Source organism: Medicago sativa, chromosome 5 (assembly GCF_051527215.1).
Source record: "Medicago sativa cultivar Bolivia chromosome 5, Bolivia_mono, whole genome shotgun sequence".
NCBI lineage: Eukaryota > Viridiplantae > Streptophyta > Magnoliopsida > Fabales > Fabaceae > Medicago > Medicago sativa.
The window spans coordinates 76,889,463-76,961,551 of NC_140753.1; the positions used below are offsets into that span (position 1 = coordinate 76,889,463).

Genomic DNA, 72,089 nt, shown 5'->3' on the forward strand with positions numbered 1-72,089 from the left:
GTTGGACCAATCGAAAATGCCTAAATTCAAGCCCTAACAAACTTTATTTTTTTTAAAGAACAAACTTTATTTATCTCCTTCATCACAATAAGCAAAACAAGTCCATCGTCAAATTAATTAGATATGAATGAATCACTAATAAAACAATTAAATTATTGTATAAAAAAATTGAATTACCCTGAAAATTAAAGATAAAACAAATTAAATTGGTTCTCAAATTTGACCCTTAATAACATAATTAAACATTCTTTAAAAAAAACATAATTAAACAATTTTTTTCTAATATCTATTTTTTCTCGATAATTAAACTTTCTTAGTAGTAATATATATTGTCTAGGTTTTTTTTTTAATAATTTCGGTGCATAGTTATTAAATTCACTCTTTCCAAATAAGTTATTAAATTCACCTTAGTGTGAACCTTTAGAAGAGTTTATCTAAATGATTTAATTGATATTTAAAATCGCTGTCAAGATATCTTTTACAATGTCAACCAAATCATAAATTATCTTGAATTCAACTTTGTATACAGGGCCATTTGTAGAAGAGTTTATTTAAATGATTTAATTGGTATTTAAAATCGCTGTCAAGATACCTTTAACAATATCAACCCAAGTTTGTTAGGAAAAAAAAAAAAAACAATATCAACTCAAATCCCAAATTATATTAAACAGAAATACTAGCAATCAAGTGCACCATAAGGAATCAAACTCGATATCATAGAGTTTACAACATTTACACAATGAATGTGTACACCAGTTACCACTTACCAACAATATGCACTGGACTTTGTAGTAGTTATCGAGTTTAAGCACTTATAACATAAAAATGTCATCTAATAAACATTCAATTAATTAACTTTGTTCAAACTCCATATACATTATTTTGACTTATTAATCAAGTATATCAGTTCTATAAAAAATTAAGAAAAAGATACAAGAAATTAAGAACTTATTTAAAATTATGCACATTAATAGAAAGATGACACATCACATTTAGGAATAAGAAGATTGAGCAAAGAACAAACATATACGTACCATGAATTTTAACATTGTGTTGGATGTAGGGAATTACACGTGGCGTTATATCATCGGTGAGATTCATGGATTTAGACCTGGCTTCCTTTTCCATCTTAATAAGATCCTTTATGTCTCCATACAAAATCCTATATGGATTCCCTTGAAGACCTTGTTCTCTTAACAGCTTCTCTAGCTTCTTTGGCCTCAACCACAACCAATTCAGCATCCTCCATGCCCATATCAAACCAAGCGTCACAATGATGGGAATGATGCTTGAATACCATTCCATTTCTCTGTTTGTAATTGGTGGGGCAAAGAAGGTGGATAATGTAAATAACAAAGCAAAGGAAGTGAAAGTGGGTATATATGAAATCAAACATTACTTTTATAGAATGCTAGAGTATATGTGACCCGCGTAGTTGTTAGAATATTGTGTATTTTAAATATATAACTATTTTCTTTGATTAATCCTTAAAAAAAAAATATTTTGTTTGCTTAAAATAAGTTCAATTACATCTCTGTGAGTTTAACTCACTTGGTAAGAAATATAATGCCATAATATATACAGGGGCTGGGGTTCGAACCCCAATCACCTCACTTATTTACCTTTAAGATGAATCTAGACTATTTAACAAAAAAAAAAGTTCAATTACTATGTAGATTTTAAACTATTTGAGAATTTTCAAATAGTTTCTTAAATTAAAAGCAAATTGTAATCAGGATCTTGAATAAAAATGTTGGCTTAATTGATCAGACAGTCCCTTAACTTAATTTTTTGTTTTAAAACGATCACATAACTTTAAATCGTCTCAATATGATTTCTTATGTATCCTGCAGTTACATATTTTGGTCTATTCTGACAATTTTTAACCCTAGATGTCAAAGATTAATCAATATTGTAGATGATCCACCATAAACTTTATTAAACTTTTTACTTTTAACTTTGTTCTTTTTTAAAAAAAAAAAAAAGTGGATTGTTTGATCCTGCAGGTCTATTTTATTTTATAATGAATCACCAACAACTATTTTTTTTACCATTCTTCGCCTTCTTTCTTCCTCTTCTTTATCATGATCTTCAACTTCACCTTCATAACATTCATAAAAACACCCAGACTTAAAAATCTGGATTTTTTTTATGGGTTAGTGGCACTAGGAAGATTTTTGACTTCACAAATTATTTTGAATATATAAAATTTAATTTCGTTAATCGGTCCAATAAATGTCAGTGGTACTAGGCCGATTTTTATATGTTAAGGAGACTGAAGCTCCCAAGAAAAGAAACTAGAACTTAATCCTACGCAGGACTTCATGATAAGTTTGTACACCCAATAAGAAGAGCATAAATTTGGTGCCAAAGGTTTAACTAGAACTTAATCCTACGCAGGACATCATGGTAAGGAGTGTTTTTTCTCCATCATGCCAAAAATAAAGTTGTTATAGCTGTTATTTCTGTTTTCGCTAGACTATTGAATCTCAACACATACTTGTTATTTGAGTAATTCTCAACATATGTCCTAAGGACATGTCACATATGTTAGCATGACCTACATATAAAATAGACAAAATAAAATCACTAACCATATTTTTAATATATGTGAAGAAAAAAATCATGGATGCTTATGGTAAGGGACGAAGGGAGTATTTCATAGGATACTGTCCTAAGTGTGTTAATTTTTTATTCTTAAGAAGATGAGGTCATAATAATACGTAGTTCAACCAAAAAATAAACAAAGACTAATCAAATATTGATGCAACTAAGAAAATAGGGTACGATAATACAAATTTCCTATAATTTAGTTGACTTGGAACTCAATCAAGTGGAGGAAGGTATTATATCATCGTATACGTATATGGAAAGAATCCTATGTAGGCCGACTTATCTGAAATTATAAAATTATTGTATGGTATCAATTTAGTTCTTTATTTATTAAAATTTTAAGATATTTTTGAAATCGGTAAATATTAATCATATTTATACTTTCCACTAAAATAAAAAGGGTGTTTGCAGTTCACTTTGGATCATTTTTAACTTAAAAACACAGCTGATTCAAATATTAAAACAACATGTGGTTTGTTTGGATCGATTCCTTAAAAAAACTGATATGAGGAAATGAGTTTTGTAAAGTGCATGCATCGGTTATTCAGTTTTTACCGAAGCATATTTTCAGAAGTCCTAGTTCAAGTTTCAAATGACTTGTTAAATTGTGGTTCAAATCCACGCACCTACACTTATGCTTGTAAGTTTTTTTTTTTTTTTTGAGGAAAGTTTATTTTTTGTTTTGAAAGACTTATGTTTGTAAGTTTAAATGACTTTACCATCTCGTGAATCTAAAAAAATTGCATCAACATAATTTTATTTTTTGAAAGGAAATTACACAACATATCATATATATACCTAAACGTTTCCACGTAATGGTTTTATGGAACACCGAAGTTGTATGCGGGGACAAATTTATGTCATTATTCTAAAAAAATGTCATTATTTTTTTTATCATATATATACCTAAACGTTTCCACGTAATGGTTTTATGGAACACCGAAGTTGTATGCGGGGACAAATTTATGTCATTATTCTAAAAAAATGTCATTATTTTTTTTTTTGACAAAAAAAAATGTCATTATTCTCTTTATTTATTGTCCATGATCTATAAATTTTGCTTACATCGGATTCCTTGAATATTGTATGAATTTTTATGTCAAGTACACATTTATGACAAACCATTGAAGAAATCTAAACCGTTGAAGATCAAAATCAAGTTAACAATACCCTACTACAACTTCCTCATAATACACTACGTAGATGAAGAGCTAGTAAGACTGCTATGCTCACCAAACAATAAAAAGAGCACAGTGAAATGGATAGCACTTGTGTTTTATTTGAATATATTTTTTTAAAGGGTGTGCCACATGGCACACCCTAATTGGTCAATGGTATATAACATTGGTACCTTAATGGTAAACAAGTGCTATCCCAATGAAATATAGTATAATCAGTTGAAACAATGAGAAACAATATTTTTGTTAAAAGGGTTAAATATGTTTTTGGTCCCTGTAAATATGTTAACTTTTTGTTTTAGTTCCTCTAAAAAATTTATTCAACTTTTAGTCCTCCAAATTCTTTTTATCTTTACTTTTGGTCCCTCATTTAAAGTAAACTCATATGTAGAATTCATATTTTTGAATAAAATTTTGTAGAAAAATTTATAATATTATAAGGATCTCTCCAAAAAAAAAATTAGAATTCATATTTAATTTATTTATTTTTTAAAATTATAATTTTTTTGTAGTGATTTTTACAATATTTTATATATTTCTGCACAATTTCATTAAAAAATACAAAAATTTAATTAAAAATAGGGACTAAAAGTTGAAGAAATTTTTTAGAGGGACTAAAACGAAAAGTTGGTATATTTATAAGGATCAAAAACATAGTTAACCCTTGTTAAAAAGTCTCACATTGAGACATAAGGCATAGTTTGAATAAACGTTTATAAGTTGACACACTTCACGAGTCTCTTCAAGATCATTTCGGACACATGAATAAACGTTCCCGCTATCAACCCACTTATTATTTATATCCACACCAAGTCCCATAGTGTTGGACTTGAGAGGGTGTGTTAAAGAGTTTCTCAAAAGGTTTAGATAGTCTGAACAAATATTTAGAGGAAGGCTATGGTCACCATCTCTAACGTAATTCTTTTATTAAAAAAAAAATCTCTAACGTAAGTCTTTTACTCGATATTGGTTTCAATGTTATTTGGTGGACAAATAGTCATTGAATGTTTGACGAGTAATCATAAAAGTTCTTTAATTTATTGAAACTTCAAAATAGTCTGTAGCGTTAAAATAATCTCTCAGTCCTAACAATAACTCTTTTCTTATATGACTAATATGACAATAAATAAATATTTTTAAAGATTGATATGTCAATAAATAAATAAGTTGAATGACTGATATACAATTAATAAAACTTATTTATTTATTATACTTATACATAAAAATTAGAATTGTCCCTTGCATTCTAGTCTTGAGTTGTTAGCATGAAATAAAAGTGGCCCAGTTTATTTTTCAGAGCTCAATCATTTGCTTACTCTACAAACTATCAAGGTCGAATTTTGTTCGTAGATATTGTAGTCTCTTGAACAATTTTTTTTTTTGTACATCTTGAACATATTGTTTTTTAGGTTTAATACTCGTGATACATATGAAAAACATAGTAATGGAACTTGGAAGAGTTAGAGGTCATTTCAGTTAAGTAGTTTAGTAGCCAAAGATTCACCTTTTGAGGTGAATAAATGGGGTGTGTGAAGTTTGAAGTTTGACCCATTCATATTTTATGTAATGTCTTTGTCAACTGAGTTAAGATCACATATAAAAAGAATATTTAACTATAATTTGATCAAATTATTTGTCCACTTTATTCATTACATGTTTGATTTTTTTAAAATTGTGACAATTTTTTTTAATATCGGCGTAATTATTACGTTTATTTAAAGTGGAACGTCTAAGACTCAAGTCTTGTGGATATGTTAAAACATGTTTGAAAGGGGAGACCATATTAGACTGATTCTTATCTCTTACAATGATCAATTTAATGGTTTACTCCAAAAATTAGTAGACAAGGACCAATTTAGTGGTTTATTTCAAAAATTAATCATCAATAAAATCAGCTATACTGCACACACCAATAATATGGTTAAACAAAAATAGAATCAAATAGCTTACTAATTTAACATGAGCTAGCTTCCAATATGTGGTACCAGTACCGCTTAATTGCCATAAATATACTTTTTTTTTAAATAACTATAATTATTTATTAGTCTATAATTTAGTTGACTTTCGGATCTCAATTATACAAACCATCAATATACTATCACCGTTGTCATAAAAAAAAAGGGAATATACTATCCTAGCATGATGCCATGACATATACATGAATGATGATTTTAAAGTATTCTGTCTAGACTTAACTTATGAGTTTAAAGATGTTGGTTCCTAAAATTAAAGGAGTGTATCAATCAAGTCATCTATATTTCCATCATCGTTTATAATTACTGCAAGTTGATCAATAATTTGATTAAGCTATTATTTGTTCACTTCATTCATTATATGTTTGAATATTATTTTTTTTATCATTTTAATTGTGACCAAATAGTTTTGTAATGCCAACACTACATTTGTTTACAGTGGAACGTCTAAACTTAGACATCTCAAGTTCGAGTCTTGTGTACTATACACAAGTATATTTGTCATCATTGATATAATATTAAATAATTTAATGGTTATTGTTGAAACATTTGAGTCTTAACGTGCAGTTTGATAAGTATGGGTGTGGGCTCTGATTCAAGCTCTATAGACTTAATTCTAACTTCTAAGGAGTTGGCTCTCTTTCATTTCTCTTGAGTTTGATGATGCCTCCAAGAGTGTTGTGGTATTCTTCATGAGTGTGGTGTTCTGCTATGTTAAAAATTAGGTTTTGTATGGGTTGATTGTATGAAGGTTCTTTATGGATAGTGTGTGCAATGGTTAATTATTGGGATGATTCATATTGAATTTTTTGGAAGCTAGGACCTAGGGAAGATTTGGATTAGCCACCAAATTGATCCTTGTCTTTGTAAGTCATTCTAAAATTAGTCTCTCACTCTATTAATATTTTAAATTAGTCATTGTCTTTATCAAAAGTTTCTTAATTAGGTTCCTCATCATGTGACAAAAACATAAAATAGAAACACACTCCCTCCTTCCTTTATTATAAGCCTCCTCGACCAAAAACACAAATATTAAGAAAAGTTGATAGTGTAATTAATGTGTGCATTTTTAAAATATAGCGTATCCGCGTATGTGTATCGTATCGTATTGTACCCACACCCGTACTATGTATCCAAGCTTCATATGTGTGTAGTATAGCTCATTTTATTGATAACTAATATTTAGAATAAACCACCAAATTGGTCTTTGTTTACTAATTTTTGGAGTAAACCATCAAATTAGTCCTTGTCTAAGAGATAAGAATGGTCTCTCCTTTCAAACATGTTTTTACATATCCACAATACTCAAGTTTTAGACATTCCACTTTAAATAAACATAATAATTAGGCCGACATTAAAAACTATTTTGTCACAATTTTTTTAAAAATCAAACATATAATGAATAAAGTGGACAAATAATAACTTGATCAAATTATACAGAGACATTACATAAAATATGCATAGGCCAAAGTTCGAACGTCACACACCCCATTTATTCACTTCAAAAGATGAATTTTTAACCACTAAGTTACTTGACTGAAATGGTCTCTAAATCTTCTAAGTTACAATACTACATTTTTCATTCGTATCACGAGTATTAAACCTAAAACAATATGATCAACGGACTAAATTATCTACGAACAAAATCCGACCTTGATTGTGTTGTAGAGTAGGCAAATGACTGAGTTGTGAAAATTAAACTTGGACACTTTTATTTCATGCTAAAAACTCGAGACTAGAATGCAAGGGGATCAGCAATGTCAAATTTATTCCTTGACTCAACTTTTAAGCCAAAAAAAGTTCAGCAGATAGTTACACTGACGTGCTCTTTTGATACTTTCATATCCAATTATGGCATTAAAATATTAGAATTCAGAATCTAAGGAAAATATTACTTAGCAGATGAACAACAAGTACAAATTTACAAGGGATATTGGACAGAGTTTAATATCCATAGAACAAGAAAAAAAACAATATAATCATTTTAATGGTCAATCCTTTAGTATATTCTTCCTGTCCAATTCGAATACAAAGAGCATCACCCTTGATGCAAGGAACCGGAAAAGGAGCATCATCCGATGGAGATGACCTGCTGTCCCCTAACGCTGCCGCAAATGACTTGTGAGGTACCGTAACAATCTGAGAACAGTCCATAACATTATGAGAAGAGATAGAAATATGTGTCTGCGCATATAGTAAAATAGTAACCAAAGTGGCGGAGCCCTTCATGGGCTGAGGTGGGCCACGACCCACCCACAAAAATTAAAAAATCAACGATTATAGGTCTACTTTGCGAGATTTTATACAATTTTGTGTCGGTTTTAGGTTTCGGTTGATTCAAATTCTCGTAAAGGGGTGTAGTGACTCACGCAAAAAATTTAAATAATTCAATTATAGGTCTATTTTGCGAGATTTTATACAATTTTATGTCGATTTTAGGTTTTGGTTGATCCAAAAATAAAACTCCTTTACGCGGTAAATTTGCACATGAAATAATTGGTCACTTGAATGGATAAAAAATAATTTGGCCCACCCCCGGAATATTTTCTAGCTCCGTCAAAGTCTCAAGTTCAGCCTGTGAATCAAACTTGGCGAGGCAGGCCGTGTTCTGACCAAACAGATGTGAGTCACTGGAAATGAAATTTGCTCCTCTTGGAACAAAGGGACAATTAATCGAATCAACCAAACAGCAACCCCCAACAATTAGTGTGATAGAATAATTGATTTCTCCCAAATATGTGAGAACCCACGTGATGCTCTCACACTGGCTGGTGGAAATTGGAAATTGGAAATTGAATGCGGCCGAAGGTTCACGTCCGGAAAATGATTTTTACTGGTATATGGCGAAGGTTCACGTTCTAATCACTCTTGTAGTCTTGTGTCAATTGAGGAAGGATACTAAAATATTTGAATCAAGAAATATCAATTTATTCATTATAATTGTAAGAGGGTATCAAAAATATCAATTTATTCATTATAATTGTAAGAGGGTATCAAAGTTGGCCCTCTATGAAGTATTCTAACATGATTTATGATAATTAGTAAGAGGGTATCAAAGTTGGCCCTTTGTGTTTAATAATATATATAGTATATGCATGTATATGCATCTTTTGTTATATATAGTATATGCATGTATAAGCATCTTTTGTTATAATTGAGCTAATGATAGTTTAATCTTTTTTTTTGGGTCAAGTAGCCTAGTGGCTAGATCTCACACAATTTAATTTTTTAATTTTAATTGTGGAGAAGTGGAGTGTCCGGGGTTCGAACCCCGGCCCCTGCATATAAAATGCAATATCCCTACCAACTGAGCTAAGCTCACGGGGATAATGATAGTTTAATCTATTTATATTTCACTGTATATTCTTAAAAGTAACATTTGGATTCTAATTTTTTTGAAAATTTAAATGAAACCAGCCTCATATATATTGTTTACAATTTGCAAGGACTATAAACTCATTGGCCGGCCCAACGTATTTTAAGGCCTAAAGCGAAAATTTAGATGGGGCCTTTTAAAATTAATAATGAAGTTTTTTTTTTATCGAGTTATTTAATTTTATTTCTTGAAGCAATAATGATGATGAAGATGAATTACAATAACTATAAATTATAACGATGATTATAAAAAAAAAATTATAATGAATCTTGACTTATTAAGCATGTATAATGAATATTGTCAATAAAAATGAAGCATTTCTGTGAAAAAGTTAACTTTCTAGTTTGTAATGACTTAGGTGTGAGTGTCGATCCTGTGACCAACACTACAAAAAAAAAAAAAAAAAAAAAAGGCCTTCTACCACCGTACTACTGATTGCTTTCTCAAAATGACATCGAACAAATCTATATATTATTTAAATTGGAGGCCTATTTTTAAGGCAAAAAAAATAGGGAAAATTGCTCTCCCCCATCAAAATTTGCTCACTCCTAACTAAACTTTCAAAAATACCTCAACGTGATTTAAGTCACGCAATGTAATTTAAGACATTCTGAAAACTCACACGAGTCCCAGCATAAATTAACTCACGTTGGTTTTTCTTTTCTTACTGACTTTCTTTGGACAAAACACTCAAATTCCGGTCTTCATTTTCTTTATGACTTTCTCTAGTAGCATAATTAAGCATCAATGAATCACATCCCTGTAGCTTTTGCTTCGTGTCCTCTCTTGCCACCGTAGCTCCGTCAACTTCAACCTGCTCTGATCGGTACCTCTTGTATATATCACGTTTATAGCCACTAAAATAAGTGAAATAATGGCACCAAACCAAGTAGTTGCAGTGATAATAATGAAAGACAACTTGAAACAACGTGTTCCTACACAATTCACTCAATTTTCTTTCTACTCCTTTTTGAATCGATTGCCGAGTAAATAGGCAATTACCCCCCTAAATTGTAAGTTTCGTCAATTATCTTCTGAAATTAACAAAACTTCAATTACCCCCTTGAAATTGCACAACGTTAATCAATTTACCCCCTCCGTCAAATTTTTCTGTTAGTCAACATAACATTTTGCAAATACCCCCATAAAGTTTTACACTTATGTGCAAAATACCCCCGAACTTAAAAACAAGCATCATACATCCTTTTTAATGTAATTATTCTCAAATTAGACAAAATACTGTAACATGGGAAATTGAAAAGGAAAAAAAACAATTGTTTCAGTTTTTCAAATCACATAAATTTAAGAACAAAGACAATTTTAATATAATTGAAAGAGAATTGTGATAGATTTTGGTAAACATAATTGATCAATGATCATAACTCTTGCAGATGTTCTTTCTTAGTAAGTCAAATTAGCTAAAACATATGCTAAATAACACCATTGTATGCATTAATAGTATATATCTCAGTTTGGTGTGACTAATGCTTTAGCTAGCTATGCTGCCAAAGGAGCAATGCTTGGTACATATTCATGAATCCAGAAATGTTTAGCATAATCTAAGGGTGCTGTTTTGAGTTGACACACAATCAGTTGAAAAGAAAAAATCAAAACAAGGATACTTATTCTACTTTGGTGTATTAAAATTGTCTTTGTTCTTAAATTTATATGATTTGAAAAACTGAAACAATTGTTTTTTTTCCTTTTCAATTTCCCATGTTACAATATTTTGTCTAATTTGTGAACAATTACATTAAAAAGGATTTATGATGCTTGTTTTCAAGTTTGGGGGGTATTTTGCACATAAGTGTAAAACTTCAGGGGGTATTTGCAAAACGTCATGTTGGTTAACAGAAATTGTTTACGGAGGGAGTAAATTGATTAACGTTGTGCAATTTCAAGGGGGTAATTGAAGTTTTGTTAATTTCAGGAGGGTAATTGACGAAACTTACAATTTCAAGGGGGTAATTGCATATTTACTCATCGATTGCCTCTTAGCTTTTTGTCATATAAATGACCAGTGACCATAACATTAAGAAAATATAATCCAATTAATTTTGCTAAAAAAATTGGAATTTGGGTGAATTGTGTAGGAACACGTTGTTTCAAATTGTCTTCATTATCATCACTGCAGCTGCTTTGTTTGGTGCCATTATTATTTCACTTATTTTAGTGGCTAGAAAAATTAAGTTTTATAAACGTGCTTCTTAAAAAAAAAAGTTTTATAAACGTGATATATACAAGAGGTACCGATCAGAGCAGGTGAAGTTGAAGGAGCTACGGATGAAGGAACAATTAAGTTTTATAAACGTGATTCATTGATGGATGAATCTATGTTTTAATAGTTGTCTTTTTTTTTTTTTTTTTATTTTGTACTTATCGCTATTTTTTCTATCAATCTTTAAATTGTTTTTATTTTATTCTGTATAATGTTATGCTGACTTTGGTTTATAAGCTAGAAAAAGACTAAAAAGATGATAGAGTGTATTTCCAAATGTTGGATCCTAAAATATCACAATACATGATGGTTTTTAAGGAATGAAAATGGTTCGAGAATGGATGATTGTTGAGAAGGGTTTATGATATACTACATGCAAACTATTTACTCCATTCGTTTTAAAATGAGTGTCGTTTTAGCCAATTGCACACAGATTAAGAAATGAAATGAAATAATCATTAGACATAACACTTTTACTAAACTGCCCTTACTTTATAAGAAAAGGATAAACTTAAAGTTGCATTGAAAATTGTGTGAGAGAAAAGTTGGAGAGGGTAAAGTTGGAAGAAAAAATTTAAAGTTGTATTGGAAATGTAAAATGACATTCATTTTGAAACAATTTTTTTTGAATAAAGTGACACTCATTTTGAAACGGAGGGGATTTTTTTTTTCTTCTGATGATCAAGATTGTTGTTTAATTAACCTTCTTGGCATTTAATTGTATTTTTTTCTGGAAATCAGAAATTTCCTGATATTTTACTGGTTAAGTTTTCATTTGTAACATGTGATAAGTTGATTATATTCACAATATTTACATTGTAAAGTTCATTATCAAATGAAAATCATCAATTCAATATACAAATAATCATATTGCAAGTATTTAACATACTATGAATTGATTTTCTTAACCAAAGGAAATAAAACGTAAGAGATAAAGATATACGTGATGGATAGTTCTGAAACAAATTTGATATGAGTGTTGAGGGTAATTCTGCAACAAATTTTCGTTTGCTTATACTAAAATTTGTTCCGGGATTGTTGATGTACATACTTTATTCTTAATTTACGATTTAATTTTTTTTTTAACAAACAAAAATGGTATATATAAACAAAATTAGGAAATCTCCAAAGCACAAGGTGTGCTTAAGAAACTCCTAAAGAAACATCCAAACAATGTTACACAACAGTTAGCCAATGCTTAAACATAACAAAGGGCTTGACCACCACGAAGTAAAACCAAAAACAAAGTTTGTGTTACTAGCCTTGAGCTACCATAAATAATAGTGTTTTACTTTATCTAACAACCTATCTATGGAACTTTCGACATTTGTAAACAATCTATTGTTACGATCATTCCATATAGCCCAGGCGCAAAGTAACCAAACAAGCTGTATGAAAGAACGCCTTGCGCACGAACCGCCTGCGGAGTGAGTAAATTGATACAAGTGGTCTGAGATACTAAAAGGATCTGGTCCCGACACACCAAGTCAAGACTGTACCGCATGCCATAACAAACCGTAAAAATCACAAGATAAGAATAAATGTTGAGATGTCTCCATGTGTGCACACCCTGCTAGACAACCTGCATCAACGTCAAAGATAATATCTCGATCTAGAAGATTTGACCTTGTAGGCAACCGATTCCGCAATAACCTCCAAGAAAAAAAGGACACCTTCAAAGGAACTTGTTTATGCCAAATCAAATCCGCCACATGTTCACCCTGAGTGGCGTCCCGAGACGTGAGAAGTTGGTAAGCACTACGAACCGTGTAACCTGCGAAGTAATGTGACACTCCCCTAACACCTACACCTCCTCCTCCCAAACCCACAACCGTCTTCTCCATCTCCTCGCCGCCCCACGCTCCTCCCAACCGAGAGTTGACATATGTGAAACAGTGCAATACTTATCGACGGCTAGCTCAAATAAAAGCCTAAAATGCACCCCGAAGGGAACTCCTCCCGACCAAGGATAATGCCTGGAAAAAGTCTCGGCACCATCAACCACCTTTCGAGAGACACATTCCTGGAACCACCCGCCACCAACACCGCTTACTCCATCTCTAATTTTCGCCACCTCCCTCCACCAAGAAGAACCACTCCGGCCCTTACCTCCAACCTCCTCACCGTATCTCGCAACTAAGACCCTATACCAAAAACTCCTTCTCTCCACTAATAAACGCCAACACCACTTACCTAACAAAGTATAATTAAACTCCCGCAACTGCCTCACCCCCAACCCTGCATGCTCCTTATCATAACAAGCTGTATTCCAACTAATCTAAGTAATTTTCCTATGATCCCCCCCCCCCCCCCCCCCATTTTTTTATTAAAAATAAATTTAATGGAAGAAATTATATCTGAGGGAGCCTTGAAGAAGGAAAGAGCATAGACAGGCAGAGAGGTCAAGACATACTTGAGAAGAATTAACCAGCCATCAAACGACCAAAACCGACTTTTGAAACCCGACAGTCTAGACTTGATACAACGTAGGACCGACTCCCAAAAAATCAGCCGGCTAATATCACCTGTAACGCCCTATTTTTATTACTTATAGTTTAGTGTCTTTTCTTTAATAAATTAATTAATATATTTGATAAGTGATATTTTTGTTATGTGTTAATATTTATTAGTAGCACCTATTTTATTATTTAGTGGAGAAATATATTTAGTGGGAGAAATATATATATTTAGTGGAATAATATATTTAGTGGGAGAATATATTTAGTGGAGAAATATATTTAGTGGAAGAATATATTTAGTGGAAGAATATATTTAGTGGAGAAATATAATTATTTAGAATAATGGGGCTTTGGGGCAGAATTGGAATTAAAAGAAAATAAATAGGTTAAGGTTTATATAAAGATGAGAGTCAGAGTTAGAAAATAAGGATTACGTGTAAACTGTTTTTGGGAGAAAGAGGAGAAACCTAGAGAAGAGAAGAACCAGAGAAGAGAAGTCTGTAGAATCCTTGCAATCAATCAATCTAAGGTAAGGGTGGGACTATCATTCAATAATCTTGAGTCTATGATTCTGAAAATTTCATTTAACATGTTGTAGGTTTAGTTTTTGAGAATTGGAGAATTAGGGTTAAGAGTGATAATTGATGATTTATGTTATGTTGTTGTTGATTTGTGGTTGTTGATGATTGTTGTTGTTAATGTCGTATTATGAATTGGGTATGGATTATGTTGAGTTTTTGTTGTTGATTGTGATGATTTTGAATGAATGTGAAGTTTGAATAATATAAGTTGTTTTTCCTGATTTTTCTTATCTCTGTCCCGAATTTTGAAATAGAAACTGGTATTGATCGGTACAGAATTGGTCTTAGGTGTAAACATGAAAATTGTAGGTATGGATGTTAGTTTTCTAATGTCGTTGGTCTGATGTCAAAATGATTTATAGAACTTGAGTTATGGTCAAATTACTGCACGTAGGTCACAGTGAATTTTTATGGACTTTCTGTACAACTTTTTTGAAATTGAAATGAAATCTGGTATTGATCGGTACAGAATTGGTCTTAGGTGTAAACATGAAAGTTTTAGATAATTTTGTTAGCTTTCCAGTGGCTTTGATTTGACGTGAAAATGACTTTTAGTTTTTGAGATATGATGAAAATACTCCGAGGAGGTCTTAGCGAAATTGTACGGTGACAACATTCTCTGTTTCATGTTTTTGCGTCTTTTTCACACGTTTTTGTTTTAAATTGGTCTTTGGTATAAACATGAAAGTTGCTTGATAATTGTGATATCTTTCCAGTAGCCTTGGTTTGACATGAAAATTTGTTGTGTATAATTTATTATGTTTTTACAAAGATGTTATCTGATGAATTGTTGATGTTTGAATACGATGTTATATGATGAATTGTTGATGTTTGAATACGATGTTATATGATGAATTGTTGATGTTTAAATACGATGTTATAGGACGTTGTTTATGATTGATGAATATGAAATTATGATGTGAAGTCGTTGTCGTTACCACAGTTGTCGTCAATGTCTTCAAAGTTGTAAGTAGTTTGTCAATGTCGTTTAAGTTGTAAGTTGTCTGTCGATGTCGTTGAAGTTGTTGGTCGTCAAAGTATTGTTGTTGAGTCCATGCATACTCATTTAAAGACGAGGGCTCATGCCCTAGGAGCTTTTGCTCAATAAAGAAGAGGGCTCATGCCCTATGAGCTTTTGCTCATTAACGACGAGGGCTCATGCCCTAGGAGTATATTTATGCTCACAAGCGACGAGGGCTTATGCCCTAGAATGGTAACACATGCATGAGTAAAATAATAGAGTTGCATAGTCGAGTTAAGTTGCATTGTCGAGTCAAGTTGTTAAGTTGAGTTATGAAGTTGATATTGATGTTGATTATGAAGTTGATTATGATGATGATAATGATGCTACATGACTATTGTTATGATATGTTGATGATGTTTATGTTGTTAAATATAATTGTTGAATTATATGCTTAACATTATTGTTTGTGAATCTCACCCTTTCTGCTTGGAAATGTTGCTCTTCGTATGAGTAACTTGCAGGTGATCGAGAATAAGTAACTGTTGATTGCTGTCGTGAGTGGCTATCTCTCACTGTGTTTTTAGGTGCTTTGATACGTAACTGGATGGGAACTTTTGTGGCTATTTTCTATTACTTACGTATTGCTTATGATCTTACATGACTATGATTTAGTTTAATAAGTTGTTTAAGATGTTGAGGCCTTTAGTGCCGAGTATTTGTTTAACATTTAAGAATTTTTCGCTGCGACATATTTGAAGTTATTGACAGAAGTTGTTTTAAATAAAGAGCAGATTTTGACTTAATTATATTTGATTTATGATTTAAAGAAATGTTACATCCTGTTTTAAGTTGAATACTCTGATTATTATTATGTACTATTTGACATGTTGGGAAAACGGGGTGTTACATCACCACCGATAGAAAGACCCAAATACACAAACGACACCTTCCCCACTTTACAACACAAAACTGAAGCCGCCTCATTCAGCCAGGAATCAGAAATGTTAACCCCACCAACAAACTTTTATGGAAATTGACTTTCAAACCCAACATAGCCTCAAATAGAAACAAAATCTCCCGCATTGCACGAACGTTTGCCCAACTCTTGATACCCAAAAGCAATGTATCGTCAGAAAACTATAGGTGAGTAACAGATACAGTACCAGAAGCACCAACAATATAACCAGCATAAAGATTTGTCGCAACCAAAGCTTTCATCATAATATTCAAACCTTCCGCAGCCAGCAAGAAAAGAAAACGGGAAAGTGGATCACCTTGACACAAACCTCTCTTTAAGGGAAACTCATCTGTGGGGATGCCCGAGGCCATAGTTGTTGTGATATACTCTTTTATCCACTTTCTCCACAAAAGCGGAAAAGACATCCTCCCCATCACAACATCTAGATACCCCCAATCAACTGAATCGTATGCTTTCTCAAAATCCACCTTAAATAACAACAGTTCTTTTTTCATTCTACGGGCTTCATCCACAACCTCATTAGCTATAAGAATTCCATCTAAAATTTAAAAATTTGAGTGAAAAAATTAATTCTTTAAAGGAGCGGCAAGCGTTCTTGGATAGTCAGTTACATGAGCGGCAAGCGTTCTTGGATAGCCTCCAGGTTCGCCGTTCTGATAAATTCCTAGAGCATGGTTTGTCCATCTTGAATGATTTCAGACTCCGACCTATCTAAATTCCGCGCCGATGGATAAGAATAAATTTTTTATTTTATTTTCTAGGTTTTCCAATTTCCTTTCATTTTTTTATATTCAATATATAAACATGTGGCATTTTAATTTTTTTAAAAATCAATAATTACACATGTGGCATGCCACTTGAGCGTTGACTCAGTCAAAATTGAACAAAATGACTAATATTGCAAAGGGGCCAAGATAAGGGGGGCTAAATTTGTCATTTTTTAAATAGGAAACCAAAATCACAACATTTAAAAAGTTAGAAGGTCAAAAGTACATTTAAGCCTAATTTTTTTTTAAACTAACAAACATAGTGCAAAAACGAATTCTTTAATTTCATTAAAATAAATTATTTTAAAAGAATTCAACAAAAGAAGCACAAGTAACCAAAAACAAAAAACAAAAGAAGCACAATATTCTTAAAAAAAAGATGCACGACATTCAAGTAAAACAAAATAAACACATTATTATGTTGCTCTGAATATTTGTTTGGCGCAATCTCTTTTAGTTTTGACCATTTGATTCTTATGGAATGAGGCGGACCTGCTTTAGGCTGGCTGTGGCTATTGCCACACCAGTCCTGCCCTATTTTTTTTTCATATTTAAAGTTTAAAGTTTATATTATATATCTTCAATTTTGAAGTGTAATCAAACATCATGTATTGGTCTAGTGGTTAAGTGTGTGTTTTTCTAACTCATAGTTATGGGTTCAAGTCCTATCTTTTGTTTTTGTTATCTTTTTTTTCTTCTCAAAGAATGAATATAACTTACTCACAGTCATGTGTTCAAGTCATATCTTTTGCTTTTGTCATTTTTTTTTCTCAATGGGTTCAAGTCCTATCTTTTGTTTTTGTTATCTTTTTTTTTTCCTTCAAAGAATGAATATAACTTACTCACAGTCATGTGTTCAAGTCATATCTTTTGCTTTTGTCATTTTTTTTCTCAAAAAATGAATATAACTTAAGTGTAAAAAGAAACACGACATAATCGAACTCGTGACATAAAAGTTTGTATCTTACTCGCAAATAGTCAATAAAAATATATAAAGGAGTATGCTTTGGGGTGAGATTTTCTACTTATTGAAATGACATTGTCGCCTATGAGCAAGAAATGACGTTGTCGCCTATGAGGTCATATTATTAGGAGAAATGATATTTTGACAACCACTTTTTAACAACTTTTGGACAACTTTCTCTCTCATACTCATATGATGTTGTTATCCTCTCTCTTCCTTTTTCTCTCTCCATTGTTTTTGACCAATAAGAAGTGAGAAAAATAAAGTTGTCAACAAAGTTGTCATCAAATGGATGTCAAAAGATCATTACTCTATTATTAGTTGGGGTGTGATGGCGGGTGACAAAATCTTGAAGTCATGGTTACGTCAGTAACTGCTGATTTACATTTTAGGTGGTAGTATGCGACAGTAAAGTGTGGTTGAGTAAATTAATTTTCAATTCAATTTATTTAAAATAAAAAAGTTTTATTAAAATTTTACAAGTACATGGGTCTCACTCTCACAGTCACACTAGTATTGATAAAATAGATAACTACATTTATATGCTCCATTAATTTCAGCCTACATAACATAAGATGCTTTAAAATCATCCGTGCGTGTACGATGATATGGTAATATATGTTTGCTTCCTGGGTTGAGATCCAACAGTCAACTAAATTAATAAATTATTATATTCTAACATATATTAATTAAAGGGTTAAATATGTTTTTGGTCCCTATAAATATACTAACTTTTCGTTTTAGTCCCTCTAAAATTTTACTTCATCTTTTAGTCCCTATTAAATTTTCAATAACTACTTTTGGTCCCTATTTTTAAGTTAATTTTTGTATTTTTTAATGAAATTGTGCAGAAATGTGTATAATATTGTAAAAAAAATTTCTCCAAAAAATTAGAATGTTTTGTTAAAAAATTCTATTTTTTTTTGGGAGAGATTCTTATAATATTATGAATTTTTCTACAAAATTTTATTCAAAAATATATATTCTACATATAAGTTTACTTTAAAAGAGGGACCAAAAGTGAAGATGGAAATTTTTTTAAGGACTAAAAGTTGAAGGAAAATTTTAGAGGGACTAAAACGAAAAGTTGATATATTTATAGGGACAAAAAACATATTTAACCCTTAATTAAATCATACCCGATGAAGCATAACATATAAAAATATTCATTTTTTTAAGGAATATAAAAATATTCATGTTATGGAAGTTTAAACTGTATTATATTGTAACAAAAAAAAATGCTAACCATTGCCCCAAAGTCATTGGTTAAGCATCCAAAATAAATAAGTTTTCATGAAAAAGTTGTGTAATCGCTACTTGATAAAAAATAACATCTTATATTTCCAAGGCAAAATTTTTATTTATAGATTCTGTAGCCACTGTTCTGGGGACACCGGTCAGCAAAACCCAATAAAAAAACTAACTTGCAATCAACTTGTAGTATAATTACTCCATCCATTTCAAAATAAGCGTCGTTTTAGCCAAAAAAGTTGTTTCAAAATGAATGTCACTTTCAGTTTCAAATGCAATAATAATTTTTTCTTTTCAATTGTACCATTCAATTAATACTATATACACTACTTCCAAAGTATTATTTTTTCTTTAATGAAAAACAAACCAATGGTTGATTAGGATAATTTGGTAAAATAACAACTCTCTTTTAACTAATGCATTTCTTAATATTTCTGTAAAAATCTTAAACGACATCCATTTTTAAAACGGATGGTGTAATATGCATTTTCAATCATTAATAATCAATGAGTCATGCTAACTTGTACATGGGTCATGCTAACATGTGCGCTTTAAGAGCACAAGTTAGCATTTCCCATAATCAATATAGAGTTAAGTGTGGACCCAAAAATAAAGGCAACTTGTTAGACACTCAGCAAGTCAGCATGTATAAATTTGGACTGGTCCTAATTATTATTCCAACAACACTTACCTTTTCAAATGGAGAATAATTTCTTCTTATGGCTCTCCATCCTTTTGGGTCTTATTTTGATCCTAAATGTGGGAAAGCGATTCAAAAGTAAAAGCAGTGACAATAATACAACCTCAAATCTTCCTCCAGGTCCTTGGAAGCTACCAATTATTGGAAGCATACATCACCTGGTTGGCTCCCTACCTCACCACAGAATGAGAGAATTGTCCCAAAAATATGGCCCTCTCATGCACCTAAAACTTGGAGAGACTTCAGTCATAGTGGTCTCTTCCAAAGAAATTGCCAAAGAAGTGTTGAAAACAAATGAAGTCACATTTCCACAAAGACCTCGTTCTCTTGGTCTAGAAATTGTTTCTTATGGTTGCACTGACATTGCTTTTTCACCCTATGGAGAGTATTGGAGGCAGGTACGAAAAATATGCACATTGGAGCTGTTGAGTGTTAAACGTGTGAGATCATTCCAATCAATTCGAGAGGAAGAGGTGTCAAAATTAATTAGATATATTTCTATAAACAAGGGGTCTACAATCAATCTCACAGATGAAATTTTATCTATGACATATAACATCACTTCTAGGGCATCTTTTGGTGATAATTGTAAGGACAATAAAGCATATATCTTGTTCATGAAGGAATCTATGTCAGTGGCTGAGAGTTTCAGTATTCATAATTTGTTTCCCTCCCAGCATTGGTTACATGTTATTAGTGGAATGGTGCATAAATTGAAGAGATTGCATAGAAGTGGTGATATGGTTCTTCAAAATATCATCAACAAAGCAACAAAAAAGACTAGTGAAGATGGAAGTCTTTTGTCCTATCTTTTGAATCTCAAACATGATGGCTCTTCTAATCCGGATGGATTTCATTTGACAATCGACAACATTAAAGCCGTTATTCAGGTTATTTTTTTATAATGATATTTTTTGAGTTTTTTCTACTTTACCCTTTGATAAATTGGGGATTATTATTAACTTATGGTATACTTGCAACAACTTCAATAAATATCGACGATATTAGAAAGAAAAAATAAAGTAACAAGTGCTATATTGGTATTTTATTTAATATAACAAATAACTTGAGGCTGCGAAATATTCAAAACGTGACAATTAATTTAAGACAAACTAGATCGTCGACCCGTGCGACGCAAGGGTCTTATTGTTTTTTTTTGCTACGACGGTAATATATAAGAATAAATTATATTTTAGAAAAAAATTGATGTTAAATAAATAGTACAGAATAAATTACCGTACTTTAGTGCAGTTTTGATGTTTCTGTTACTACCGAATCAAGCCCTGTTCTTATACTTATTTTCGTTATTTAAATTGAAAATTAATTTAGGAGTTAAATATGTTTTTGGTCCCATAAATATGTCAACTTTTCGTTCCAGTCCCTCTAAAAAATGTCTTAACTTTGAATCACTAAAAAATTTCTATCTTCATTTTTGGTCTCTCCTTTTAAAGTAAACTCACATGTGGAATTCATATTTTTGAATAAAATTTTGCAGAAAAATTCATAATATTATAATAATCTCTCCAAAAAAATTACTCCATCCGTTCCTTTTTAAGTGTCGTTTTAAGGTGATTTTTTTTGTTCCTAATTAACCGTCGTTTTGGTATTTTTAGGGTATGATTTGTCAATTATACCCTTTGTCAATTACTCAAATCTTTTTCGTTGTTTGGTTGCTTTTATCTTTTTTAATAAAACTAATTAGTTATATATTTGGAAAACTAAAGTTTTTTTTTTTAAACAAAGTTATTTTTTTTTAAAACAAAATTTGTTTCTTGTTATCTTCAGATCTAAACAAAGTTTTGTTACATATAATAATGATTTCGTTTGGTTCGAGAGTTTTGGAGGGGAGGGGAGGGGAGGGGAGGGGAGATTTTTAATTTGAAGAGTTTTGTTCAATTTTTAGAAGGGGAGGGGAGGGGAGGGAAGATGAGCAAATTTTATTGCACTGTCAAAATTATCCTTATATTAATTTAAAGAGCAATGCTATTTATCAAGAAAGATTTTATCAAGAAATTGTCCCGAAATTAATGTTAGCCAATAAAATCTCAGCCTGGCCGGAAATCATGGGGTGGTGGGTGTTATATATTTTTTTTTTATGAAACTTTAATAAATAAGATTAAAATCTAAGGGTGATTATTCTGCCATGTCATTCTTGAATTCATCAAGAAAATCCATTCTTGATATCTAGCATTTTCCTAATTTAAAATCTCAATATTATCCTCGAAACAACATTTATTATTATTATTATTATTATGTTAGATTATCCTTAAAACAACTTTTACTATTATTAGGTTATCTTGTAACAACTTGTATTCTATATTATTAACAATTTTTCCTTGTAACAACTTTCATTACTCTTTGTAACAACCCTATTACTAATCCATTATTCCATCGTCTACATCATGTTGTTGTCGATTACATCGTTATTATTTCGTTACTTTATTATCCTTATTTAATTAAGTTTGAGGGTAAAACAGTAAAATAATTTTAAAATCCCTCCCCTCCCCCTTGTGAACCAAACACACTTTTAATTAAAATATATCCCCTCCCCTCCCCTCCGTTAAAATTCCTCCCCTCCCCTCCGCTCCCCTCCCCTCCTAATTCTCGAACCAAACGGACCCTAAGAGTTAAAGTTTTGTACCAGTACCATTGTTGCTCTTTTCTGTCTGCTCTACTAAGTTATCTTCATCCAGTGTGGATCTAGCATTGGTTGAAGCCATAGTTGAAGCCTTAATTTTGATTAAAGGAGTTGGAGGAAAGTTAATTTTTTCTTAGGTTTTGATTAATGTGAAGTTGGAGTAATTTTTATATTGACTTAAATTAATTAAAGAGATGTACACAATATTTAGAAAAATGACAATTGTTTGTTATGAGAAAGAGTGTGAAAAAAAAAATTGTTGTAGAAAAAGATAGTAAGTAACAAATGTTTGTTACGATCTTAAAAAAAACAAATGTTTGTTATGAGAAAAATATAACATATTAAATTTATTGGAAAGATAAAGTGTGTGCCAAAAAATAGAGATATATTGGTGGATTAAATTGAGGGTATAATAGAAAGGAAACGTGCAAAAATTCTTGTTGCTATTTTCGTGGAAATTTTCTAAAACGACACTTAAAAAGGAACGGAGGGAGTAGAATTTTTTAACAAAATGTGAATTTAATATGAATTTTATTTTTATGGTTAAAAATTCATATTTAATTTATGTTTTGTTAAAAAATTCTAATTTCATTTGGGAATTATTTTTACAATATTCTACACATTTTTGCATAATTTCATTAAAAAAAATACAAAAACTAACTTTAAAATATGGACCAAAAGTAGTGATTGAAAATTTTATAGGGACTAAAAGTTAAAGGAAAATTTTAGAGGAACTAAAATGAAAAATTGGTATATTTATAAAGATCAAAAACCATTTATTTAATATAATACGTTGAACCATTTTAGCTTACACATGTTACTATAATTCATGAAAACACTATTATATCAATAACTTATGACCACATAAACATCCACATCATCCTTAACATGATGAGAAATACATATGCATGAGGAAGAGTTCCATAATTTGGTAGCATCAGGGTAGTAAATTAAGCCCTTGTGGATAAAGACCTATAAACCTATGTATCAAACAAGGACCCATCAAACAGTTTAAAAAAAGATGAATTCAATTTTAGTTAAAACTAGCAACAGACCCGTGCTAAGCACGGGCCTGTGCTCCGCACGGGCTAATCCTTAAATCACGATTTATGCGTCAAAACGCATTTACAATATTATTTACATTGAGAAATAAGAAAAAAATTAATGATAATGATGAAGATAATAATAAAAACATTGAAATAATTGATATTAAATATTATAAAGTGGTAAACTAAAAATATGTGAAAATATTATAAATAATAAAATCACAATAATGATAACGGGGACGTTAATAAGCCCCAGGATTTTTATATATCATTGACAAATATTTATAGTTTTTTATATTTTTATTTTATTTTTATAAACAATAAATATGTATATCGTGCAAGATTCTTATATCAAATTATAATTAGTATATTATAATTACTCCCACTATTATTTCAAAAATACAATTAGGCATGTCAATGGGGCGGGTGGGGACAGGTTTTACCTTCCCCATCCTCATACCCTACTACCATATACATACCCGCTACCCTACCCATACCCAACGGGGATAAGAAATTGAATCTCATCCCCGTCTTCGACGGGTTAGGGTATCACCGCCCCATCCCAGCAATGGATATTTTTTTTAATAAAATAGAAGTATTTTTCTACCTCAGAAACAATGTTGCAATGCATTATCCTGCAAAGAAATGACGACGATAGATCATGGATATGGTGATGGAGAATAGAGAGAACTCTGAGAAATGAGTGTCATCTGATAGACTGAGACTCTGATTGTGTGACTGAAAAGATGGCAATAAAATGATTTTCTACATTCGGGACGAGTTTGAGTATGAGTTCAGGGGTGGGTATACCTATATCCCCGTTCCGTTACTCATCCTGTACCCGTATTTTGAAATCGGGAAAACCCAAACTGTATCAAAGCGGGGAAAATCCCGTCAAATTGAGTTAGGTTCGGATGGGTACTCTCAGGTATGAGTTTTGTTGCCATGCCTAGATACAATACATAAAAAATCAATTTAACTAATTAATATGTGACTGATTGTTGTCCCATGTATGATTTGTACAACAATATTAGTTAGTGAGAGTAACGTTTGTCTTGTGTTTTTTTATAGTCATTCTTTGAAAGGATATAATGATAAATAATGAATAACGATTAAAAATAATAATTTTATAATATGACATTAAGATAAACCAAAAAACGTATGAAAATCATTTATACAAAAGAAGTAATCTTAAAGATGTGTAATTTTATGTAAAGTAGTTGTATTTCTCATAATAAATACTAACCCCGTGTATAATTTATAAATGAGAAAGATTTTGTAACGCTCCCAAAGTTATGTTATTTGTGATCATTCAATTGGATATAATTGAATAAATTTAGATGTAAAAATATGTATCAGTGAGAAATAGTCCTATGTTTTTTTGTCAAAAAAAAGTCCAATGCTTTACTCTCTTTCTTATCCACAAAAACAAAGATGGAGATGTGAGAACAGAGATGAGAAATAATTAATTGTTAAAGAGATAAACCTAAAAATCAACTTTTGAAGAAAAAAAAATTAAAGGTTTATCAAGACGCAATTATTTCACTTTCTGCTTATTTTCTTTCTTCTACATTTTTGAGAAAAAAGTTCCCTAACAGATGCAACTAATTCAAACTCAGAGTCCTCAATTTAACTGCATAACCAATACAATACCAGTGTCTACACTCGTTCTCTTTATGCTTCTTTACAATCAAACATTGAAGAGAGTATAGGGAAGTCATTTATTTTAAAAGAATCTTGAATGACAAATCTTGGTATTTTACTTGACGCTTGCTTTATGAGATATCACTCTCCTAGTGCAGACTATGCTTATTGGTGGAAGTGAAACATCATCCATAACTATACAATGGGCTTTCTCAGAAATGCTGAAAAACCCAAGTGTAATGAAAAAGGCTCAAGAAGAAGTTAGACAAGCTTTTGGTAGTAGAGGATATGTTGATGAAAAAGATCTTCAAGAACTGAAATTTCTAAAAGCAGTTATTAAAGAAACCTTAAGAATGCATTCTCCTAATCCTATCTTTCCTAGAGAGTGTATTAAAACTTGTGAGATAAATGGATACACAATACCAGCTGGAACACAAGTGTTTGTGAATGCATGGGCAATTGGAAGAGACCAAAAGTATTGGATTGAAGGAGAAAAGTTTTATCCAGAGAGGTTCTTGGATTGTCCAATTGATTTCAAAGGGTCTAATTTTGAGTTCATACCTTTTGGTGCAGGAAAGAGAATGTGTCCTGGAATCTCTTTTGCTGCATCTAGTATAGAACTTCCTCTTGCACAGTTGCTGTATTATTTTGACTGGAAACTTCCCTCTGGAACCACTCATGAAAATCTTGACATGACTGAATCCTTTGGCGCTACAGTGAAAAGAAAAAGTGATCTATTTGTAATTCCAATTCCTTACAATCCTTGAGTAAGATACAACATTGATTAAACATAAGTGTATGCACCAGGGGAGAAAATGTGGTGGCAAAATTTGCTATGTGTGAGGCTTTCTAGGTTATTTATATGTCAAACGTGGAAGAAATTTGCATTTTGAGGAATGGAATCTTTAAGAAACAAAATGAGGAATACAATTTGAACATGCACTACAATTCTAACTGGTTGGTCGACCAACCAGACATTGTCGTATGATTTCTGGTAGTGAATAGATCTATCCCTCGCTTTGCAAACTAGAATATTATTGTATATGTATTGTGGTGGAAGTGAGTATATTTGAACTTTAAATCATAGAAAAGTTAAAAATTGTGATATTATTTGAACTTTAAATCATAGAAGTTTATGTCATGGCACTGTGTATTTCAGATATACTTTATTGAATGTGTTACTTTCATTTTGTAGATGAATAATGTGTTGTCGATGAAGAAATGATTGAGGACGTTGTATCATTTTTTCATGTGCAAATCCATTGGCTGTTTGATTCAACATTTTAGTTAAGTTGTAAATGGTCTCTATGCATCATACACAGTTATTTCCGGCCATAGATACAAATGAAAATATTGGCTAATCAAACTACTCATGGTTTTTCTTTTTTACTACGAGCAAAGGATAGACATCAAAACATGATGAAGGATAAGGTGCCGTTTAAGGTGGGAATGGTGTCTAATTTTCCCATCATGGGAAATGCACCATCCTACCATTGATAAGTTGTTCACATATGCAATGGCCTAGATTTAATCAGGATTAACTATTAGCACATGTATTGTACCAATCTCAACTTAATTGTGCCAGTTTAAAAATTGTGTTAAATATATTTAGCCTTTTTTTCTGTTAAAATATTTAAGAGTTAATTAATTTTTTTTTAAAGATTTAAAACTTAATTAAATATTCAGCTAGTTTTTTTTTATTGGACTAAACCTTTATTTTTTGGTAGTGTGTTGGACTAAACCTTTAATATTGAAGTATACATTATTAAGTCCTTGTGAGCTTAGCTCAGTTGGTTGGGACAATGCATAAAATATGCAAGGTCCGAGGTTCAAACCCCGGTCACTACAAAAAAAAAATACATTATTAAACAATTTTGTTTTACAAAAATAAATTTTTGAACAATTATTTAATTATTTTTTTTGAAGAAAACAATTATTTTATTATTAATGACATATATATTAATAATAACGTCAAAAAGCTTAAGTAAAATGAAAATCATCCATAGCTTCATTATGTATTGACTGCTACACCGATATAAAATAATTTATGATACAAATACTTCGTGGAAATTTTTTTGGTACAAATTTAAAATATGAATTTTTATGAATTAAAAATTTATATTTAATTAATGTATTGTTAGAAAATTCGAATTATTTTGAGAGAGATTGCTATAATATTTTAAATATTTCTATACAATTTTATTAAAAAATATTTTTTTTGAAGGAATTTTATTATTTTATTAAAAAATATGAAAGTTTGTAAATTTGTAGAGATCAAAAACATATTTAATTAAAATTAAGGACAAAAAGTGACGATTGAAAATTTTTGAGAATTAAAAGTCAAAGAATATTTTTTTAGATGACTAAAACAAAAAGTCTGATTGAAAAGTTTTTACGCAATTGAAAAAGTTTTTTATATTTTTACTTTTAAGAAACTGAACGTTACATAAACTATTAAAGGTTTGGGCCAATAAAAAAACTGGTTAAATATTTAAACAATTTTTAAAATTGTTGCAGTTAACTTGAGAGTTGCTACAATACAATAGGTAATTGGCAATCCATGTTAAATCTAAGTCATTGCATATGTGAACAATGTATTAATGGTTGGATGATGTATTTCCCATCATGGGAAAATTAGTCATCCTTCCCACCTTAAACGGCACCGAAGGATAATGCACCAAAACCATGTTTGAGACAAATGCCTTTGCTACAAGAAAAGAAAGCAAAGAAATTTAGAACCATAGTGCAGCGAAATTCTAGCAGTAAAAATCTATATCAGATTCAAATACATCAAAAAACAATAAATAAATAAATAAATAAAACACTACTATCTGATATCAGTTGTAGAGTACTAAGCTAGGGTGTAACCAAAAAAAAGCTAGAGAAATAAGAATAACCCTCAGTGAAACACCAGATTCAACTCTAATCAGGGCATAATTTGAATCATCGTCTTCGTCAAACCAGAATATATATAATTCAACTTCAACCACAAGGTCCCATCCCAACTCCAGATACATAAAAATCATATAGCTCATTAAAAGATTCTAAAAGTAATTCTAGCAATGTGTTTGGCCTCGACTCAAAAGGGAATGTTATTTTAATTGCACATTTTTTTTACTCTTGAGTACAGTTCCATGTTCAGTATCATAACCAACACTGCGCTACTATTTTACCAGCTACAAGAATACCTTTTCAACTACATTATGTCATTTAAGTTATAATGGATGTTTTTTCTATCCATTTCACGGTGACTGGTCTAGATGGCTTCACAATTTCCTCATTCTTTTCAGGGTACACCCTCACCCTTTCACAAAGCTTGTTGATCAATGATGCATGGTTTATGTAGCTTGTGGGAGAAGAACAGTTCGCTGTGGCCCGAAGGTCATTTGCTAGGAGACGGCCGACATTGACTGGTTCGCCCTTAAGGATTGCAGTTATCAAGGTTGCTTTCTGAAGGGGCAAGTCTGACACATTTGAACACGGAAGCAAGGTATGCAAAATAAATGTTGCCCATGCTTTAGCAGTGGGTGTCAGGTCAGAAGAGTTAATTTTTATTGGTGTTCCATCTTTCTTCCTAACCCAATCGGCCTCGGGCCTGCACAGAGTACTAAGAATCTCCTGATGATCAATGTTAGATCCCTTGGCCTTTCTTGCTTCAAATGAACACTGCTCATAGTTCTCTAGCCCAAACAATCCATTGATAATTTTCTCATGAAATGGCACCTTCTTCCCTCTCACAAAACTAGTGAATTTCATCAAATCGTTCTTATAGTTCCCATCTTCTTTAGGAGGACCCAGATATGCATTTGCAAAGAACTCTTTAGCTAATGTCGCACTAGCCTCTTTTGCAAATGTTGTCAGATGCCCCCATCCTCTGGTCACTATCATTGCCTGAATATCTGAGAATTTGTACCCTTCCAACTGGAGATTTTTTTCTAACACAAACTTTTTGTTGGCCAGAAACTTCGAATAGTGCTCTTGATGGACCAATGATATGAAGTGAAAAATGTCAAAGGAACTAGATGAGACGTTGGTGGCAACCTTTTTTATCTTTGCTTTGTTTTGGCTTGCCATTTGTTCCTACAAAAACAGTCAAGAACAAACATGCATAGCATCAAAGTTAGAACAAGGACCTATGAACAAGTAACCATCCCCTTAACACAAGCATGCCTAGTCACAAATAAAATTACAAACCATTTCATCATACTCGTGCATCATGAACAATAATACTGACTTTTTGTTATTTTGACCCAACAAATTCAACAATGATTAATATTTAAGAAGTAGTGACCCTACCCATTTTTTAAAACATAACTTACTAACTTGGTTGTGGCCTTTCCTGAAATAGTTGGATGCATAACACAAATGCCTCATATACTATTCTTTTTGAAAACATTGCAAACACCAGTACCCATAATCACGACAACCAACATCAAAATCTCATCCAAACTGTGGGAAGGAAAGAAAAACAATAAAGAAACATCTTTCAGCTCTCAAACCATTAGGAAAAATGGTAATAAATCCATAGAAATTGGAATAAACTTAAAGAGAGAGAAATCTGATAAAAAAGAGGAAAAGAGAATGGTTGTGCGACATTGGGCATGAGGTGGTCAGAATCTTTGCCTGGGTTGAGGAGGGAGAAGGCTTTGCATAAGAGAGGTAGGAGAAAAGAGTTAAAACTTAGAAAGAATGAACTTCAAAAACTGAGGCCATGCAGCAGAACCCCAGCGCGTCCCTCCTGCGCTCCAACGCCCAAAACAAAAACTCAAATAAAAAACCACCTCAATCACCAACTATACTGCACTCAGCGCGTCCAGCATGTGCGCTAAGCATGCAAAGAGGCACTCCAATGCGGCCAAGTCAGTACGGAACAAGTAAAAATGCAGTTAAGCACTCCAGAATGAGGCCAAAAGCGTTTGGAACGTGCCCTAAGCGCACAGGTGGAAGCCCCAGTTCAGTATGACTTGCAATTTGCAAACGTCTTTATAGACTTCAAAAAAATTCTTTTAAGCTCTTCTTCAATGTTTGTGCACTCAAAAATCACAAGACAATGAAACAGTTCATAACTTCAAATTGCAACAGACAACGATGAGTTAATTACATTTTACAGGGTAACCACATCTAAATTTCTTCAATTCACTAGGGAAGTATTCAAATTAACACCCATAATTCTAGATGTAATTGAGATTCATCATACCTGCACGTCTGATGGAGGGACAACAACATTGTCTGTCATAATGACCTCCTGTGAGATATGAACGTTGTCATTCTCTTGCCGCTCATCTACTATAGGTGCATGTCTAGCTGCACGCTCCCTACATAAAGAGGTAATAGAGGGTTCACGTCCAAAATGGGCAACCCCAACCCTAGCTCTTTTAGTTCGTGCCGTCCCTGATAAGAAATATATTAATTGTATTGATAAATAAATAAATAATTACTAATTATAATTATGATAATACTGAATTGTCTATTCCTATTCAAAATGTAATTCATTAGGTAAGAACAAGCATTAAGGTCAGAAATTTTAAATGGGTGTCAAGAATCAATGCTTACTTCTAGACTGCATAAGCATGGATTTTCATGAGTGTTGTGGATGGGTGAATATTGATGCTAACCTTATGTATTTGATTTGAATCTCTTCTATAGGAGTTAATTTTCATGAGTTCGTCTTTTTATCTCTTTTAATATTTTCTAGGACTCATCACTCTTAGGATGATTTATGATTTGTAGTTGGGGATTTAATTCAGATTAAAGGCTATCTTGTCTAGGACCATAATAACCTAATGCTAAATGAATTTATGTTCTTTGTTTTGTTTGATAGGCAAATGTTAGTAGTTAGTCAATTGTTAGAAGGGAGAATGTTAGTTTCCGGGAATCAAATCCGGGACCTCCTTCTTAAATCTCCTTCAACGTCCTTTAGCTCAACAACCGAGCTACCTATGCGGGGAAGTGTTTATCTTCTTGAGTTATGTCATACTGCAATTACAAATTATGATTTTGAGTAATGGGACTTAAATGGGAACAGGTCCAATCGCCAATCGAACAAGTTGGACCAAAGGGACATAATTAGACACAAATATTCACACGCGGTATACACACTACAGGTAGAATTTGAAAGAAAGGTTTAAACACCAACAACACATTATACATTCATTCAAATCAACTTGATATATAAATTCATGGTACAACTAAGAACAAATACCCTCATTGGTCCAAAAATTATATTTCCATGGCAAGCTATCGAAAAATCTACATAAGCATTTATCCGATCATCACTTGTATTGAATTCAATATTTATAAAGCAGCATTGGAAAAAATGCATAATATATAGGAATCATGAGATATACATGCAGAATTTTCATACCAGATGATGATTCACCTTGAGCAGCATTGCTATCATCCACCCACTTTCGCTTCAACTTTCTCAGCTCACAAACTTCCAACTCCAATTCATTATTCTTCTTTCTTAGCTCACCAACAATGTCTCCTTCAACTAAACTAGTTTTCTTGACTTCCTCCAACAATGTTTCATAATTACTCTCTGCCCTTTTCCCTCTTTCGCATAGCTCCTCTCTTTTCCTCAAATCTTCTTCAGCTTGAAACCTCATTAGTCTCTCCAATTCAAACTTCTCTTGAAGATGTAGAATCTCTGTCTGTAGTCTCTCATATCTACTCACTAAAACCTTTTCAAGTTCATCAAACTGTTCTGTCCGAAACGCTGTACGCGACACCGAAACAAGTTCCTGAATGCTCATGTCTTCCAAGTTTTTATGGTCATTCGAAGACAACCCAGGTTCGATTTTGGGTTTATGTTCCATGTAAAGCCTTAAAGATGCAAACTTTAGGGGAAATGGGGTTTCCAGCAAAAGAAGAAGAAGCGACCACTGTCAACGTCTAGAAACAGACAGAAGAGTAAAGTGAAAAGTGACTTTTCCAACAACCACAGTGTTATTTTTTAGGTTAATTAAGTAAAAGTAAATGCCTCGTAAATATCCTGAATTTTATTTCTTAATCCTAAAAAAAAAATGCATTTTTTAAGTTAATATTTTTCTTTAGGGTCTTGTTTAGGACCAGATATGAGGGAAAATTTTATAGAAATAAAAAATGCCGATGAAAAATTCTACAAAGACTAAAAATGTTGACGAAAACTAAGAAGTACGTTTTGTTTTTGAATAAATTAAAAATGAAATTCTGAATATTTATTGAAACAACTTAATTAATCATTTTATATATTTTTGTTCTCAGCTAGTCCAAATTAGATTCATATCCTAAAAAAGTTGGATTACACTTGAGGGACATTAGTCTTTGAAGAAAATTTTGTTAGATACTTATAATTTACTTCACGGATGCACACAAATATTTACAAGGACTATAAGGACATTAGGTTGGTAAAGTCGAAGATGTAATAGAAAACTAAATAAACCATGCTATGGATGCCTTTGATAACAAATCCTGAGCGAAAATTCTGGATAGTATTTTTTAATTTAAGAGATTATTCTAAAACATTGATAATTTAGATGACTAGATTGATACACTCCTATAAATTTTGAAACCAAATTTATATTTATTCATTTTTAAATCCTTAATTGTTTCAGAAAAAAAATCTTTAAACCCTTATTTTCAGTCTATATAAGAAACTTTAAAATCATTTATGCACTCTTGAAGTTTTAATTGGCCGGTAAAAGTTTAACCTTGTAATATTAAGGTACAAAGTTTAAATATCTTTGGAGACAGTTGTAGATAGTTTACTAATGTTACTTTAATTAATAAAAATTCATCTTGTCCTAATATTTTTTTTTAAAAAATATCCATACGTATATGCTGAAATGTATTTTTAGACTAAATTATCCATCTGTATATGATACTTTATATGTTTGCTTCCTTGGTTTGTGTTGAGATCCATGAAGCATATATTTGTTCATCAAGGAAAGTGTGATAGTTTTGGTGCACTAATTCCAAAAATTAGTGACAAATTTGGTAATAGTTGATGAACTTCACAGTAGCAACAAATAGGCCAAGATATGCATGGAAGAAAAACATGGTAAGTGCTTTGTTTCGTACATTGTTTTTATTTGTTGACAATTTGTTTCATACTTTATATAATTTTATGTTTATGTCTTCTAAATAAACAAGCTCTAAATCATGATTCTTTCACCAATTTGGTCTTAAACTATTAAAATCAACTAAAACTTCCCTAAATTATACTTCAGCTCATCGATTTTTAGTCCCTCATTAAGGGCCAAATTGATGGATGAGAGTAAAGTTTATGGACCTTTTTAGTTGATTTTAACCGATTAAGAATTAAATTGACGAAAATGATAGTTTATGGACTCTTCTAAATTAATTTATATGTGTAGTTTACAATGGCATTGAATGTTACAATTGGTATCCGTAATCAAGTTTTGGCATTGATAGTTTATGGACTATTCTATCCTTCAGTCTTCCAAGAGGAATTAAAATGCATACTTTCTTGCAAAAACCAATTAAAGAACTGTGAAAAACTGATTTTACGTGGATTGTAAGCCAAGAAAGTCTAGAACTCTGGAAAAATTTAATGACATATTGTGTTGATAAATTTGAAATGAAAGATTGCAATACAGTTTCAAATCCATCAGAAACAAACTCAAAACTAGATGAATGCATGGAAGAAGAAAAAGTGGAGTCCACAATGTTCAGACAAATTGTGAGATCTTTGAGGTATCTATGTAATAGCAGGCCAGACATATGCTACTCAATAAGTGTGATTAGCAAGTTCATGCATGATCCAAGAAAATCTCATCTGGTAGCTGCAAAGAGGGTTCTCAGATACATAAAGGGCACCATAGATTTTGGTATGTTATTTCCTTATGGAGCTCAAAGCAAAGTAAATGAGCTCATTGGATACTCTGATAGTGATTGGTGTGGGGATTTGACTGATAGGAGAAGCACTTCAGGCTATGTGTTCAAATTCAATGATGCTGCAATCTCATGGTGCACCAAGAAGCAACCAGTCACTGCACTTTTATCATGTGAAGCAGAGTATGATAGAAATTAGCAAGTGTACTAACTTATATCGAAGTAATAAAATTTATAAGATTCGTATCCACAGGGAATGTTTCAACTTCTACTCGGTAGTAACGTTATTATAAAGGATGTTTGTAAATGGGGGGGGGGGGGGGGGGGGGGGGGGGGGTGCACTGAGGCAATTGGTTTGATTTGCAAGTTAAAATAAAAATTGTTCAAGTAAAATTGGTTTGAGAAATGATATGGAGAGATGACTAGGTCATTCGATTCATCTGCTCATTGCTCATATTAGCAACCTGTTTCTTAAGTCTACGAATGCAATAAAGTTAAAGACAAATTAACAAAATAGCTTAGGTCAATCCCTTGATCCTTAGCCCTCTTTTCTGATTATAATTTCCTAATCCCTTATGTGAACCTATAATCATCAAAGGTTTTTAGTCCGTTAATTCAATTATCACAACCTAACAACGCTCCATCCCTAGATTGTCCGTTAGATCGAACAGTATAAATATGTCAGAGTTACACGCTAGTGTCAGTAGTCATATATACTCTAAAATCAGTTATATTGGGTCAGAATCATAAAAGCATTAAGAACAATTTATACTGAATAAACTAGAATGGCATTCATAAAGATTAAGAGTTACAGGTTACATAAACATGAGCTAGAACAGAATCATCTCTTGACCTAATCACAAAGGATCTAGCTACTCATGGCTAAAGCATAAATAACTAATATGAAAGAAGGATTCATTACATGAAATTGGTAACCGGATATGAGTTTTGATGGTCTCCAACCTTCTCTCCAGATCTCCAGCTCCAAAAGTCAGTTTCTTTCCCCAAAATCTCGACCCCTTGGCTCAGAGTGCTGTTGGGCTTTTATAAGAAAAATTCTGATTCGCAAAAATCGTACTACGATGCTTAAAATCGTAGTACGATGCCTCATTAATTGCAGATCTCCCTCAGACGCTCCTTCATATCGTAGTACGATGCTTGAAGATCATACTACGATTTTTCCAGTAACAAAAGTTCTTTAGGACATTCCAAAATCGTACTATGATGCATAAAATCGTAGCACAATGCTTCCTTTGCTTGTGCACTTGAATACACTTTCTGAAGCTCATAACACATGCAAAACCACCTGAACTCGACTAAAAGTACATAAAAATTAAAGCAAAAGTGATATATGACCTAGTGTCATCAGAGTACATAGCTGGAACTTTTGCTACTGGTCAAGCACTTTGGCTGGATTCAGTGATGAAGGAACTTAAGTGTGAAGTAATGACGCCTTTAACACTAAAAATTGATAACAAATCAGCCATAAGTCTTGCTAAGAATCCAATCTCACATGGCAGGAGTAAACACATAGAGACTAGGTTCCATTTCATCAGAGAGCAGGTGACTAATGGAATGATTGAGCTGCACTATTGCCCCACAGAACTGCAACTTGCTGATGGTTTTACAAAGGCAGTAAAACTTGACATATTTGAATTCCTGAGGAAGGAACTTGGTGTTTTTTATGTTAGGCAGTTATGATTAAAGGAGGGTATTAGTGTTGTAGTAATAACTGCCATTTAGAACTAATAGGGTTAAGCTTTGTTTTTAATTTTTCCTATTAGTTAGAGTTTACTTGCATAGTAAGCAAGAAACCATTTTGCCTATAAAAGGCTTTGTAATTGTGAACCTTAAAACTAATGAATCATATTCACATTTACAATACACTTTTTATCCACCATTCTCTCTTCTCTTAACCGTTTTCTGTTAGTTTCATCTTGCACTCAAAACAACTTATTTTCATAAGCACTTCTGCTACATAGAACAAGTGATTGTTCTAACACTAAACATATACTTATTTCCTGCATCTTTCTGGTTGGCCTATTTATATTGTATTACTCCAACAATATTAGGCATTCCTTGTGCCTATGTTTTTATATTTATTGAAATTTTATTTTGCCTCTTCAAAAAAGAAAAAGAAAAAAATGGAAGACAAAAAGACAAAAACAAACTGAAATTGCAGAGTATGTACAAGCTCTTTGTCTTCTACCATTTACACGGCACCATCACCAAAATGTGGCCTAAACATGTCTGAGTATTTTACTTCCTTTTATCACTCTCATTCCATATTCATATATATGCTGTGCAGTATGCACATGCTTGTATGAGACAAATAAAGGAATTGAACTTTTACTAACAGCTTGCATTGACCGATAGTAAATGTGGTCAAAAACTATATTAATGTTAAATTGAAGAGAAAGTTATAATTTAGAGTATTTAGTATATATTTACCTAATGCAGTTTAGGATTAAGATTAGTCGAAGAGAAAGTTATAATTTAGAGGATAAATTATTAATGATTAAAAAATTTGGTTCTAAATATTTTCTCTCAAAAATGACGTCACTTCAAGCTATGATATATTATACTATATATTAGAACCGTCTCATCTTCTCCTCAGTAGCGCCGCTTGCTCTACGCTCTCCGGTCTTTTGTTTATAATAAATCATATTCATTCATCTTCATTTTTGAGATATCATCAAGTGATGATAATGGTTGATCAAGGTGGATGAATTGAGTTGGATGAATTGGATAAAAAATAATATCCACCTGATCCGTCATTATGATTACTTGATTATATATATCAAACACTCCAAGTTACTCTTTGTTTATTTCAAATTTAAGAATCTTCATTTGTTAAATTGGAACATAAGGTAATATAAAGTCTCTATTAACCTTTGTTATCGTAAAGTATGTTTGTATCTAATGGAAGTTGAGGTCTGAAATCAAGTTTTCTTTTTGGTTCTGTTATTATATTTGGTTTGAATCATATGAGGTTATTACCCAAGGACAATGCATGTGAGTTGCATGTTAAGCTTAGAATCTCCCTTATGCGTTTCTATTCAGTTGTATTTTCACTGTGTCTTGTTGCCTTCACAAATGGCCTATGCTTGTTTGATCCTACCCGCTCCAATGACTCTTTTTAATGTGCTTTGGAACATGGTTTCTTTTTTGGATAATATTGAAACCATGGAAATTAAACATTCAAACTATTTGGAACTTAAGGTCCACCTATGAAACTAATTACTTGCTTGTCGGCACTATATTCTTCTCAACATACATTTCAATCTCATAATCGTTCCATAAGTCTCTCAAACTACACTCTTTTTTGTTTCGTTTTCATTGACCAATTTCACTCTCCGTTTTGTGTTGCACCATCTGATTTCCATGATTTCAGCTTCGTTGCATTTCGTATCGTGCTATGTAGCACTACTCCTTTCAATTCCTAGGCTGCATTAAATGCATCATACAACTCGTCTTCTTTCTCAATCGGCCGTGTCTGTTCATCTTCATCTTCCAAGTGCAAGCTTCCTTCCTCTTTACGAACCTATTCATAATATCTCTCTTAACAAAATTAACATTTGATTTTAGTGTGATTTTATAAGTTGTCCTTTGAATTTTTTTTTTTCTTCCGGATATCAATACTCTTTTCAATTTGCATCCCTGACTCAAAGTGTCTCTCTCCCACCTAATAGGGCTCCACTTTTTTCAATGCTATGACCGAACAACCATGCATGGAATAACTAACTTTTTAACGATTTTTGTCGTTTTCTTTTATTTTTCTTACGTTTTACTTACTTTAAAGTTTTAATCTTATTATTATTACAAGAGAAGTGCTAATAAAAGAAGATTGTTTCGAACTCATGTTCTGAAACTGTTTTTTGAATTACAAGCTACTAAGCTGAGTATGTATGTTACCCGAAGATCTAACATATGTTACAGAAAAGATCAGGATTCTTTTTGGGTAATAGTCACTTTGGTCCCTGAATGTGTAGCAAGTAGTCATAATAGTCGTTCAATGTATCAAAATTCTAAAATAGTTCCTGATTGTCTACTTTGTTAGTCAAAATAGTCCCTAAAGCTTAAATAATCTCTTAATACTCACAATAACTCTTTTGATATATGGAGTAAAATGACAATAAGTAAGTACGTATAAGGATTAATATGACAATAAGTAAGTCTATTGAAGGACTAATATGACAATATTAACAAAATATTTTAATATTAAGAACTATTTTGACTAACAAAGTGCATAATCATGGACTATTTTGCAATTTCGATACATTGAGGGACTAATGTGATTACTCGTCACTGATTCAGGGACCAAAGTGACTATTTCCCCATTCTTTTTTATTTATTTTATTTTTTCTTATAATATTCTTGTGTAATAGGATTCTTTGCCACTAGTTTCGTAATGGAATTATAGCTTGCATCTTCTTGAATTGCAATCTTCTAATGCAAACAAACATTTTGATTTGGTTAAGGATCAGTGGTTGAAGAGACTGGTGACAATTATAAAATCTTGGCTTAATAGCAGTTTTCGCCCCCTAACTTTCACGAAGTTGCGATTTTGGCCCCCTAAGAAAAAAAACTACAAAACTGCCCCCTAAGTTTTGCAACTGTAGCAGTTTTAGTCCCCCAAGGCAAAAAAAAATATAAAAAAAAAACACGTGGCACCTCACTTAGGGTGCCACGTCAGCGTAGACCGAGTCAAAATTGGCCTTGGGGGCCAAAACTGCCACAAATGCAAAACTTAGACGGCGGTTTTGTAGTTTTTTTTCCTTAGGGGGACCAAAATCGCAACTTTGGGAAAGTTAGAGGGTTAAAACTGCTATTAAGCCTAAAATCTTATATCATTCCTCTCCTTCCAGATCATATACAGGGTCACATTCAACAATATTCTATGATTTTGATGCGTTCCATTGTTCCTGTTGCAATGAGATCGGACATATAATAAAATAAAATAGATTGTCAGTTGCTAGTATTAATGCTCAAGTTCATCCATCTCATAGCACCTTTCCACACAACATCATATTCTTTTTTCATTCTCCTTTGTACACAAAATGCAACCTGATCACATTAGATACATACTTTAAGCATCCTATCACAAGTTGGCAATCTAGCATGAATAATTAACCAAATAACAAACAAACATTTTGGAGGGGTTATATTATTACATATAATTTTCCTCCATCCAACCTTTGCAAACTCTCCTCTTAATGCATTATACATTTTATTAATAGAGAAATTAGTTCGTTGAAACACACTACCATTAACACTTGAAATAATATTTGCTGCACCAAAGACATTTTTTACTACTTATGAAGCTTGTGCATGCACAATGGATCGAGGAAGCTTCCGTAATTATTACCAAAGTCATTGACAACTCTGTGACAATGGACAGAGAACATGTATTGTTTGAGGGCTTGTGCATGCACAATGGATCGAGGAAGCTTCCGTAATTATTACCAAAGTCATTGACAACTCTGTGACAATGGACAGAGAACATGTATTGTTTGAGGGGCGGTGACAGTAACCGTAATCGGAGATTGAGAAGTACAGTTGTTCCCCAATCTCCAATTATGGTTATAGTCACTGTCCCTTGTCCCTTCAGCATTGCAGTTTGTCCGCTCATTAGTTGTAGAGTGGTCTCTGGCTAGACAACTACAGACGCTTCATCTATTGTGCTATATAGATTTTTTTTCTCTTTTAACGTGATTCATATGCATATGGTGAGCATAACCACTAAGGCATCAAAAACAAAACAAAACAAAAAAAACTACTGAAACATAAATTCCGACGTCAAAAAAGATTAGAGTCACTAAAGCTAACTATGAAAAGACATAGAATAGAATCCAATTCAGAAGCCAAGGAAAGAGAAAGGAGGAAATGCACGTGGCATTACTAGAATGTGTTTTTGACAACACAACAAACAAAAACATGCTTCACTTAACTTGTCTTCACATGCTTTTGACAACACTACAAACAAAAAACATGCTTCTTTTTGGGATTGATAGTTGTTGTACTTCACTTCGCTTCACACAAGTACTCTTTTTTATAATCGCTTTCAATTATCACTTTTTCATAAACTAAAATCACTTTCTGAGTTTCTTCTGATTTTAGCATATCCCATTATCAGTTATTTTTTACCTAAACTCACTTTTTTCTACTAAAGTTTCCACCTTTCCACCATAACTTTTTTCTACTAAAGTTTCCACCTTTCCACCATATCATGAACATGCAACCCAAAACCGAACCTGGGTCACCACCAGATTTAAATTCCACAAACCCTAACAACAACCTGGAAGATATGTCTATTCATGATCTTGTTATGGTACTGCGTGGAACTTGTCAATGGGAAACTTGTTACAGGGTTGAAGCTGTTTTGGAGAGTAGGGATATGAGACTCAGAGAAGAGAATCAAAAGTTGCAACAAGACTTTGAAATGGAGAGACTAAAGCTTAAAGAGCAGCTTGACATGGAGATACTTTCAAGGTTGCATGCTGAGTTTGAGTTTAGGAAAAGAGAAAAAATATGTTTGAAAGGGAAGAAAGTGCAAGAAAGTTATGAAGCTCTTTTGAAAGAAGTTAAGGTAAATAGATTAGCTGATAGAAATACGAATGAAGAGTTAGAAAAGAAGAACAATGAATTGGAGGATGAAATTAAGAATTTGAAGGAGAAACTTGTTGATGGTAGCAATGAAGTTGATGTGTTGAGAACAAAGATTGTTGAATTAGAGGATGAAGTTTCGGAGTTGAAGAAGTTAAAGAAAAAATGGGAGGAAGATGACATTGAATTAAGTGTGTTAAGAAAAATGATTGGTGAATTACAGAGTAAAGTTTTGGAATTGACAAAGTCAAAGGAAAATGCTATGGTTGGACTTAAGATTAAAATTGGAGAATTGGAGGAAACAGTAAAGAAGAATTTGGCAACGATGAATGACTTGAGGAATGAAAGCAGGAAATTGACAGAGGAGAAGTGCGAAGTGGAGATATTACTTAAGGCTTTGAAGAGGAAGTTTATTCGACTGCGTGAAAGAGTAGCAACGTTGGAGGACGAGAATGTTGGTGACGACGAGTTCAGAAATGGCATTGTTGACGAGGCTGATCCTTTACCAAGAAATGAAGACTCCCATCACACTCTTGGACTTGCTGCTATTACTCTGCCCCAGAGCAAAGGGAGCAAGGATGCTCAAGGTGCATCATCAGGTATATGGAAATTATGCATGCATCTATTATTCCTATATAGATATGCATTTTTCAATATTTATAAATATTGAATTCAATATGCGTGATTGGATAAATGTTTGGTCTGAGTTGTTACTAGTGCTTGGTCCACTATGTTCAACTAGTGATTGAAACTTTGTCAAAAGAAACTAGCTAGTGACTGAAACAGATCACGTTGAAATACCATTAGCTAGTCATCATAATTTGCAATTAGAGTTATGACATAAATAGCACATACTCATTTAGCACCATGAGATGATGGCACCTGAATATTATGGTAATTTGGTCCTCTCTGAATGGAAGTTGAATTGTGACTTTTGAAACTTCTTCCTTCCTCTCTAAGGTTCATCTTTATTCCATGTTACCTATCCCAAGCTAGCTCTTGGCTCTACTTTATCTGAATCTGATTTTCCTAAGGAAATGATAGTAGCTATTTTCTATTTCTGTTCCGTTTTATATCTTCCGAAATCTTTTATTGTTTATACTTTGAAGTTTGTTTAGAATACAATAGAATGTCCTTCTGTTTTGCATTTCCTCTTGTAGAGATATACTCCAACACTTGATATGGTCTCTTAAAAAATTGCCACTAAAAATATTTTTTCTTTTGATTTCTTGTCTTTCATATTTTTGGTCTCTTAAAAAATTGTCATCATCTTTTATGTGATTCCTTCCTCATCCCTTGAGGCTGGATTTTCCAAGAGATCCTGAGGCTTACTAGCAATGTTTTCATTTAAACAAAGAATCTACCATGCCTTATTTTTCAAGTTTTTGTTTGAGTATTATCATGTTTGGCAAATATTACGTTATGTAAGCTTAAACATATCTCTTTTTGGACCAGCTGGTGGAAGTCTGAAACTGGAAAATGAGATTGAGATCATACACCATGACAACGACGATGATCAATCTATGTCTCGAGGAGTACACAAAAAGAAAGCATGTTTTGGAATCACTGCGAAGAGTGAAAATCCAAATTCATCAGTGGCACTGGCAACACAACAAGAAAGCAAATTTGCCAATGCAGTTGACACAGTCAAAAGAAAATTTTCTAGCAACTGTGAAACCTCCACTTCTACTTCTTTCGATGATTCATTCCCTTTTCTCCATAATCTTACAATATGGTCTGGTGCAAAAAAGAAAAAGATGTAGGCAGACAGTGCAGGATTGAACAATTATCCAAGGTAGATGGACTATAACATTATAGTATCCTTGTTAGCTATGACGTTTTGTTAGGTTTTAATGAACAATTAACTCATGTTAGTTCTTAGTTTTGAAAGTATAATACAGATGTTAGCTTGTATATTATGGATATGGATATGGGGGCCATGGTACATTTGTATCTAGGCTTACTTTATTTAACTAAAAATTCACTTGCTATCTGTTAGGTCGTTGTTAGTAGCTCCATTCAATATTTAATTACTTCAGAATTATGATAGATAGTGTGATCCTATAGCAGACTACTCATTCATGGGACATCCTATAACATGGGATGGGATACTCTTCCAAAATTCGTTAAAAATATCATTGGAAATTTCATTGATTCAATTGACATATGGTGTTTAATAATGATTAATACTATGCTTCAATTGTATATGAATTTGACATATAGAAACTTTTAGGCTTAATTACAATTTTGGCCCCCTAAGTATCCAAAAGTTGCGATTCAGGCCCCCTAAAAAAAATAACTCTTTTCAGGCCCCTTAAGTTCACTTTTGGTTGCAATTTTGGCCCCCTAGCCCAATTTTGACCCAGTCAACAGACACGTCAGCGCCACGTGTGTAAATTTTTTTATTTTATTTTTTTAATTAATAAAAAATAAAAAAAAATATTTTTGTAATTAAAAAAATGTTTTTTTATTACAGAAATAAAAATGTTTTTTTAATTACAAAAACAATTGAAAAAAAATCTGAAAATTAATAAAAAAATTGAAAAAAAATATTATAAAATTCTGGAAAATTGAAAAATAAATAAAATAAATTTAAAAAAATAAAAAAAATTCTGGATAATTGAAAAATTAATAAAAAATGATTAAAAAAATAAAATAATCTAAAAAATTCTGAAAAAATAAAATTTCGAAATTTTCGAAAAAAAATTCTGGAAAAAAATCTCTAAAAAATTCTAAAAAAAATTAAAATTCTGGAAAAATGAAATTTTCGAAATTTTAATGAAAAATAAAAATTCTGGAAAATATTTAAAAAAAATTCGAAATTATGGAAAAAATTAAAAAGATTAATCATTTTTAAAAAAATGAAATTTTTGAAATTTTCATTAGTATTTCTCGAAATTTCGAAATTTTCATTAGTATATATGTCGAGCTTAGGTTTTTTCAGTGTATTTTTCGAAACTTCTAAATTTTCATTAGTATTTTTTCCGGGAAATTTTCATTATGTGTATTCCGGTTTATAAATACACAAAAATTCCCAGAAAAAATACGAATGAAAATTTCGAAAATTTTTAAATATTTTCCGTATTTTCCAGAATTTTCAATTTTTTCAATTTTCCAGAATTCCGTTTTCAAATTTTCTAGATATTTTCAAAATTTTTAAATTTTTTTAATTTTTTTCAATTTTTAAATTTTTTTAATACTAATGAATTTTCAATTTTTTAATCATTTTTTATTTTTATTAATTTTTCCTAAATTTTTTAATTTTTCCGTATTTTTTCAATTATTTTTCATTTTTATTAATTTTTCAATTTTCCAGAATTTTTTAATATTTTTTTTCAATTTCTTTATTAATTTTTCAATTTTCCAGAATTGTTTTCAATTTTTTTTATTAATTTTTCAATTTTTCAGAATTTTTTAATATTTTTTTCCCAATTTTTTTATTAATTTTTCAATTTTTTAGAATTTTTAAAAAAAATCAATTTTTTTATTAATTTTTCATTTTTCCAGAATTTTTATTTATTTTTTAATTACAAAATTAAAAAAAAATATTAAAAAATTCAAATATGCGTCCACGTCAGCGTTGACTGGGTCAAAATTGGGCTAGGGGGCCAAAATTGCAACCAAAAGTGAACTTAAGGGGCCTGAAAAGAGTTATTTTTTTTAGGGGGCCTGAATCGCAACTTTTGGATACTTAGGGGGCCAAAAGTGTAATTAAGCCAAACTTTTAATGCTCTGAACTAAAGATCCCAAATCACCTTTTACGCATTCAAGTTTGTCTTACATGTATGCATCATCATTTATAAGTTTGTCTTACACATTCATGTTTTTCCAAATTTGTAACCTGCATAAAGAATCTAATATCTGTCACGTCAAATATTGCATCAGAGCACCCACATCCATGCCACTCATATGGATGATATAAATGGGTTCCACCTAATATTTTATATTACTTCACATTTCTTAATTATTTAAACCACTCAACTACATTTTCTAAATATTCATACCACTCTTCTAAAACTTTAAAATGGATCCCACTAATCTTACAATATACATCAACTTTGTGTTTTAAGTTAATAAAATATAGTTAAAAGGTGAAAAGTTGGGAGTTTTAATATAAAAACATTGATGTTGGCATTGCAAAAAGTGAAAGGCACCGTTGCATTGCAGTACCACCATGGTATAGCAGAGGGTGTCTTTGTTTCTAAAATATCAGTAAACCACGGTAGTAAAGTTCTTGGGAGAAGTAAAGACACCATCCAAGTCAACCGATATTTATGCTCTCAATTGCTGACTTTTTTAATAAAAGTGAGTCAGAAATAGAATGATAATTAATAAGTTACGAAATAGGAGCTTACAGGAAGATACTCCCTCCGTCCCGAATTAATTGAGTCATTAGCTCATTTTACATTTATTAAGAAAAATATATAAATAAAGGGGAAAGTGGAATATATTGAATTTGGAATGATGAAAGTAGTATTAATTAGAGTTATAAAGGGGAAAAAGTGAAATATATTGAATTGGGAATGATGAAAGTAGTATTGAAAATTGAAATGACTCAGTTATTTTGGGACACTTTTGTTTAGTAAATGGCTCAGTTAATCCGGGACGGAGGGAGTAGTAAAGTTTTGTTAACCAAATTTGGCATTTGATGGCCAATGACTGAAATTTGAGGACTAGATATTGAGGCTCTTGATTCTATTGGAGAGTATCGTGGAGATATACCAAAGATTTTCAAGAGTTAGAAAAATTGATCGGAGTCTTCTATAAGTTATGTATTTCGGTCACTAACACTTCATCAAAGAAAAACAAAACATTAGCTGATGTAATTGCGTCTTGTATTTTTTTTTCTCACGTAAGTTATATTAATCAGTTAATTAAACTGTATTTATTTAGGGTTAATGGTGTTTTACCCCCTGTAATATAGGTCATTTCCAGGTTTACCTCATGTAAAATATTTTTTTTCCAGAATACCCCCTAATAGGCCATACAAAAACCAAAATTTCTGAAGGAAAAAAATTAAATTCGTTTTTGTATAGCCTATTAGTATTCTGAAAAAATAATATTTTACAGGGGTAAATCGAAAAAAATATTTTACAGAGGGTAAACCCGGAAATGATCTATATTACAGGGGTAAAACACTATTAACCCTTTTTTTTAATTAAATTGTATTGTTTTTCTCAAGTCGAAAATGTTAATCCACACTTCCAACTTCGAAAATGTCACATCAAATTTGTAAGCTGACAATTTTGTTAGTTTAGTGATGAATCATGATAATTATATAAAGTAATTAAATCCCTACACCGATTGTAATTCTTTTTCATAAAGTTTATTTTTTTCTAAGTTTATTATTATTTTTATTTGTTGGAATCTATTATGTCTAATTAATACGTATCTAACTAAAGACTGGAATTAAGAAAACATTCAACGAAACAGGATACAAAATATAGCAAGCTGTGGTTAATCATGAAAACGTACTCAAAAAATTTTGGGTGATGAAATGATGTAATTTGTTATAGAGTAGTAATGATATTTTGACATTCATTTGATGACAACTTTGTTGACAACCTTGTTTTTCTCACTTCTTATTGGTCAAAAACAATGGAGAGAGAAAAAGGAAGAGAGAGAATAACAACATCATGTGAGTATGAGAGAGAAAGTTGTCCAAAAGTTGTCAAAAAGTGGTTGTCAAAATATCATTTCTCTTTGTTATAATTGCTTTGGTCTTTACGTGCTGAAAAAATAATAGTGATGAGGGGTTTAGCAACTTTTTTACTTGGAAATAAAAGTTTAACTTTTCTATCTTGCAAATTGTCGGCTTATTTCTTAATTCATCATTGTAACTCAGGGGACATCCTAGAACGCTTGGATCAACATTTTCGATTACCCGTATGATCACATCTAATAAACCTTATGCAATCATCATTTGCAAAACGGATAGAGTAATTATTACATTTGTACCATTCTTGCATATAGATTGTGACATTATGATACTATTACATTGTTTCACACAAATTAAATACTCCATAATCTTGTATGTGTTACCTCGTATCATTTGTCGTAGCAAAAATTCGATATCATTTGCTCGTAATACCGTTATAAAAGGTAACTAAGGTGAGCCATAAAGGTTAAAAAACTCCAATATTTTAATGTGTTTTCCTAGTACTACTATTGATATTCCCGTTATTATATAAAAGGGTTAATTAAGTTTTTGGTCCTTATAAATATCTGTAATTTTGTTTTTAGTCCCTATAAAAATAAATCACACTTTTTAATCCCTACAAAATTTTCCGTTAGTGTTTTTAGTCCCTGTTAAATTAAAAATTGTTTAATTATGCCTAAACTTCTAAATTTTTGAAAGATTTTTACAGACATGTTCATAACATCGTAAGACACTCTTTTATAAAATCTTTTAGTTTTTTTAACATGTAATGAATTAAATATGATTTTTTCCAAATTCCAAAATTTCAAGATTATATTAATGAAAATTTGGACCTAATAATAAAATTTTGAGTTGCTCTTTTGCGGAAAAACTTTGTATAATGTTCTAAATAAGTATGTAAAAAATATGTTAAAAATTTAAAAGTTTAAGCACAATTAAGCAAATTTTAATTTTTCACGGACTAAAAGTATGTGTTAGTCCCCGTTAAATTAAAATTTGTTTAATTATACTTAAACTTTTATATTTTTAAATGATTTTTAACAGACATATTAAGAACATTATAATAATCTCTTTTATAAAAAATTAGAACTTTTTAACATGTAATGAATTAAATATAATTTTTTTAAAACGTCAAAAATTCAAGATAAAACTAATGAAAATTTGGATCTAAAAATAAAATTTTGAGCTAATTTATTGCGGCGGAACGTTTGATAATGTTTTAAACAAGTATGTAAAAAATCATTAAAAAATTTAAAATTTTAAGCATAATTAAACAAATTTTAATTTAACAGGGACTAAAAACACTAACAGAAAATTTTGTAGGGACTAAAAAGTGTGATTTATTTTTATGGGGACTAAAAACAAAACTGCAGATATTTATAGGGACCAAAAACTTAAATAACCCTTATTTAAATTAAGTTGGTTTATATTCTGGTATATTATATATATATCATCAATATAAAGGGAAGGTTTCCTCTCCTGTACCAAAAAAAAAAAATAAAGGGAAGGTTTAATTCAATGTTTTTTTTTTAATCAAGTGATTAATAATATACACCAATTTTTTCATCTACTAACCCAATCCTGCGTGCAATCATTGGATTCATTAGGATCAATTATTTCTCCACCATATTGTGTCATCTATCACATCGATAGTGGTAACACACTTGGTATCGTCAAAACCACCCAACAAGCACGGGAAATTCTCAACATGTATGTTGGATTTACGTTTTTAGCGATTGTTTTTAGGAAACATTTATAGCGTTATGTTGAATGTTATTGTATGTTGTGTACTCTGTCAATTTGAACGAACAAAAAGTTCAAACCCTGTTATGTTCACGCTAATAACTATTGTCTTGTTTTGTGTACATTATTGTTATTCTCAATGCATTTTTGATTAAGTCAAAGAAAAAAACATTCAAATAACTAGACCATCGACCCGTGTTCCGCACTGGTCATACCAGCTGAAACATACGCATATAAGTAAAACATTATATAATACATGTATATGAATAGGTCATAGTGTTACGTTTTAAAACAACTAAAACATTGATCATAATACGTAGAAAATGGATAAATTCAGCAAATGACGGTGACATTAAGTACGTAATTAGTAGCTACTTGAGACAATATGTAATAAGTATCTTCAACCCATTTCTGGAAGTAACTCTCGAAATTGCAACATAAAGACGACCGTGCGAAAAACAGGACTTGACAAATATATACCAACATTCTTTAAAGATTGTCCTTGACTTTTGTTAATAGTCATTGCGAATGAAACGGCTATCGGGAACTGTCTCCGCTGAAACTTGAAAGAATCCTGACGTCAGAAGGTTTAAGAGATAATCTTGGTATAAATACTTTCTCACCAATATTACTTCCAGATATGACCCTACCTTCACGCACAAATTTACCCATTCTAGTTATTATTAGTCTTGTACCATTGCAAAAGCCTGCTCTTTGATCTATATTCCTTAACAACATCACCAATACTCCAACCTTTAATTTGAGATTATGATTTAGGATATCAGAAGCAACAATTGTGTTGAGGAATTTAGGTGGGTGAACATCATCAATCGCATCACCGTTTTTGTTCTTTTCCATTTTGAATAGAGATTTCTGTTCATATCTTTGCAATTTGTTTGTGTAATTTGGTTAGACATTTAGGTGCATATGTATAGACGTGTGGCTTCATCTTACATTAGTTATGCAAACAAAACAATTAATATTGCACGTGTGTATATGCAAAAGTAGTGCACTCATGCTTCTTGGGTGACACAATTTGTGTAGGCTAGCTGAGGACATCTCTTACTATTCTGTCCAACTAAACTATGGTAGATTGTAGGCTTAATTGACTCTGTTTTTTTGAGCAACGTTATTTACAACCTTCAAGATTGAAAATATCAAAGCACATTGAATGTAATCTAAAAGCCAATCTTCATACCAAAAAACTCAAATTCTTCAACAAAAAAAAAATGCATCAAAAGGAACCGCCCCATTATTTATTGTTTATCAAACGTGATTTTACTTTTCATAGAACAACAATGGCATTTTTCCTATGGCTATCTGTTCCATTTTTGTTTGTTGGATCCTTCAAATGTATTGAGTTAAAAAATAAAAAACTTAAGCAATATATCCGCTGCTGTTCCTGGTTTTTTTTTTTATCTGGTTGTTATAATATGAAAGATATAAACCAAACCATTCCACGTTCAATATTGTCTTTCACTGGTGTGTTGCATGTATATATAAAAAATCAAGTCTAGATTGGATAGGGGGTATAAATAACGATCTTAATCAAGGGGAAAAAACTTAATAATATGCATCAAATGTTATACCATCCAAAACCTTATGATCTTCATGGACAGCTACTAATAAATTGTAAACATGGCATTGAGTTTTAACCACATGTTATAGTTAACCTTTAACCACATCTTCTTAGTCTCAATGCTTCATTGCAGTCAAGTACAAATTGCTACATGAATAAAAAAAAATTCAAAAAAAGACATCACATAAAACTTAAAGTAGACTTATACATATCAATCAAAATAACCTTGAATAAAATTACGATAAAATTGCAAAGAAGTCTTGGAACTCATTTATCCAGAGATACATAAAGCACACCATTCCGGCCTTTAGCCCTTGCTCCAAGCTTTATGCCCTGTCCTTTGCATGATGGATCCACCAAAGTAACGTATCGGTAAAGTTGACTGCCAATCTCTCTTGTGAGGTTAGTTCCTAGCAGCATATAACTCTGGCACATAAACAACGCAAAAAAAAAAAAAAAAAAAAAACTCAGATAAAACTCATTTAAATAGCAGCAAGGGTCAACCAAAGGAAAAAATAAAGGAAAGCTAACATGTTAAAAAGTTTAGATTGGATTTTTTTTGGCAGAAATAACATTAAGCTCTTCTGATTGAAAACTAACGTGTGAAAAAAGCTTGTATTGAAATAAGATTCAGACAGATGAAGACTCAAAAATAAATATGAAGGAAATGAACCTCTCCTGGATGGTACTCAACGCAGTATGGCACGGCAAGGAGAAAACAGTTGTTTGAGGTTTGAGGATGGCAGATAATGCATACGTATTGGGTCTATTTATAGAGTTTAACTTTCCATGAGAGTAAACTGCAATGGTAGTCTAAAGGTGGGGCCTTGGGCTTAGGGCATAGTTATGATGACATTAATTGATGTAATTGAGAGATGTATTGGAGGGAAATGAGGGAAATTCAAATTTGAAACTTTGAAAATAGCATTTAATGATGTGTTGATGGCTTGCAACACACACCTATGATTAGTGCTTGGGAGGGAAACTAACAAAGCAATTAGGGTTAAGCAATTGCTTGACCTAATTAGCTTTTAGAGTAAGTATGATTTGAAACTCAATGTCCACCTTTCAAACTAATCCTCACTTGTCGGCACTATATTCTCCTCAAAGTGTAACTCTTTGTTTTGTTTTCTTTGACTAATTATTCTCTCACTCTCTCGTGTATTCTATTCCACCTTTTTATTGCTGTGATTTCTTCGTTGCATTCCTTATCGTGCTATATATAGCAGTATTCATTCCAATTCCCAGGCTCCATTAAACGTATCATATAACTCATCTTCCTTCTCAATCGACCCCGTCTTTTCATTTTCCACTTCTTATGAAGCCATTGATGACAAGTGCAAGCCTCATTCCTCTTCAATATCGTGCTCAAGGACGGATTATTTAGGTATGAGGGTGTGCCTACACACCATATATAGATTTTCCAAATTTGCACTAGTTATTCTTTGTTACTACTAAATGACTATAGTTATTTGAACATGACAAAATTGTATAATCTATGAGACAACCTATAAAACCACACCAAAAATTTATAATAATTATCTCTCTATCTACTAAATTAACATTTCTTTTTAGTCTCATTTATAAATTATCCTATAATTGGTCCAATATTTTTGTTCAAATATTAATACTCTTTTCAATTTGCATCCGTGACATGGGCATACCTCTTCAAGGCATGGTGTGGTTATAGCCACACTCTACTTTATCATTGAAAGCAAACGAATGAAAAAAGATCAAGAGATTCTAACGGAAGAATGTAAGTATCATGCAATAAATCAAAGGTACTCTATCTCTTTAATTTTGCCTCATGCTATTCTTTTCCTTTTTTTTTTTTTAATTTCTCATGATTCAAGAAAGCTATATATTCAAATTTATTATAGGGATTGGGAAGAAAACATGAAAGATCAAGTGAGTATGAACAGAAAACCAGCTATTTCTCTGATCCAAAGGACCCAACAAGGTAATCTATCATTTTGATTTACCTCCTTTCACCCATTATACCTTTCTTTATGGCTTTTACTTTCTTGCACTTTATGTTGTGTGTCACGATCCCAACAAATAAACTTGATTAATAAGATCAAAATAAGCTCTCTCGGTATTGTTCATATTACAATGAAATTTAACGGGTTTTTTTTAATTAGACCTTTAAATAGCTCTCTCGGTATTGCTCTCCACCCAGCACGTTTTGCTCCCACCCTGCAGCCCTTCCATATTTACCCTTGCGCATGTTAACTAACGCAAGTGTAATACTATGCGTTAGTTAACATGCGTTGCGCAACTTAAGTAACGCAAGTGTTAAACACTGCGTGAGTTAACTTGCGTACTCATTAATACTGCGTGAGTTAACTCACGCACCCAAATTGTACATGCGTGAGTTAACTCACGCACACTCTGTGCATACAACCAGAAGAGGTAGAAACCTCTTTTTTCCCTGTTTTTTCAATCATTCTTTCATACATTCATTCAAGAACAGAATTTTCATCATTCATTCAATAATACATTCAATCAACATCAACTCATAATTATATTACGAAAAATAACGGGATAAAATAAGCGAATAAGATAACGGATAATGTCATAAAAACGCTAAAAAGCGTAAGTGTAATAGGAGTACAACGAAATCCAACAAAATGTCAAACAAAAAATAAAACTACACAAGTCATAAAACATAAAAGCCAAGTCATGTTGGTCCATCCCGTGGACTCCTACTCCTCCTCCGCGGTGTCGGCATCTGCTCCAGCATGCTCCACTCAGACTGTATGCCCTGTATGATCCGAAGAACCTCTGGATTACCAAACACATCTGGATGCCCAAGTGCACTGTCCACTCTAGCCCTGATGTTGCTGATGATCTGGTATGGGTCGGGAGGATGTCTGGCCCACTGCTGCTCAACAAGAACCTCCTCGTAAGCAGGGACAGGACGAGGAGGGGCATCAGCTGCGTAGTCAGGAATGGCCGCAGGGGGGTTCACAATAGGATGTGATACTCTAACAAACCATTTCATGTACCCCTTAGTATGAAACCACGACTGGTTATCTGGAACCGGATGACCCCTCTACTGATGGCTGAGGACATGTAGAGCAAACTCAGTGAAGGCCTGGGCCACATCATCCGCCGCAAGATCCTCTATGTCTGTAGGAGGCCTGGGAATTCTCTGGACATACCCGTACTGCCTAAGAACCCGCTCTGGCAAGTGACGGACCATCCTGTCTCTGCCGGCCATGATCCATCCTGAGTACCAGCATATATCCTGAAAGGGCGTAAGGTGTCGTCGTCTCTCGTACGGCATCCAGGTGACATGAGAAAGGTCCATCGCATCGATGCAGCTCTGTAGTGACGAGGATCAGTAAAGCCCCTGGGAGGTTTCCATTGACTCACAAGTGGGGAAACAGTAGGGTCATAGGCATCATCATCAATCCTCGGAATGATGTTCGAGAAGTGCGCCAAAGTCCATCCCTGCAAACACAAAGAAACAAATATTTATATCACAAGCAATTATTACCACAAGTATTATTAACACAAAGAAACAAATATTTATATCACAAATATTTATATCACAAATATTTATATCCAATAAGTAAAAAAGAAGAAAAACAATTATTACCACAAGCAATGTCATGTAACCGCCAATGGAGGCCACAACTGAGTCGGAGGTAAGAGATAGCTGCTCATATAGGAAAGCAAGTCCCATCCCACCCCATGACCAGTTGTCCAACTCGTCCATATCTTGCAGAGCAAGCAACCAAAGCAGATTAATGTTTTTGCTGTTCTTGGCGGAAAAAATGGTCCAGCCAAGCAAGAGCAACAGAAACGCCTTAACGCAGGCTAATGTAACTACAGCTCGCTCGTTCTCCTCCTCAACTGTGTCAACCTCAAGAAGCTGATTACACCTATTCAAGAGCTCCTCATATCGCCTCTTCAGTACACCAAAACTGATGTGAGAACCACCCTGTTTTATCAGCTCCTTAGCGGCTTCCTCCTCTGTAAACAGTAGGTCCGTCTGCATCATCTCTAACCCCTCCTCACGGGTTAACTCTCTATCAGGAAGGAGTCTCCCAGTGATGGGAATGCCTAGGAGACACGCCACATCATCTAGTGTGATGGTCATCTCTCCAACCGGTAGATAGAAGCTGCTGGTCTCCACATGCCATCTCTCTGTCATGGCACAAACGAACCCGTGAGATATGTTCTCGTACCCACTAGTCAGGAGGGGAGTCAGACCGGACATATTCACTTCATTCCAAAACCACTCATTTTGTTCCCCCGGAATAGGCAATGCCAAATTTTTAATGCTCAGCTTCTTCCCGTGGGAGATACCTTTCACCCTATGTTTTCTTCGAAACTGAAATACAAAAACAAAACACAACAAACAATAAGTCGTTAAATAAATAATAAGTAAAACAAACATTAAATATATGCTAACATAAATGTTAATTCTAACATTAAATAAGTAAAATAATAATTAGAATAAGTTGTATAAATAGTAAAAGAAGTAAAATAAACACTAAGAAGTAAAATAAACAACATTAATTATTTTAATTGAATTTCAAAACAAAAAATAAGTAAAATAAACATTAAATTATACTTACATCGGCATCAACCCATATCCTACATGCCACATGTCCGCCAAAGTTAGGTAAAAGCGAGAGTTCAGAAGGCCCCCCTGCATAGCCGTCCGGACCGGCCTCGTACACCACCCTCGGCACCCCCCTGAAAACGAGGCTCGGGCTGCTCATGCTGCTGAGGCTGCTCAGGCTCATCATTCTGTTGAGGCTCCTCAATAACAGGCGGCTCCTCAACAGCAGGCTCCTCAATAACAAACTGCTACTGGTGAGGCTGAGGCTCCTGAAACTGATACGCATCATGCGGCTGCTGATAGACCTCATAATGCGGCTGATACTGCGTCGGGTCCATAGTCTGGGATGGACCCGTCTGCGACGTTGACCCCTCTGCAACGTCATCTCCATCTCTAGCAAGTCTCGTACCCCCACCTCTCCCTCGACCAGCCATAGGAGGGCGTACTGCTTGCTTCTCCCTTCGTGCACTACTAGTAGAATTCTGCACTCTCCCTAACCTAAGTCTGTCATTCGTCACCTCAGGCGGCCTCTGAGATGTATTCCTCCGAGACATATCTGCACAACATTTAATGAAGCAAAAAATCAATGACACATTTTCACACGGACATTGTGTCATTTCTAACAATTCAACAACAACACTAATATTTCGACAGTGTCATTTCAATCCGTAAACTACCACATTGCAGTCAAACATGTTATAATCAAAATTAACAAATCATGTGTTAACTAATTTGTTAAGTCACAATCCAAAACAACAAAATAATTACCGTTGAGACATTTTACCAAACACATGGTGTGCAATTTTCAAACAACTACCTTAATCTAACAATTTGTAGACCCTAAACTACCACATTCTACTCTAAACAACTTCTAAACAACAATTCCTAAGTTAATTCGTCACTAACAATCATCAAAACTAACATGCAAACCAAATCTATAAAAACCTAAAAATGTCATATTTCTTAAAAAAAAAAACTAAAATTTCTACAAGTTAAATGCAATTAAGTAGGGTAATCATCACTTACTTGATAATGTGGGAGAAATTGGCTTTGAATGGTGCAAGAATGATGAAAATCGGATATGGGGGGAAAATTTTCGAAGTTGAGAAGTTGGAGAAATGAGGGAAATGTGTTTCTGTGTTGCTGATAAATGACTTAACTAACGCCGCGCAAGTTAACTTGTGCAACGCATGTAAAGTCACACATAAAATATACCTTGCGCAAGTTAAGGTGCGCAGCGTGACTTAACTTGCGCAGGGGTAAAAATGGAATGGCTGCAGGGTGCGAGTGATTTTGCTGGGTGGAGAGCAAAATTCTTTTGATTTACCTCCTTTTACCCATTATACCTTTCTTTATGGCTTTTACTTTCTTGCACTTTATGTTGTGTGTCACGATCCCAACAAATAAACTTGATTAATAAGATCAAAATAAGCTCTCTCGGTATTGTTCATATTACAATGAAATTTAACAGGTTTTTTTTTTTTAATTAGACCTTTAAATAGGGGGCTGCTAACTTACACCCACTTAAAAATACTTTTTTTTTTTTGAAGACATAAACCCACTTAAAAATACTAAGGTGCAAGTTAGCAAGCTGCACCCACTTATAATTTACTGAAACATCCTTTTGTATATATTCTAATTAATTTTAAATAGAAGGGCAATTTTGTAACTAACTTAAAAAAGATCATTAAAAAGACAATAACATGCTTAAGGTACGAAACATGTAATAAAGACAAACAAGGAAACAATATTTGGAATGATGAAAGTGAGTGTAAATTAGTGATAGTTGTTAACTTGCACCTTAATAATACTTATAAAAATGAGTGTGAATAATCAAGTGGGTGTATGTTGCTAACTTGCACCTTAGTATTTTTAGGTGGTGTAAGTTAGCATCCCCCTTCAAATACTATAATGTACATGAAGGTATACTTGAAAAAAAAATACTACACCAAAACTAATTGTATTAGCTACCAAAAAAATAAAACTAATTGTATTATCTATATATATATATATATATATATATATATATATATATATATATATATATATATATATATATATATATATATATATATATATATATCTTTTAGTTATAACTTTGCTAAAAGACACTTTCATAAAAATTAATTGGTGTCTTTTAACAAATGCTCATAGAATAACTTGCTAAAAGACACCTTCATAAAATGTGTCTTCTAGCAAAACTCATATATATATATATATATATATATATATATATATATTCGTTTTTATTGTTACAAATGTATTCCCTTTAATATCCCCTAGAAAAATGCATTCCCTTTATATATAGATATTAAAAATACAAATAAATGAGTAAGATAGATAAAATTACATTTGTCGTCTCTTAACTTAGTTTCAGATAACGATTTTGTCATTAATATTTTTTTTCTACGCCTTTTTTGTTTTTTATTTTTTTCGCTTTTCATATGAACTCAAATCTATAATTTTATTTCCATATGAACTATTAGTGTTCAAATATATTTTCCTTTATGTTTTCACATAAATTTTAAATTTATTCTTTGAAAGTCTACAAGCAAATGAATCAAAAGGACAAAAATGACCCAAATAAAAAGATAAAGTACAATTTCATTATCTGAAGTTAAGTTAATGGACGACAAGAGTATTTTTTGCCTCAAACATAACACAAGACTTTTTGAGTTCAAAGTGGGTATTAGTGGAGACCGTAGATCATTCACATTGGGACGAAAATAACTATACAAATAGAGTTTGATACCACATGCTTACCCAAAATCTTAAAAGACATCGAGTCTTTTTTAATCCTTTTACTTATATATTGCTTAATACTCATTTTTCCATCCGGTGTGTGACTTAGTTCACCTCACACTCGTCACTTGACAAGGTTCAAATATGGGTTATATATAAGAGCAACTTACACCAAAGGTTCGTGTATTGAGCTACAAGAGTAAGTACTTGTGTGTCAAAAAAAAAAAGAGTAACTACTTGTAAAAAAAAAAAAAAACAGAGAAGAGTGTAAGTTAATCAAAGTGTAGTCACACACTTAGTTTTTTTATATTTAAGATCTTTGGTACTTTGGGGCAAGTTAATCCAACGCGTAAAAAATTGTTTTAATTTTCCCTAAAAAATGTTTTAATTTGTTAAAAATGAAAAGTATTTTGGATACTGACAACAAATGTTTTAGAGGTAACGGCATTAATAAAAGTAATGATCGTTGATGAGAATATGACCTATTAAAAGTGATAAAATAGAATATTCTTGTAATTATTATTGTAGTTATATGACTTATTAAAAGTGATAGAATAGAATATTCTTGTAATTGTTATTGTAGTTATTTGTAATTATTCTCATTCATATATGTTATTATTTGTCATTATTTTTAAAGGTTTGACTTACACATTATCATTGTTTATATACCCTTTACAATGACGAATGAAATCAACAAAATTACATTCTCATATTCTTACATGGTATCACGAGTTTTGTTTTCAGCATGACCTACCTTTTCTTCCTTACTTGCAGCCGCCTCCTGCCCCCTTTCTCTAACCAAGGTCGCTACTGCCTAATCCCTTGCGCCGCTCACTATCGCGTAAGCGTCTTACTTAGCCGCACCATCCACTGTGCCTTGCCACTCTCTCGCGCGCATTTCTTCTTGATCGTGCCGCACAACAACAACCCCCTTTTTCTGTTTTTATTCCAGCACGTCAATTCCCGTCATGCCAACATGTCCTCCTCTGACATGTCTTCATCGGTTGTCGTGTCCTCAACCACTGCCACCTCTTTCTCTTCGGCGAAAACAGATTTTCAACCAGCACTTGTTGTCACCAACATCAAAAGTAGCATTCCCTTTGTGCTAGAGATTGAGAAGGATCACTACACCATGTGGGCTGAATTGTTTGAGGTTCATGCTCGTGCCGACAAGGTTCTCGACAACATCATTCCTCATCCCAACAAAGAAAAGCCTGCTTCCACTGATGCTAGTTTTGAAATATAGACCACTCTTGATTCAACGGTTCTACAATGGATTTTTTCCACCATCTCTCTTGATCTCCTTACCACAATTTTAGAGAAAGGATCCACTGCTATGGCTGCCTGAAAACGTTTGACTAACCTTTTATAGGACAATCAAAACTCTCGTGTTGTTGCTCTTGAACATGATTTTTCATCCACTCGCATGGAAGATTTTCCCAACGTTTCTGCCTATTGCCAGCGTCTCAAGCAACTCTCTGATCAATTAAAGAACATTGGAACCCCATCAACAGTCATCGTCTGGTCTTTCAATTAGTGTCCGGGCAGTCCGAGCCATACCATGGGGTTGCCACCTTGATTTGTCAGAGCAACCCTATAGCTTCATTTTTTTCACGCTCGCTCTATGCTCACCTTGAATGAATCAGGTTTGGACAAAATGCATAACACCAACTCTTTTTCTTGTTTTTCTATCCTTCTTGTCGTTAAACCCCTTGCTCCAGTCCCAAATCTTCCATACACAATTGTGACACCAAAACAATAGTCTACTATGTAATTGTGTAGCGCTAGCTACATTGGAGTCCACCCTCCAATACTCCTATGATCCCTCAAATTCCACCCTCATAGTGGTCTTTGAAGATCCTCCACCAAAATTAGGATTGCTTGTGGGCTAAATCTAACATACACAGGTATGGTTGGTTCCCAACTAATCGTGGGTTCTAAAAAGGAAAATGGTGTCGTTATAAAGACCTTTGACATCAAATCATATATTCTTTCTGTTCTTGGAAAACTACCCTACGAGGTGTGGGGTCTGAGAGCGAAAGAAGACATTGGACACATAATTTTTTTTGCCAGTTTTAAAATCCTAGCTAACATCAGTGTGATTAAGATTGTTTGGAAAATTGGGCCTATGTTGACTAACGATGGTACCCTCGTTGCCCAAGATCAAGACAACTTATAAGTAGAAGTAGAGCTTAGGTTATTAGCCACTTCTAGTGAAATATAGCAGAATCACTAGAAGTGTTAAATAACCTAAGCTATCCTTTTGCTTGTAAGTTGTCTTTAAATAACGGGCAACGAGAGAACAGTCCTTAGTCACTATAGGCCCAGTGTTCCAAACAACGTTAACTACATTGACGTTAGCTGATATTTTAAAACTGGAAAAAAAATTATGCTTCCAGCTTCTTCTTCCGCTCTCAGTCCCCATATGTCGTATTGTAATTTTCCAAGAACAAAAAGAATACATGATTACTTGGGAACCAGCCATGCATGTGTATGTTGGATTACCCACCCACCTAATTTTGGTGGAGCATCTTCAAATACCACCGAGAGGGTGGAATTTAAGGGGTCGTAGGAGTACTGGACGGCGAACTCTAGCGTAGCTAGATCTACACAATTGTGGTACACTATTGTTATGGTGTCGCAATTGTGTATGGGAAATTTGGGACTGGAGCAAGGGGTTTAACGACAAGAAGGATAGAAAAAGAATAAAAACAAATGTTATATTGGTGAGCTAAACACGACTTAAGTGTAAACACGATTGATAACCTCATATGTACCGATGAGAGAGAGAGATGGAGCAAGAGAAAGAGAATTGATGATGGTATGAATGATGATTATTATGGATGAGAGGTTGTTAATTACTTCATTTCTTTGACAATTTGTCTGTGTAACACGTGTGAATTAAATGATGATTATTATGGATGGAAATACACATTTAATTCATCACATAAATACAAAGGCACAAAATAACTCAAAGAATGAAAAGAAAAAAAAATGCATAGTTGACTGAGCCATGCGGCCCAAAGGCACAAAATACCCTGCAACATGCATCCCAGCATGCGTCTCAGGCGCATGGTTCCGGGAAAAAATTGCCTAATTGTTTGTTTTTCAAGTTGAATTAGTGTAAAAAGTGCAATAACCCGTTGCAAATCCAAATGAAAACTTGCCTATAAATAAATTACGATTGCACACACTTTTATTCATTTAGAAACTTAGTTGTGCAAGGTGAAGACAAACATCAAGGAGAAAATAGAATTACACTGGCTCAAATGAAAACAATTTAAATCGTCCCTTAAACCATGAGCAACTCCTGTAAAGCATATCTAAAATGACCTCAAACTCCTACTAATAATAGAGATGAGGTTTTGAGTTAATAATAATGTGAAAATGAATGTTTTAGTAGGTTTTTTTACTTGGAAATCTAAAGTTTAACTCTTCAATCTCGTAAATTGTCACCTTATTTCTTAATCCACAATTGTGACTCAGAGGTCATTGTTGGTAGCTCCATTCAATATTTGATAGATAGTGCGATCCTATAGAAGACTACTCATTCATGGGACGTCCTAGAATATTTGGATGATGAAACATTGGAGAATATGAGGTACTGAAATTCATTCAAATATCATTGCAAGTTTGTGTCAATATTGCAAATTTATTTTACACGCATAAAGAATCTAATATCTGTCACAACAAACATTGCATCAATTGTTGAAAATAGAATGATAGTTAATAAGTTGTGAAATATAGGTCAGATTAATGCACTTTTGTCTTTCTAATAAGTGTCATAGTTTATAACATGATAAAATTATATGAAGTTAGTATCATTGTGGTATGTAGAACTTCTCTATAGAGAGTAGTGTATGTTCTTTTCCCCCTTTCTTTTCATTGACAATCACACATTCAAGTTTGTATTTGAGTTAATTGCATAATTGCATTAGGTAGTTGTAATGTTGTTCTGTTCCGGCAGAGTTCATAGTTTTTAGAAAAAAAATTGTTCAAAAAAGGTCAAACAATAAGGTCTTAGTTTTCTTTTGTTTCTCTCTCTTTTATTTGTTCAAGTGCCGTTAATAAATTGAGTACTATTAAGTAACCGGGCAACTTTGGCTTAAGCACAACTTTTCCTTTTGTTTCTATCCTTCAAATGGTTGTGAGCAAATCGTCTTTAAACTTGATATCTGCTATGCTTTCACATTAGATGTAATTAGAGAATCATTAGAAATTGTTATAGTTTGTTGAAAGTAGTTACTTGTTGGTTACTATTAATTACAAACTAGTTAAAGTTTGTTAGTTTAGTTAAGATCAATATATAAAGTGAATCCCTACACCAATTGTAATTAACTTTGTCTCATCAAGATCATGAATATTGCACATTTTGCTCATTTAGTTATGTATCCAATACATTTGGATGACCACGTTTGATTCTTATCACAAATCGAGTTGTTGAAGCTTTACATTTGTCACCGCCACCAAGATGCAGATAAGAATTATATTTTAGAAATTGGGGTCTCTTGCATCACAAGGCACCCTTAAATTTTGTTTGGCAGGAGATTTTAGACTCATTTCTCATCCACGCCAAGTTTGTTGGTATGCAATTTATTTTTATTGTTTCATTGTTTCCATTTTTGGCTTTGTTATATGCTTCTTTGATTCTTTAGTCATTATGGACATTCATGTATGCTTATAATCTGTAGTAGCTAGCTAGCGTTAATGGTGGCTAGCTTTTTAAGACTATACATGCTTCTATCCTATGATAGTTTAGCATTTTTCATTCTCTCTGTTCTTCTACCATATGATAGTAAAGTTTTGTTAACTAAATTTGGTATTTGATGGCCAATGATTGAAATTTGAAAACTAAAGATTGAGGCTCTTGATTCTATTGGAGTGAGTATCGTGGAGACACCGAAAGATTTTCAAGAGTTAAAAAATTGAGAGACTTCTATAAGTTATGTATTTCGGTCACTACCACTTCATCAAAACAAAATTATTAGCCGATGTAATTAGGGCTTGTATTTTTTTCTCATGTAAGTAATATATAATTAGTTACATTGTATTTTTTTTTTCTATTGGTTTGTATTGTTTTCCCAAGTTGAAAATGTTAATCCACATTTCCAACTTGTGGGGGATTTAGATATAATTAGAGACTCGTTATATATTGTTAGAGTTTGTTAAAAGTAGTTACAAGTTGGTTACTATTGGTTGCAAATTAGTTAAAGTGTTAGTTTAGTGACGATTGTAATTCTTTCTCATTCGTTCAATTATAAAGTTTATATTTCTTAGTTTATTTTTATTTGTTTGGATCTATTATATTTTTCAACATGTCTAATTAATATGTGTCTAAACTAAAGACTCAGAATTCAGAAAACATTAAACGAAACAGGTTACAAAATATAACAAGCTTTGGTTAATCATGAAAACGTTTTCATGATTAATTTTGGGTGATGAAATGATGTACTGATTTCCAGCATAATAATAGTACAAACAAATGAAAAAAATGAAGGCAAAACGACAAAAAGAAACAGAAATCGCAAAGGGTATGTACAACTTACAAACTCTATGAGCATCCGGTCAATGCAAGTTCTCTGTCTTCAACCATTTACACCAAAATGTGGTCTGTCCATGTCTGCATACTTTACTTCCTTTGATCACTCTCAATCTATATCCATATATAGAAGAGATATATACATATCCACTCATTTGATGTGAACATGCATGTATAAGACAAATAAAAGCTTGCATTGACAAGAATGTCCATAATGACTAAAGAAAAATAGAAATTATATTATATATACCCATCCATTATACAAAGACAATTCTAAAGTTAATCACCATTAGCAGCACAATTTATTTCAAACTTCAAAATTAAAATTAATTCTATATCTATGCCAAAATTATATAAGAAATTTCAAAACTAATTATTTAGTTAATAATTTTGTTTGTTTTTATTTATAGATTAGAGAAATAATTATAAAAACAAAATAATTCTTTGTTCACTGAAAGACGTGGCCAAGTAATGTAAGTAGTTCAAGGTGATGTCATTCGGTACAATATCATGAAGTTTGAACTACTTACATTACTTGGCCACGTCTTTCAGTGAACAAGGAATTATTTTGTTTGTACAATTACTTCTCTGATCTATAAACTTGTAACCTAAATGTTTTGCCTATTTTACAGAATCCAATTTCATGGCAGAAAGAATGGCGGAGGAAGCTGTGTTGAAGGAGAACCGAACGTGACTTAAATCACGTAGGTTATATTCCAGCGTGATTTAAGTCACGTTGCGTTTAAAACTTACGTGACTTAACTCACATGGGGGTATTTAAGTCAATTTGTATGAGAATGAGCAATTGGGAGAAGAGCAATTGACCTAGACTTCCTTCTATAAATAAACCAAATATCATTTCTTTTCTACTACACTATCCGATTCCCATGACCATACCAATCTCACTCTTTTATCTTCCTTCCACTATTTCTCTTCCTTGTTTATTTTTTCCATTTCACTCTTACGACCATTTTAAAAGGAGATTCTTCTATGGGTTAAGTTTTTGTTAGGATCTAAAACAATATGAGTTTCTTATCATTTTTGAATCATATTAAATTTTGTATTTGTTTCATGATCTAGTTATTAATTTGGCTGAAATTACCTGTGTGTTTCATTCCGTTACTCTTTCTCTCTTGTCCCTCCCTCCCTGACCAGATTAGCAAATACACAGAGAAAAAAAAAAAAAAAAGCAAGGAAAATAGTACCCAAATACGAAGAGGGACTAACAAAGTCTTGAAACAATGAATGGCAATTTTCCCATATCCTTGGTCCCCGAAAACCCACATTTGAATTCAAAATGTGACCTCTGTTTGACTCAGTATAGATTTCGGGACGGAGGCTATGCCAAAATTGCTTTAAATTGTGACCTTATACATGAGCATCAACCAGCCATATAGTTACACATCTAATAACCAATTTTAAACAATTTTTAGTGTCAATCATTTTCCTCCCTCTTTATTAGACAATAACATTGGAGAGAGAAAAATGAAGAGAGAGAATAAAAATTTAATAAGAGTATGAGAGAGTTGTCACAACAGTTGTTTAAAAATAGTTGTTCAAATTGATTGTTCAAATATCATTTCTCTTTTTTAACCATTTTGTATTGTGATTTTGTATTAATTTTTCGAACTTATTATTATTTATCTTGGAATCATCATCAACAAATTTACTTTTTTATATTGACTTTTGAATGTTTCGATTGATGATTACGCTAGTATTTCACTTTGCCCTTTTTATGGGGTGCTGGATATAGCAGCATTCTTGCTAGTTTTTCATCCATTTACTAAAATATAGACCGAATACGGTATTTAGGTTAAATGTTTGTAATGAGTTAGTCTTAAGTTTATTTTTTTACTGTAAATTGGTTTTAAGTCATAAAATATTTATACCATTACCTTCTTTTCATTACACTTGATTAAAAAATGTTTATATTGACATTTAAATCTATGTATGTGTGTTTAAACTTTAAATTCATTTTTTTAAAACCAAGGTTCATATATCATCATTTATTTGATTTATAATGTTTATGGAAAATTTATTTGTAAGATTAGATATATTTTGACTTTTACTTATATTTAAGATGGGAGGAAATATATTTTTAAAATAATTGCATTAAGTATACTTTGGAGTTGCTTGAATAATTAGTAGATTGCATCACACAAAATAATGTGTTGAAAAATAGTGATTATTATTATATTTTTTAATTTGGTTGCGTTAAAAAGAAAGGACAAAAATGAAAGTGACGATTGTTGGTCAAAGCGCAAGAAAAGCAAATTTTACTGCCACAATTTTCACCAAAGGCCTTGAGCAATTCATGTGTGTATAACTAGCTACTATTTACTTATTCATCTTATTATTTATTTGTAATCACGATAAATTTTATTTTTCTTACACATGGTCGACCGAAGGGGGATAAGCAACCAAGGTAAGGGTTTTAAACCTCAATATTTTGGGGTAAAAAGGCTTAAAATTTTAAATTCAATATATGATTAAATAAATTAATTATAGAGGTTTTCTAGCTTGGTTGGTCAAGATGCAGTCCTCGTATATTCTTTGACTAAAAATCAACTACTAGGCTCTGCAAAAAATTTAATTATTATTATTTTTTTAATTTCAAAAGGTCTCACCATAAAGTTTTCTTTATGACTGTAAATGTTTGGACCGGACTTATTTTTCTTTAGCCTCTAAAAGTCACTTTTACAAAATGTATTCAAACTTAAATTAATTTATAATATTCATACCGCTTTATAAACAAACAATTCAAAAAAATAATAAACCATCAATTTATTTCATACACTATCACTTTTTCAATTCATAATTTATCATAACTATTTTCATGGCCTAATTAATGAATTTCACACTATTGATTTATATGCAGATTAGTATAAATACGTGTCATGTTTCAACAAAATACTTGTTGATGAAATATTTTTGTGTCCTGTTGGTATGGGTCTATTACGATGGGAGATTCATAAATACTTGAGTGGAGATTGCTAAGTAGTGCTTTTGCAAATATCAGTAGAATTAGCTATACCTAATAATTCAATGTATATATGTTGCTCTTTTTTCTCCGAATGGTTCACTAATTCAAGAACTTAAGAATTTAGTACTTGATTGTTTTTTTTTCCTTGGTCAATATTCAATACTTGATTTTAACTTTAAAGTTGTTAGAAGAATTTTCCAAAATTGTAATTTGATCAATCCACAACAAGCCAGATTCTTTAAATGAGACATCCAAACTGGACTTAACTGTATGTGATGTTAATATTTGGATTGGATTACTTTTTTTCTTCAATATCGATCTTAATTGCATTGTGATCATTAAAACCTTCTCGGCACAACAAACGTATGTGTTCAACTACCTCAATCACACAATTGAAGGCTATTTCATCATGAATACGTAGAAGTTACAAAATGCATGTCTCACTTCACTTTTAGAGGTGATAAAAATAATTTAAAAGTGTAAAATTGATTTTGACATATTTGAACAATGCCGATTTGAATTGATTTTAGTTTGAAGATAAAATTTGTAGTATTTGACTCAAAACATGGTCTTTTTACACTTAAATTTATTGTCTATCTCACTTTTGCAAAAATATATCCAAACCTAAAACTTATTCAACCCACTTTTGCAAATATATAGTTCGGCCAATAAATCATTCGATACACGAATTAAACTCGGTTATTTGTTAAAAATTTGTCACTTGATAGAGCTCATTAATAACTTGTTTATGCACTACTTATTTTATTCGTGTAGTAAAGATTAAATTGAAGATGAGAATGATCGTTTAGAGGGTGAATTAATGATTTTTTTTAGAAGGAAAATTAATGATTTATTCATTAAAAACCATATGAATAGATGGCCTTTTATCTCTTACTTCCATCCAAACCATCGATGATATGTTGTTTCCTATAATTTCTAGCAAGTATTGTAAGGGCAGATATTCAGTTTCAACAGCGAAAGATTTATGCCCAAAACCAATGTCAATACTACTTAATTTAAACCAGTTTTGTCACTACTTTTTATTTGAAATAAGCACATATTGAGCTTGGTCTATCGCAGTCCTCAATGTTGTTTGCAAACATGTAAACAAATCAGCGCAGATTTGTTGCAAGAATTAGAAGCCCTTATTAGAGTGGAGTGGAAGTAGTGGTGACCATCAGTGGCGTAGTCAGGAACCTGAGTCAGGGGGTTCAACTTTTGAATTTTAATTAAAAATTATAATAATATAAATAATTTTTTTTTGAACAAGCTATATATTAAAAAATTACATTGTATTCAATTTATGTGGTACTCAAAAAATTACATATATAGTCTACTATTATCCTCTACACAATTTTATAATATCGTTGAATAACCGACTAATTATCAATATTGTCAACTACGTCTCTCTAAATATAAATTAAGAGAGAATCGTTCATCCATTTATCCTTTATTTGACTCGGTGGCAAAGCTTTTCTTCTATTTCACACCACAACCTAGTCCGACTCCCACACAAGTAAATTTATGTGGAATGTTTTGATTTTGAATTTAAATTGTAAAACCTATGATTTAGTTTAAGGAATTAGTTATGAATTAATTAATATAAGAAATTAGGAAAATGCTACACTATTTAATTAATTCATATTTTACTGTATAATACTAGTTCTCATTTGACTAATTAATATTACAATACTAGCCGTTCTTTTCTTTTTTGTTACAATAATACCAGCCATTCACCAAAACAAATGTGCTATCAAGATAATAATATTACAATTACATTACAATACTAGACATTCACTAAACTAATTAATAATGTGCCACATGACTTGCTATCAAAGGACACGTGCTAGCTGCTGCAATTGTCAGTTACAAGCTTTGTCTCATTTCACCATACTTAAACAACACAGCAAGGAAAAGAGTCAGAGTTAGTGCAATTGTGATGCAGCTGGTGCAAGTGTGATGCAATGTTTATATTTGAGGGGATTCAAGATGAGAAAAACATGATAATTTGAATGTAAAATTAAGAATTGAGGGGGTTCACTATGTAGCTCCGCCAGTGGTGACCATTCATCGCAAAATATTGTAGTTATACTTTAGCTTTTTCATATTATACATTTGTTTCCGTGTCTACATTTCAATATTTCATATTTTTCAACATAATTAACTAATATTGTTGTCAAAATCCCGAATTAAATCTTAAAATTTAGGATTTTACGATTTTATCCACCTTCAACGACTCAAATCCATAGCTTTATTAAAAAAACGACTCAAATCCACAGCAGAATTCCAAAATAGGGAAAATCCTAGTGAAACTATACAATTTTAAAGGGTGGAAAATCGTGTAATCCAAGCAAAATCGCTGAATTTTAAAGGGTTTTGAATGATTTTGTCCATTTTTTTAGTCTATATATAAGTATTTTGTGGACTTTAAATTATACAATTTATAACATATATTTATCATTATTCTTGTTTTTGGTAAAATTTATCGATTTTGATTGCGATTTTATGATTTATTATATCGATTCTACAAAATTAGTTGAGTAAAATTATTCGATTTTGATTGCGATTTTACGATTTTTCAATTTTACTCTTCCCTTTCAACGTGAAGCAAAATCCCAATTTTGACAACCTTATTAACTACACCTTAAAATTTGCTCTAGAATTATGTTTCGAATTAGTTTGGTTTAGTTTATTTTAAATTCAATTTTATTCAACTATTACTAAGTTTGTGCAATTAAGATCATTATGTAGTTAGTTCCCTTGGTTCTCTCCCATACGTGCCATGATAATTGTCAAAGTGTTATTCATTTGTTATCCTTGTTATTGACTGTTTCGTGCCACAAAACGAGCCACATATATGCTTAATTCCCTCCCACTCACTACATGCTATGTTTCGGTCAACAACGGCTTCCTCTTCTCTCTCAAATTTTTATACACGTTCTCTTTACTTATCTCAACTTCCTCCTTTAAATTCTCACTTTAAACACCTACAACAAAACTAAAATAAACTATGTCAAGAATACCTAAAGAAACCTCCCTCACACCACTTCTTCGTTATCAAGTTCTCTCATTCATATATGAGCGCTGCTATATACAGTAACAAATATTACCCGAAAATATTTACTCCAAACACACATACCCCACACCTACAATACTTCACACGTCCTGTAACACCCATACTAAACGTATCTAGAAAGTTTAGCACGTGCGTTATTTTTAGTATTGGATACATTAAAATTACAACATAAAAACTTCGAATGAATAATATACATCAATACACGTTCGTAAAATACGTTACTACACTTTTTTCCTAAAATAATAACAGATACGTCCTTGAGATCCATATCCGTCCCTCAGTGTGTACGAACGAGCATTTGATGAGATGTCCATCCTGCAACTAACTTGTCGTCCAACCTGCTTATCTGAAACAAAATAGGAGTGGGATGAGACATAATGTCTCAGTGAGTTCCATCTAATCCTAGGCTATAGGCGACCTCAAGGGAAACCTACGGTCACCACGTGTCTACTTTACAACCTGACGGTTGATTGTACGTGTGTGGGGACTTGCATGCTTAGACGGAGGTGCACACTAGGACCGTCATAAATCAACTTATGTGTAATTGGCTTACTATCATCATATGTGTCATGGCGGTCAAGGGAACCTAAAACCACTATGCCAAGATACGGTAAACGCATCGAGGTCTTCATGTGACATGTTCATGACACAAACCTAAGCCGGACGATTAGGGAAACCTAAGAACGTCAACGGCATCATAATCTTTACTTAACTTGTACCGAACATAATCATATCATAAAACATGCATGAATGTATTCATTGATTCTTATGTTAGCGTTGAACAATCAAACATAATCTTGGTTCGTTTTACGGAGAGTCCCGGGTGGAGTAACCCCGAGTACACTCCCATACATGACCGATGTACGTACATCGGACTCCCTCAGTGTCGTGCGGGTCCCTTGCGGCTTAAACCGTTCCCCTTAGGTCGAGAACCTCTCGTATCCCCCTAACGTGGATAACGAGAGACACGAACACCTACAACTTATATTAATCATAATCTTATGCATACATGAATGGTTAATCTATAACCTCTTGAGTTAACTTCCTTAACTCGGATCCTTAATCGATCCCTTGGGGTAATAACATATAAGTTCACGAGCGTAGAAGAATATTCATCGCACTTTACTTACATATAATCATAATCAATGATCTAATTCTCGACAACTACATCGAGTCTCTAGTTCCATTCCCAATTTTGCTATTTCTTGCTACCCGTTCAATTTATGTTAAAAACTCTTGCATGCCATGCTTATTTATACGTTATGAATACTTGCTTAACTATCAAGATACATTTATAAAAGTCCATGTATTGAAGTTATGTATTGAGGGGTTATCATTGAAGGAGAATGCATACAAACAAACTGGACCAGAATACGACGACTGATGCGAGACGAGTGAAACAATGCACTGGGCACTGTTCCACTCGCAATGGCGAGTTACAACTCGCAGTGGCGAGCTAGGAGGCGAGTAAACCTCCAGTTCGGCCATTCTGCTCGCAGTTGCGAGCTACCTGCTCGCAGTTGCGAGTATTGACAGTCCAGCACCTGCAAAATGGAGTTTTTGACCCAAAAACCTCAATACAATCATCCCAAAGCATGACAAGTTGCTAAATATCATATAGGACATGTAAAATAGTCTTGACACAAGTATTCACATGTATATATATGCATGACACAAAATAGGGTAACATATACATATAAAAACCCTAGAAAGTTCATGGTTATCTTACAAGCATAAACCACATAATCCCAAGGGTGGGAGCTATCTAAGGAACTCACCTATCATGATTCACAAGCTTCAAGCATCACCTTGCCTTCACATAACCAAACCAAAGTATACTTCCTTGCCTCCAAAACTTTAGGTTAACCAAGCAACACCATCCATACTCTAGCTCATGCTCCATCTTCCACTAGTTACTTCCAATTTGCCATAATTATCATAACATCATCAAACCCACTTCTTGTTTATCTTGAAACCCTAAATCTTGATCTTGATTCCAAGTTAGCATCAAAGCTTCAATACAAACCCAAAGCCCTAGCTTCTTGGTCTATAAACTTGTGAAGGCTAGAACAACTTATGTTTCAAGTTCCAACCTTTCCAAACCAAAACCCTAGCCTTGATTATCTTCTAAAAAGGAGGAAAAGAGATAACAAGCTTCATCCAAGTTACTAACCCCTTGTGAAATCATAGAAAAACCAAAACTTGATTCATGAACCTTGAGGGGGAAATATTTGATGAGGATTAGGAGTAAAGAACAACCCCAAAACAAGCTTCTTGATTTGATAAGAGATTGGGAAAGATTGAAGAAGAGGAAGTGAAGGATATTCAAGATAGATCCAAGTTTCACATGCTTAAGAGATCAAGAGAGAGCAACCTTAGCTCACTTGGAAAAATGAAGGAAGAGGATTTAATGGAGAAGAAGAGAGAAAGGGCGTGAGGGAGAGGAGAGAAGGAAGAGAAGTTTCCTAACTTCAACCCTAGAGAGAGAAAGAAAAGGAAAAATGAGATATTTTGGCCACAATTCAAAATAAATATCCTTTAGGGTGAAATTACCATTATGCCCTTGCCTTTAAACGTGTTAAATCCGACTCTGATATTTATTACGTAATGAGCTGACGTCTCATAATAAATATTCTCCATAACTTTCTTTTGAAATATTAATCCTCTGACACACACGACTGATAATATTCCGATACTGACAGGCGGGATATTACACGTCCAAACCCTATACTCTTCTAAGTTCGCAACAAAAATAAAATAAATCATGTTCTCACACCACTTCTTCATCATTCCAGGAAGTGACTCAACCACCACACACCAGCTTAACTTTTCAACCCGTTCCTTCAAAGATGTTTGACCCATCCTCCAACCAAACCCGATTCACGTAAACGTTCATCTCTTTTCCGCCACTTCAGCATCTCTCACTGCCTTATCCGGCATTGCCGGTACAATCACCTTCAGGTTTCATGGACCACCAGACCATTCAATCTATCCTGAAACAATATTTCTACCAGATACCATCAATTAGAATAAAGATAAAACAATCAAATTATCACAGTCCAAAATCACTGTCCTTACAATATATAATTTGCAATCTGCAAGATTAATTGATTTATATTATTTACAGCCTTTAAAATTGTCTTTTTGAGATCAATTTTAGACACTTAAATCTAATCAAGCTTTGGAATACGGAACAAAGAAGCCTTGGATAAGAGAAAACATGCCGTGCTCCATCGTTAGTGATCCCTCAGAACAAAAGTTTTTGCTATGTTTAACATTATTCTTCATATATACACCTAAATTTGAGGTAAGAATTACTCCATTATCTTTCCTTTAATACTTTTGATTTTTATCTAATAATAGACTCTCTTTGTTTGAAGAATATTCACCATTTTGAAAG

At 32.5% G+C, this 72,089-nt stretch overlaps 7 protein-coding genes across 8 annotated transcripts in view; 4 read left to right on the forward strand and 3 right to left on the reverse strand.

Annotated features, from left to right (window-relative positions):
• Positions 1–1,374, reverse strand: part of LOC146925186 (cytochrome P450 72A68-like) — a 4,529-nt gene extending 3,155 nt beyond the window's left edge. Inside the window, exon 1 of the mRNA XM_085710168.1 lies at positions 1,035–1,374. Coding sequence (XP_085566294.1) covers positions 1,035–1,305 — 271 coding nt within the window. The 5' untranslated portion in view covers positions 1,306–1,374. The remainder of the gene's footprint in view (positions 1–1,034) is intronic.
• Positions 1,375–13,162: 11,788 nt separating this feature from the next.
• LOC146925187 (uncharacterized) lies at positions 13,163–17,025 on the reverse strand. Its single transcript, XM_085711938.1, has 3 exons — positions 16,953–17,025; positions 16,526–16,864; positions 13,163–13,527 (listed from the first exon to the last, which is right to left on the reverse strand). The coding sequence occupies exons 1-3, from the start codon at positions 17,023–17,025 to the stop codon at positions 13,163–13,165; spliced, it is 777 nt and encodes a 258-aa protein (XP_085568064.1).
• Positions 17,026–20,007: 2,982 nt separating this feature from the next.
• On the forward strand, positions 20,008–26,573 carry LOC146925188 (cytochrome P450 71D11-like). Its single transcript, XM_085710169.1, has 2 exons — positions 20,008–20,913; positions 25,510–26,573. Exons 1-2 carry the CDS (start codon positions 20,023–20,025, stop codon positions 26,116–26,118), a joined length of 1,500 nt encoding a protein of 499 aa, XP_085566295.1. The 5' UTR covers positions 20,008–20,022; the 3' UTR covers positions 26,119–26,573.
• A 1,729-nt stretch (positions 26,574–28,302) lies between these two features.
• On the reverse strand, positions 28,303–32,257 carry LOC146925189 (uncharacterized). The gene is made up of 3 exons (XM_085710171.1): positions 31,716–32,257; positions 30,549–30,742; positions 28,303–29,431 (listed from the first exon to the last, which is right to left on the reverse strand). Exons 1-3 carry the CDS (start codon positions 32,167–32,169, stop codon positions 28,562–28,564), a joined length of 1,518 nt encoding a protein of 505 aa, XP_085566297.1. The 5' UTR covers positions 32,170–32,257; the 3' UTR covers positions 28,303–28,561.
• A 1,762-nt stretch (positions 32,258–34,019) lies between these two features.
• Positions 34,020–35,887, forward strand: LOC146925190 (secreted RxLR effector protein 161-like). Its single transcript, XM_085710995.1, has 3 exons — positions 34,020–34,369; position 34,872; positions 35,558–35,887. Exons 1-3 carry the CDS (start codon positions 34,020–34,022, stop codon positions 35,885–35,887), a joined length of 681 nt encoding a protein of 226 aa, XP_085567121.1.
• Positions 35,888–40,025: 4,138 nt separating this feature from the next.
• On the forward strand, positions 40,026–42,803 carry LOC146925191 (uncharacterized). 2 transcript variants are annotated; one of them, XM_085710997.1, is made up of 2 exons: positions 40,026–41,412; positions 42,212–42,803. In XM_085710997.1, the coding sequence occupies exons 1-2, from the start codon at positions 40,416–40,418 to the stop codon at positions 42,553–42,555; spliced, it is 1,341 nt and encodes a 446-aa protein (XP_085567123.1). In that variant the 5' UTR covers positions 40,026–40,415; the 3' UTR covers positions 42,556–42,803. The 2 variants fall into 2 exon arrangements, with proteins under 2 accessions (XP_085567123.1, XP_085567122.1); XM_085710996.1 differs by having other exon boundaries at positions 40,026–41,391; positions 42,248–42,803.
• A 15,264-nt stretch (positions 42,804–58,067) lies between these two features.
• On the forward strand, positions 58,068–58,628 carry LOC146925192 (uncharacterized). The gene is made up of 2 exons (XM_085711940.1): positions 58,068–58,319; positions 58,464–58,628. The coding sequence occupies exons 1-2, from the start codon at positions 58,068–58,070 to the stop codon at positions 58,626–58,628; spliced, it is 417 nt and encodes a 138-aa protein (XP_085568066.1).
• The last annotated feature ends 13,461 nt before the right edge of the window (positions 58,629–72,089 follow it).

What these genes read in the sequence shown, in the direction of transcription:
- LOC146925189 (XM_085710171.1), bottom strand. Translation starts at nt 32,169, where the DNA reads ATGGAACATAAACCCAAAATCGAACCTGGGTTGTCTTCGAATGACCAT. An exon ending in TCAAGGTGAATCATCATCTG is followed by an intron (nt 30,743 to 31,715) that starts GTATGAAAATTC and finishes ATTTCTTATCAG; the next exon opens with GGACGGCACGAACTAAAAGA. An exon ending in TCCCTCCATCAGACGTGCAG is followed by an intron (nt 29,432 to 30,548) that starts GTATGATGAATC and finishes CTGTTTTTGTAG; the next exon opens with GAACAAATGGCAAGCCAAAA.
- LOC146925191 (XM_085710997.1), top strand. Translation starts at nt 40,416, where the DNA reads ATGAACATGCAACCCAAAACCGAACCTGGGTCACCACCAGATTTAAAT. An exon ending in TATATGGAAATTATGCATGC is followed by an intron (nt 41,413 to 42,211) that starts ATCTATTATTCC and finishes GGCAAATATTAC; the next exon opens with GTTATGTAAGCTTAAACATA.
- LOC146925192 (XM_085711940.1), top strand. Translation starts at nt 58,068, where the DNA reads ATGTCCTCCTCTGACATGTCTTCATCGGTTGTCGTGTCCTCAACCACT. An exon ending in AAAAGCCTGCTTCCACTGAT is followed by an intron (nt 58,320 to 58,463) that starts GCTAGTTTTGAA and finishes AACCTTTTATAG; the next exon opens with GACAATCAAAACTCTCGTGT.
- LOC146925190 (XM_085710995.1), top strand. Translation starts at nt 34,020, where the DNA reads ATGTTCAGACAAATTGTGAGATCTTTGAGGTATCTATGTAATAGCAGG.
- LOC146925187 (XM_085711938.1), bottom strand. Translation starts at nt 17,025, where the DNA reads ATGGACAAACCATGCTCTAGGAATTTATCAGAACGGCGAACCTGGAGG. An exon ending in CAAGAACGCTTGCCGCTCAT is followed by an intron (nt 16,865 to 16,952) that starts GTAACTGACTAT and finishes GAATTCTTATAG; the next exon opens with CTAATGAGGTTGTGGATGAA. An exon ending in TTATATTGTTGGTGCTTCTG is followed by an intron (nt 13,528 to 16,525) that starts GTACTGTATCTG and finishes GGCGTTTATTAG; the next exon opens with TGGAGAGAAGGAGTTTTTGG.
- LOC146925188 (XM_085710169.1), top strand. Translation starts at nt 20,023, where the DNA reads ATGGAGAATAATTTCTTCTTATGGCTCTCCATCCTTTTGGGTCTTATT. An exon ending in ACATTAAAGCCGTTATTCAG is followed by an intron (nt 20,914 to 25,509) that starts GTTATTTTTTTA and finishes CTCCTAGTGCAG; the next exon opens with ACTATGCTTATTGGTGGAAG.